This window comes from Megalops cyprinoides, chromosome 7 (genome assembly GCF_013368585.1).
Source record: "Megalops cyprinoides isolate fMegCyp1 chromosome 7, fMegCyp1.pri, whole genome shotgun sequence".
Taxonomy (NCBI): Eukaryota; Metazoa; Chordata; class Actinopteri; order Elopiformes; family Megalopidae; genus Megalops; species Megalops cyprinoides.
In genome coordinates, this window is record NC_050589.1 from 8,932,509 (window position 1) to 9,004,597 (window position 72,089).

General features: G+C 46.5%; 1 protein-coding gene across 2 annotated transcripts; it reads right to left on the reverse strand.

The window, feature by feature from the left end:
* Positions 1–11,703: 11,703 nt before the first annotated feature.
* Positions 11,704–57,944, reverse strand: tbc1d22b (TBC1 domain family, member 22B). Of its 2 annotated transcripts, XM_036533490.1 has the most exons (13): positions 57,688–57,944; positions 50,960–51,016; positions 50,030–50,388; positions 47,353–47,520; positions 43,816–43,886; positions 38,032–38,160; positions 35,523–35,588; positions 31,165–31,279; positions 23,500–23,606; positions 21,516–21,591; positions 18,163–18,290; positions 13,073–13,168; positions 11,704–12,141 (listed from the first exon to the last, which is right to left on the reverse strand). In XM_036533490.1, the coding sequence occupies exons 1-13, from the start codon at positions 57,741–57,743 to the stop codon at positions 12,013–12,015; spliced, it is 1,557 nt and encodes a 518-aa protein (XP_036389383.1). In that variant the 5' UTR covers positions 57,744–57,944; the 3' UTR covers positions 11,704–12,012. The 2 variants fall into 2 exon arrangements, with proteins under 2 accessions (XP_036389383.1, XP_036389384.1); XM_036533491.1 differs by lacking the exon at positions 50,960–51,016.
* Between the last annotated feature and the right edge of the window lie 14,145 nt (positions 57,945–72,089).

The following is a 72,089-nucleotide window of genomic DNA, read 5'->3' on the forward strand; positions in this document are numbered from 1 at the left end:
GAACCCACACACGAACTCTCAGCATATGGCAGAAGTGAAAGTGGAAGGGTAAGCACACCAAAATATGGTAACAATGAAACTGCATCTTCTGAGAACATATCAGCCTGGGAGGGGTAAGGATTTAAACCCTCAATGGATCAAGTATGTGTGTGTGCATGTGTGTGTGTGTCTGTGTGTGTGTCTGTGTGTGTGTGTGGGGTGGGTAGACTGGGAGGTAGAACGCTTTCATCTTTTTCTGTACACTTAGCATTAAGTGACAACTAATTTGAGAGAACATTATAAAAAGGCAGAATAACTTTGAGTCTGAGCTTTGTACTAACTCAGCCTTGAAAAGTTCACATATCAGTTTTGTGTACGTCAGAGTTGCACTTAGACACACTGTAAAATGACACAGGCAGAAAACTATGCACACACAGAAAATACAATCTCACTTATTCTCTCTCTCTCAAACACTCTCACACACACACACAGCTCTCATCAGTGTCCGTGTTGCCACGGGAAACAGGCCACATCTGATCCTCCTCTCTGTCCAGCTCCACAGTGGACAGTGGAAAAGGTCAATGTACTTGTTTTGGTAACGGAAGCTGACCTTTCGGAAGACCAGCTGCTGCCCCCCAGAACACACGGACGGCCATTCCCAGTAAGCAGAGGGAAAGAGAGAGGGAGAGAGGAGAGAAGATGCAGGCAGGGGAAAGGAAGACAGGAAGGCGAGCCAGAGAAAAAGCTGGGAGAATTAGTGCAGAGACCTCACCTGCAGCCTCTCACCCCACACCACCAGCCAGCAGGATGTAGCTCCGCCCAGGCTGAATCTGATTGGCTAAGCTTCGTCTTTAAGCTTTAGCCAGGAGAACATTATTACCGGATAAAGAACCAAAAAAATAAAAGAAACACGCTGCCCGCAGATGGCATGGGTTGGGCACTTTTCTGAGCTGTTGGGTTTGAGTTTTATTATTCCAAACACTCCTACTACTCACCACTCCCACATCAGCCAGCAGAGACAGTTAGCGCAAATGCACCCTCCCCCTCCCCTCGCCCATCCCTCCTCCACTCTCCCACTCTCTCCTACGGCCTGCGCAGGGGGAAGATTAACTCCCATTTCATGCCTCCCCTGGCCTCAGCTGTGTCCAGATCACTGGCTTCCCACAAAGCCAGATTTCCATTCCCCCCCTGTTTCTCCGTACCTCTCAGCTGAAAGCTATAATTAATATTTCAGAGGAGCGATCCCGAAAAAAAATTTGCTAAAAAAAGCTGCGTTCCGTTTGCGCCGCTCTGGCTGGGGGGGGGGGGGGGGGGGAGGGGTTGGGGGTCTCTGCGTGGCTCGCGCTGTGATTCTGGGCTGGCGGCAACGCCGGCCTCCCCCTTGGAGGCAGACAATGGGAGAGGGGGGTTCGGAGCTGCGCCGAGCGGCGGGCCGCGTCTCGCCAGAGCAGATGGCGCCAGAACGGCACCAGCTCAAAAGAGCAGAGGAGCTGTGAAGGAACGCAGGAGTGAGGAATGAGGCGGGAGCGTCTTTCCGAGAGATCTTTCAGAGGCGACAGTGTGAGACACGTACAACATGTTCCTCTCCATGCACTTTTGGTCCGCGGAAAGGTCAATCTAATGTCTTCCCTTTCTTGACCCATTTTCAAAAAGAAATCCCCAACAGCTAAAAAATCCTCTAAAGCACTCTACATGCACTCTACCGGCCGGCATTAGAATGTCTTTCAGGAGGACTGAATGCAAGAGGCAAGCGGGCCTCTCCTCGGTTAATGTCAGAGGTACACTCCACGGCATGCGACCCCCCCCCCCCCCCCCCCCCCCACACTGACCCTGCTGTATGCCCTCTCATTAGCCCCCCGGGTCACATGACATCCCAGGGGCAGTGACATCATCCCCGCGTGTCCTCGTGTCAACCTCGCCGCGGCAAAGTATCGTATTAAGATTCTGTGAACCCAAACAAGTCGCCTCGGGAAAATGTATGAGCGCACTGAATAAGCACCAGCCCCACGCGTTCGAGCCCGCTTCTATTTTTAAGCCGATGTCGAGTTTGCTTTGGTCGGCACTGGGGTGTGCTGACAGAGCTCTGATGGGGAAACCGTGCTTTTTTTACAAACGAAAGGGAGGTCAAGAAAACATAACCTTTCCCTCTTAATGAGCGCCATTAAAATACCATATATTACAATTAATTATTGACTGAAGAAACGATAGACGGATGGAAAAAAAAGCAAAGCAAACGGATTGCCCACACGAATAAAAACATACTCTATGTGGAGCAAAGGTGACTGACTGCAGGCTTGCAGTACTGAAATTCAGCTGGCTGTCTAACTCATGCTAAATCACCAGCACTCTCTCTGGGTTTAATGGGTTGAATTGAGGCGATAATGAGTAGAATTAGTCAGTTATGCACTCAAATAGAAGACAAAAGCTGTTGGACAGCACCTCCAGGCCCAGGACTCAGTATCCATGACAAACAAACATACATACCTAAACACACCTGCACATATTAATACAGGTACACAACCTGTACAGCAAGTTCTGGTGTGCGGTGACACATATGGAGACAGGCACAAAGTTACAGACGCACACATTCACACACACACACACACACACACACACACACACACACACACACCCACACACACACACACACACACACAAATACAGTGGCAGGGGAACAGAGAGAGCTTGCAGCCTCTGCCAGAAGAGACTGGCTCTAGGCTCCATCACCAGCACAGGGTCGTTAACCTTGCCAATTGCTTAACGAGTCCTAATTAGTGCTGACATTTCCGGAGGGGGAGCAGATTGTCAGCTGACTCTCCTAAGCGCCTATTGACTCAGACCACACTTCCCAATCGCTGTTGCTCAGCACACAGACTCCGCGGCGCCCTCTCTCTGTCACCCTGCTCAAAGCAACAAACACACTACACAGCACCCCCTACAGTCTCCTCAGTCTACAGACTCTACAGCGCCCCCTGTCTGTCACTCCACCCAAACGCACACACGCTGCACGGCACACCCAACCAGTCACTTAACTCATACATTACATTATATGCATATATATTTTATACGCCCTTATCCAGAGCGACTTCCATGACAATAGAACATAAGTGTATCCATTCAGTTTAAATGAGCAGCAGTGTCAGACCAGGCTCACAACACTCCCAGACCAGTGAGTGTGAGCATACAGAATACAGAAACATATTCATAATATAGGCAGATATCTACTGAAAGAGAGAGCACTCAAGCTGTATAAGAAAGTCAAGGGTGATAAAAAAAAACAGGGACAAAAGTTGGGAACATGCTCACTCAAACGCACTTAACCACACGCCTCTCTCATTCACAGCACGAGACCAGTGGAAGACAAAGAACTGGGTGAAAACAGTGTCACTCATTTGTGACGGATGCCACAAAAGCAGATCAATTAGCAAATAGCAGTTTGAGGACTGGGTCTGTTCACTCTTGTGCATGAAACAGGATTAGTCAGTTATTTTACAGATATTAATTACACAGAATAAAAGCAGATGACTCACGACATGCATGCTCATGGTATAGCCGAGCTCTCCAGCCCATGCTTGTGAGTCTCTACTGTGAACAGAATAGTGTGCTTATGAGGGAAGGAGGGGTTCTGATGACATCACAAAAGGTGCCTCTCAGAAGGTTTGCTTCGATTCAGGAAGTCAGCCTGTCAGGGTGCAGGTGCAGACTCAGACGCGGACCAGGCGAGTGCGGGTTTCACAGACTTTAATAGGAATCGCTGGGCAGACTCGAGGTAGCAGTACATGCAGGGTCAAAACCGGGAAGACAGTCCAGAGCAAAGCACAAACCGGGAGCGGGGATCAGCGACGGGAACAGGCTGGGTCAGAACCGGGTGGGCAATCAGAACAGGCGACCAAGACAGGGGCGGCAGGCAGAGACGAGATCAGAAGTCGGGCAGGAGTAAAACACCGATACGGCAACACGAAAAATAAAGCGGGTCCGTAGCAGAAAAAACACTGGAAGGAACTAGCAACAAGACAGAGACAAGCAGGGTATAAATAGGACTGAGCTGATGAGGCGATGGGATGCAGGTGAGCAGGCAGGCAGGTGGAGGCGATCTGGAATTCAGGTGGGCGGGGCCAGGGCGGCGAGCGGGGCAGGGCTGGAACACAAGGGAAAACAAAAGCACGTGGACCACGTTGACAGATGGGGGGAACACAATGGCAGCAGCTGGGGGGCAGGAGTACTGACACAGCCACATGTTTGCCACAGTATATTACATTAATACACAAAAAAACCACAATGAAAGACAAAATAATATTGTCAAAGCAAAATATTTGTGAACTGATATGCATTTGTTTCTCAGCTGGTTAAAAAAAAAGACCAGTAAGTGCACTAAAAAGGAGCTAAGTGGAAAAAATGCTTCCTCATGAATAACACATTCCAAAGCTCAGAGACCAGACCAGGAATCGTGGTTAAAACTGTTGGCGTTTCAGCTTCTCAGCCTAGCTCAAGACACGCATACAAATAACGCAGATCAACTAGAATATTTGTATGCACATCTTGAGCAAGGCTGAGAACCCAAAACATTGACAATTTTAAATCTGATTCTTAGTTCTGGAAATTGGAATACAACACACTCACAACTCATCATTTTTTTTTGTTTCATGTTGTGCAAGTTTGTGAATCCTACTAATGCCAGAGCAACTACATGGCCATTGCGTATGGGTCAGCAATGGGTATAGTAAGCATTACTGCACACAGACACGCAAAGAAATGAGTCACAACCAGAACAAATTAAAGAGAACCAATAGTTTAATATAAACAAAAGAGTTAAATATACAGCAGATGACTGTAATCTTTCTTCCTTTAAGGCTCAAAAACAACATTGACCACAGAAGCACTGATCAAGCAGACAAACCCATAGACATGGCAGGAATATTTTGGCATTTTTTTTCCACATTAAAGAAAGAATACGAGAACAAAGTGATTAAAGAGATAAAACATAGTTAAAAACAGTACCGTGGTGTGAGCGGGACAATCACGGCTATGCTCGCGGTCCTCTGACACCATCACTCAGGTGGCCTGTACCGTCACATGGCCATCCGTCACTCGGCGGAGACCCGATAAAAACCAAAACAAAAGCAATCAAACAACACACCGCAGTGCAACTGAAGACAAGAGGAACCAAACGCACTATGTGGGAGAAAGCACCATGTCTACTTCTAGATCGAAGGCAAATATTTATTTAGTACATTAACATGTCATGTTACTCCTTGTAATGGTAAATGGTAAGCTCATAGAACACGTTTGATGGATTGGTGTTCGTTTTTCTCCCCCAATACCCTCCGTGGGGGAGCAGCTAAAAGAGGAAAGAGGAAACAGGAAACAGGAAACAGATCAACACAAGGGTGCATGTCTGGCCTACAGTCACTTCAGTGTTGTGTTGGAGGAGGCGCTGAAAGAGACACATGGAGACGCTTTGAACTTGTGGTTTCCAATCGAATGGGGGATTGATTTACGTCTGCGCTCGGGTCAGGGATGCATAAAAGGTGTTTGCACACTGCGGTCATCTGATCGACTCCGGTATCTGAACATATGGAATGTGAGGAGGGTCGTCAGTGACCTGCTATTACACAGCAACCTTTCCTGACAGTAGATGAACTACTTTATTCTCTTCGAAGAGCATATGGTGTTCTCCCCTGATAAATGCCATGCATGATTCTGCATTGGTATTTTTTTTTTTTTTTTTGCATTTTTCTCCTTTTTCACCCAAGTTTTAATAGTTGCCATTTGTGCAGTTAATGCTCAAAGCTCATCACTACCACAGAAACAACCGCTGAACCCCGGTAGGAGCACAGGGAGAGGCCTATGTAATGATCCAGCATACACGAATGTCTACTTTTCACACTACAAGTCCCACAATGCATCAGGAGGTGAATGCTGTCAGAGGATAGGTGCATCCTCTTGATGCTATCTGAAGCTCTTGTGAAGTGAAGCTAATCTGCCCTGCTGACGCGGGCTCCTGCTTCACTGTTGGAAAATGACATGGCCAGTTTCAAACCCAGGCCACAGGGATCAGCCTGTGCTTGAAACAAGAGCCTTTATCATCTGAACCACTCGGGAGCCGTTGATTTCACCTGACTACCAAATATTTAGAGCGGGGTTGTCGTCTAGTGTTTATGAGTGGCTATTTCTCTTTCCGCTGGAAAGAACACAGAGTCATAATTAGACACTTGGCTGAGCACGAATCACACTGCATCTCAAAAACCCATTCTAGGTTCAGTTGCTGTCCAAAAATTGGCTGAAAATTAATAAGAGCATATACAGAGTGCTTCCAAAACAACCAAACAACCAAACAACCGAAAAACAAAACAAAAAAAAAAAAGAGAGAAACACCCTCTAACATTCTCACGTCTGCATCACTTCTACAGCAGTTATATAGAAATGCAGCTTTTCCCAGCCAGAGAGGGTCCACTCTGCCTTCTGAAACCACCCATGTGAGACATGTCTTTTTGCTGCGCACTCCCTTTTCCTCAGAGCCTCACCCTCACATGCCGGCGCTGCAGAGACACACACAGATTGATCACCTCAGGGCACGCTCCCAGGTGCCTGCAGGGTTCTCACATTAAACGGGTCGTTTCACCCGTGAGCGGGTTCTGACCTCACTTAAAGTGCTACCACCGAATAGCAATTGTGGGCAAATACCAAGCCGTAATCTCCGTCCGTCGGAACACGTATTATCATAGTGCTTTCTATTTTTGGATAAACTGCTAGTGGAGCACAGCTATAAGCTGTGAATGGAAATAGGTATGTCTAAAAAGAGTGCCTTTTCAAGCTAGCAGTGCCATTAAAGTTTCTAATGACATTGTTTGAGGGGGGAAAAATGTAATGTTGAAAAATTAATGCAGCCCAATTTTACACACTTTCTGCATTAAAAGTAGCCAAGACGATACTGTCTGTTGAGCCACAACCCGGTCGTGACTTTCCTGCTCTGACAAGATATTCTGCCAGCAAGCTTTTTCATCCCGTGAAAAAGATACACGACTCAACACTCTTGGATTACACATTGGGAGGGAGCATCATTGAGCGGAGCCCAGAATAGCTCCTGAAGCTCTCGAAAGCATTCTGTTCTGAATGCTCCTCACTTTGAGTGGCACGAGTCACACGCAGGTCCGCCCTCAAATCAGACCACAAGGGCCCGGTGCGCTGAAGACCCCCGCTGATGGTCCACATAGAGCAGAATGATGGATTTGAGAACTTTGCATGAGCTCGTTTTTACTTTGAAATGACTGCACTCTGCCCTCCTCCTCAAGCAGTCATTTAGCAGAGCTCGTTTGCGTCAATACTTTTTTTCCCCCCCAACTCATTTGCGAACCATTACTAAAAAAAGTCACAGAAGAGCATCATGATGATGTGAAGGAGACAAGGACTCCTGCTCTATCCTGAGTGAAGAGGCAAAAAACTTTGTTTATGAAATTGAAATTGAAAACAAAGTCCCTGAATACTCAAGCACTGCCACTCTGGTCATCAAACGCTGACTATGAAGCTTATTCATGGAACACAAAAACAAACAAAAAAAAAAGACAACAATGATAGATCAGGTTTTTCAATATACATGGAAAAAAAATAATTCCTCAGGATAATATATTATAGGCATAATTTAGCTCCCCACTAAATGAAATGTCCCCAGCTCCACTACATTTATTAATCATACTGTATTAGTGGATCTCAGTTTCAAGTTATGTTGGTAAGAGGAATGCTGGTTTTGTCTGCAGCACCCACAACCTGTATTATCGTAAGTAATAATGACAGACCCATTATACATGGATGATCCCTTTGTCCCTTGGCTGGTTTTTAATACCAATAGTACCACTAACTTATTTCAGTAAAATATGTAAAATTAAAATCAGCTAATTGGAACAGCATGAATTTCAAGAAAATCAAAAGGCCTGTCGCTTTAGGAAGGAGGAAAGAAACTATGATAGAACACCACCAAACTTCCTGAACCATTCACAAATCATCAGAAACACTTAAAGAAACATAAAACAGCCATAAAAAAAGCCTGAACAGCAATCAAACCTAAGCTCTGTGCACAGACAGAGACAACACGGCTTGTATCCACTGCAGGTCTGAAAACATGTAAGACACTCACTGGGAAGGCATTCTGACAGAGAAGTAGCAAAGCTAGGGCGAGACTACATCACTGAACAATTGGAATGACTGAGTAATAGGAAGGGAAGTTGGATCCCTTCCACTCGCTCTGAACTCCTGTGATAAAGACATTTGTCAGATTGATTTCCCTTCAAATGCATGTCGTTTCAACAGAACGTTTGAGGGGTTTCATGTTTTTAACCTGTCACAAAATAAAGGTCTGGGCCCCCTTTCACGGGGCCATTATTGACCCCATTTTCACGAGGTTAGATGCAGACAGGAGGTCGAAGGTGTACAGATACTATGCTTCACTCTGGCTGAATGAATTACTTGGAGAACTAGAGTACCGACAAAACCAGAAATAAGCAGGTGCTGATGAAACATACACCAGCTAGTGTTTCCAATAACATTCACCTATCGTGGCAGACCACCAGGTCAAGGACAGAAACATTTGCTACTTTTCATTTTAAGTATTTCCTACCTGTGCCTACGTTTTTTTCTTTCCTGCCACAAAACTGTCAGACGACAAAAATCAGACCACATTTTTGACAGGAGAAAGGAAGATTTCAATGATTGAAGTGAGTTTAAAGCCATGAAATCCTGCCTGTTAGTTATCATGACACATAATCCTGCATGTTTGTATGACAGGGCATGATTAAAGGGCCTGACTTGTCATGAAAATGTTGTAAAAACTGATATATATATAAAAACAGAAAAAGTGTCAAAACATGGAAAAACTCTCTATTTTAACTTCCACTTTCCTGAAGCTATTTGGGTGCAGCTAAATTTACCAAAGCACTTCACAGCAAACTCTACCATCTTCTTATGCTTTATCACAGTTATTTCCAAAGTGGAGTCATCACCACTGACACAGCAACTAAGTATTTTTCTCTGCGAAAAGCATTTTCACTCTACCTGTAGCTAATTTTGAATCAGAGCAACTGGATTAGTGAAAATAGGCAAACGGATTTTCTCAACAGGAATGTGAGAACTGGAGCGTGTTGAATGTTTACGGCTGTTTTCAAGTATTTATATTTAATATATCACACGATCAGAGCAGCAGAGCCTCTACATCCACCATGAACACTGTCTTGTTGTGTTTTACTGTTACTAAATTCTAGAATACAAAACACAGTACCTATATTCATCATCGTGGTCGTCATTATTTTTGTATTCTGGTGTTATTAAATTGTTATAACTGCTGTTTTTGTTATTACTTGTTATAATTAAATTGTTATAACAAATTTCTGAAATTATGGCAAACTGTAGTCCTCAAGTGAGGTTTTAGTGCCCAAGAGGACAGCAGGTGTAGAATCACAAACAATGGCAGATGACAGATCAACACTGAGGGAAAAGGTGCAGAAGGAGGAAGAGTCTATGCACCTGTATTCATTTATTACTGTTTATGAATCGGACATGCTTCAGACAGACCTCACTCTGCATGTTCAGTGAGAATGTTTGCCACTGCCCATCTTTCACGAAGCATTTTAAGCCCATGATTTGGCTGTTGGTGCCGATAAGCATCAAAAAGAAAATAATCATGGAAACGCTGATTGTTTAAGATAAGCTTTGCCAGGAAACTCAAGCTTGTTCACCTAATTTCAAATGTAGCATTTAGTACAAGTCAGTTGATAATTACTAGAGAAGAAAAAAAATCTGGAGCAAGTCAGTTTTTAAAAGTAACATGCAATAGCATTGGTCCATGGCTATTCAGGTGTGTGTCAGTTATAACAGGGAGCAGTCGTCTCCAGACACTGCCCTGGACAACCTCTGTCCATCACGTTCTACCAAGCTCTCTATGAGCTCACTAAGCAATCTGTGATTAAATCAAAGGGTGTTAGGAATTAACAAGTCACATGGAGTGCATTAAAAGCATGAAGCCAAGTACCGACATGGGGCCCCGGATGCATACACAGAAACAGCAATCTAAACTCAGCCCCTTGAAGTTGAAGACCGGGTTAAAGCTCGCCGCCGTAGGGGATGGGGTCATGTGACTGAGGGAGTCATGTGACTGAGGAGGCCACTGAGGAAGGTTGTAAGGCAAGGGGGGGGGGGGTGAGCAGAGGGGCGGAGTCTGTGCGACAGGACGGGATCGGTTTCTAGTGTTTCACAAAAGCAGGTCCAGTTTTCCTAAATTTCTAGCAGGGGCAGGGTTCACGAGAAGGAGAGACACAGCTTACCCAGAGCCTCTCCCCCCTCCTCCACCATCCCCTAAAGAGGAACCGCTCCCGAATGCATCACAACATGCAAACATGTTGTTTTCTGTATACTGACCTATACGCCACACGGCACGTCGTTGCAAACGGCGACACAGTAAATGAAACATGACAGGTAGACTAATAGCCCATAGCCCTCTATGTGCACCCTCACCATTTGCTTCAGCTCTCACCAGCACTGAGACAGGAGGCCCGCTGCAATTAGTGCAAATTCAGTCTCATTGGCTGAGGGCTGTGACGTCATTTTTTTCACTGAATTGTATTGGCTCCACGTTCTGACCTCTCTACAGTCTTTTCGAACCTAATATGCATATCTACGTTAATGTATACACTGTTATTAAATATCATATAGGAATTTATATTCATAGCTCTTCTAATACAGACACCACAAGGAAACAAAAGGTACAAAAATAAATAATCATTAGAAGTCAGGCTTGAAAAAAAAAAAACAAAAACAAAAAAGAAAAAGAAAATAATTTTTCTTAAAACACCCGCTCCTGCAAGGCGAATGCCGGTCAGGGTCCTGACGTCTCTCTCGCATCGACCAATCAGCAGGCGCTTAGCGGCGTTCAGAGCAGATTGTTACATTCGCCGGCCGCTTTAAAGACTGGGGAACTGAGACCTGACACACGCACGGTCAGGTGGCCGCAGAGGAAGGCAGGTGTGTTCCCACTTGCTCCTGTGAGCGGCGAGATTTGGGGAGAGCTGGGTCGCACCTTAAACTGCCAACCACGGGGGGGGGGATCCCGCGGAGATTAGCAGCGGGTGCTACCGTCTGCACCTCTGTGGAGGTCTCGGTGTAGCAGCCATAGAAAAGAGGAGGTGAACGCCATTGAGTACGGAGTGTGATGACACTGATGCCACAGAAGGGGCGGGGCGAGTGAAATGGAGGCGGAGCCAGAGAGGGAGCGAGGAGGGCCTTGGAGATCAAGCCACCAACCACGAGAGCAGGTCTTTCGGGTATAGTCAGGAACACAGGACTTTCAGTCTCTGGCAAAAAAAAAATAAATAAAAAATAAGTCTGTCGGTTTGAGTGTCTTTCCCTGCCTGCTGGAGGGGTGTGTTTTCCGGCCCTCCTGTTTACTGATCTCTTGGTTTTTCATGGTCAATAAGCAAGCGGGGCTTCGAAAACCACTTTATGGAAGGAGCCTCCATGCGCTGTGAGGCATTGTCCTCCGGACCTCTTTGCTCGCCGCAGCAAAAACACTGATTGGTTGGAACGGCGGAGTCACTGACAGCGCGTGCCCTCTGCCTATTAAGGGGTTCGCGAAGCCTCACTGTCCCATCATGGCTGACCAGCTGACCGTGTCCGCACTCCATTAGATTTCTTCATTGCGAACTGTAACAGACAAGTTGGCAGATTCTTCAGACCTGCGGCTTTGTGAGGAATGAACTCCGGGTCCCGGGAAGTCAGCGAAACATATTTCTCTGCCAGAGTGAGAAGGGAGGCGGACGAGGAGCAGACGAAATGGGGGGGACAGGATCAACTGTTCACCCCATCGCCACCTCTGTGTGTGTCTGTCAGTGTGCATCTTTACACAGGTTCACGTCATGTGCGTGCACAGCAAGGTAGGTCAGTCAGAGGAAGGAGAGGTTTATAGTTGAGCTTGTTTGCAAAAAAGGAGTTTCCATTTGTGTGTTCTGCAAGTCTGTGTATGTACAGTCTGTCTGTCCAAGGGGACTTTTTTTATCTCCGGTAATGATTGGGCGCGTCGGCGAACATGTACTTCAGTCTATAAGCTTCCGCCAGCAGCAGTCCCACTTCCTCGTTGCCCCAGTGTATTGTGGGAAGGTTCTGCAACAGCATGAGCAGGCCCTAGAAGAGGCACAAGCACAGCACACGCTGACAGGCTTGTCACAGAAAAAACAGCAGTGGTTTTGGTTGGCTCTGTGTGAAGAGACTAATGTAGAGTTCAGATGTTTTTGCTTTTTTTTTTTTTTAAGTAGCTAGTAACAAAGCTGGAGAGTGGAACAGGCTGAGAGAGCACTTTGAGGTTAGGATATAGAGGTGGGTTTGGAGAAGGGGGGAGGGAGGGGGAGCGTTCGGGGGGGGGGGGGGGTGGGATGGATAGGGTATTGTTAGAGTGGGAGGGTGAGCCAGAGAGAGAGGGAGGGAGGAGAGGAGGGTTTGGGGGGGTCAGTTGAGGGGGGGTGCAGGACCAGGGAAGGAGGGAAAGGGGATTGATAGAGAGGGAGGGTGAGCCAGAGAGAGCGAGAGGGAGGGAGGGAGGGAAGGAGGGAGCAGAGCGCTCCGCTTCTCTCCTTCCCCTCAGTGCAGCCTGCAGATAAGCCTGGGGAGTGTCGGATAAGACTGATGGGGTGCATGAAAACTACAGCCATCAAAGAGGAGCGAGGAGCAAAGGCAAATAATAACAAGAGTTTCTCATTTTGCAGCCAGTGAGGTGTGAAGGCTCGCTGGAGTGTGAAATTTGGTTACTGAGTGCCTGTTAAACTGGAGGGCCAATTATTCCAATTGTGGCCAAAGGATCTGAGAAGCCATGGAGCATTTAACATACACACATAACTTGGGCCACGCAAGCGCTGTGCACAGACAGAAAATACACACATTCAGACACTGCAAGTACTCTACACAGACCAGCGTTACAGCACACATTCAGACCACATGAGTACTGCACATTGACACGTAATTTCTGCATCCATACACACTTAAGTTCACACACGACCAGAGAGCGGGTAGAAGGGGGGGGGTTAGGGTTAGGTGGGGGAGGGGGGCGGTTTGGAGATACCTGAAAGTCTACCATGGAGAGGATTTCCTTCCGCCACTCAATGAGGAAGGCAGCGCAGACGTACAGGTGGAAGTGGGAGAAGCCCTCAGCTTCAGCCTGAGGAGAAACACAGGCAGTTTACACAGAGACACACACATACACGCGCGCACACACACGTTCTCTGCCAGGGTTACGGGTCTAAGCACCCGACAAGGAAGCGCCGGCGACAGCCATTCCTGCGTCTGCTCTCTCCTTTCTTTCCGCCTCACATCTCGACAAAAGGAGGGCTGCCGACGACAGTAAGACGCGCCGCTTAAGAGAAGCATAAAGAGACGCTGACAGCCAGGCGCCCGCCAAACTGAAGGTATCACAATGCGGCTGTCATACCTGCCACACGCCCACCTCTCCCTGTCTCTCTCGCCCGACGTCCCCCTTCTCCCTCTCTCTCTCCCTCTCCAATGCCTTCCCTTTCTTCTCCTCCCCTGTCTTCTCCGCTCTCCGAATGCGCACGGAGCAAAGTGTTTAGACACTTGAGGGGGAAAGACGCTCTATAAATAGCACTGTTTACCTCAGCACGGAGTTTTGCTCATCCCTGTGTGAGGCTGTGTGAACCCCTTTGTTTTTTACCTGCTTCTGTGTGTGTATGTGTGTGTGTGTGTGTCTGTGTGTGTGTGTGTGTGTGTGTGTGTGCGCGAGTGTGGGGAAACAACCAGTAAATGTATGTGTGTGAGAGAGAAGGGGAGAGAGACAGAGAGAGAGAGAGAGAGAGTGGGGTCAAATAAGTATGTGTATAATCATTAAAAATTAATGAATTTATAACTCACTGTTACATGTAACCCATTGGTTAATGACTGTTTGTTACTTATCAATTTAATCTGAGTCTATGTATGTTTTCTTAGTTGTATTTAGATTGTCTACATTATTGCTCACATTATTGTCCTGGCAACATGGCATTTGTTTGTCTTGCCAACAAAATGAATTCAAATGAAGTTAAATGAACTGGGGGGGGCTTGAGAATGATTAGGGACAGAGTGGGAGTGAATGAGAGAAGTTAGTGAGGGAAAGAGTAAGAATGAGGGGAGTGAGGGAGAGACAGAAAGAGAGGGGTTAGGGAAGGAAAGCATGAGAATGAGACAGGCTAGGGAGAGAGAAAGACAGGAAGGACATAGTGAGACTGGAAGGGGTTTGGGAGAGACAGAATGAGAGGAGTTAGGAAGGGAGAGAGAGTATGAGAGACATTTGGGAGAGAGACTGACAATGACAGACGTTAGGGAGAGAGTGAGGCTGCAATGAGTTGGGGGGGAGAGAGTAGGGGTTAGGGAGAGAAAATGAAAAGGTTTAGGGAAAAAGAGAATGAGAAGAGTTAGGCAGGGAGAGAGAGAGTGAGACTGAGAGGAGTTACCTCGTCTGGCCAACCTTTTAAACCTACTCCTGCAGCGCTTCTAATATTTTGACTCCTTATGGTATTTTTGCTTGAGTTGTACTCTGCCTCACTTGTAAGTCTTTGGATAAAAGCGTCTGCCAAATGAATAAATGTAAATGTAAATGTAAATGAGTACGGGAGAGACCCAGCAAGGCAAAAAAGGAGCGTGTGTCCGCCGATGCGGCCTCGTGCGTGTGTGTGCGCAGTGTGTGCGTATGTGCATGTGCACGGCGGCGCTCCCCCCCCCCCCGGAGACACGCCTCGCTAATGGACTGGAAGTAAGTTGTAGATGGTTTATCACTTAACACAGACACTAACATCACTTTCGCCTTTGTCTCCCGCTCCTTTCTTCTCCCCTCTTTGTCTCGGCCTCTTTTGTGAGTGACTAATTGATCTTCCCGAGCAGACCCCTTTGTGTTCCTGGCCTGACACCACAATTAGCTGGGGAGAGCGATAAAGGCACAGGGAGGAGAAAGGCTGGAAGTTTCATAAATGTACTCCGCATTATGAATTCTACAGTGTCGAGCGACTCCTGTCAAATCCACCCCACGCTAAGCTAAGCTAAGCTAAGCTAAGCTAAACCGTGCTGTGTAAGAAGGCTGCAACGACTGCCGTTCTAATCCTTCAGGCAGCTAAATTCTCAGATGGTTATGCAACTGGACTGACAACAGGTGGGAGGGAGATTGAGTGTTTGATTACAGTAGATAGGACACGCACAGCCTCCAAGCTTTCAGTGCAGAGCCATCAGTGTCTCCGGACTAACACGCACACGGACAATGTCTCGTCCAGCGCAGACAGATCGAGAGAGGTCAGGGGTCATATAACCAATAGATTAACCTCTGAATGGGTGCCGCGCTCCGCCACAAACGCGCTCACTCTTCTTTATGGGCTAAAATTGGCTTCGCTCACATCGACCCCCCCCCCAATCCACCACCCTGCCACACGTGCACAAAACAAGGTGGGCTATTATAAGCTTGTCAGCTGCCCTGCTCCTGACCTCCTCTGTGATAGAGCTGGGGGCTGATAAGAAAAGAGGAGGCTCTTTCATATCCAAACCGGCAGCTGGGGGGAGATGGGGAGGGCGAGATAGAGAGAGGGAAGAGCGGAGAGACAGACACAAAAAAGGAGAAGCAGGAGCGCCCGGCTGAGAGATCGCCTGTGGCTTTGCCCTCACCTCTGGCGGTGTCACAGACAGCCGTATTCCTCACCGAGGCCCAGGGCGGCTGGGGGGACCAAGCCTCTCCCCCTGCACTCTGTCTTTTAGTGTTTGTTTACGCTGCCAGGGGATGCGATTTGGGGCTCGGTAAACGCTAAATCTCCATCGCCCGTTTTCTCCCCTGCCCACGCTCCGTAATTATCATTAGAATCAGTGCATAGAGAATATAATAATAATAGTTAATCCATCAATCTGGAGGATGCCTTTCAGCCGCATGCTGTGCGCACCCTGGCAATAATTACCATACATTAGTTAACAAGTTGAAATATTTATAGCCCCTTACAAGCTGGGCTCTTCACAAGGCAAGAGTGGGGCTTTGAACCAGTGACAGCAGAGAGCCTCAAACAGGCAGAGGATGTGAGCTCTGGGGAACGGAGTGGGGACTGGGGGGGAATACAAACGACGCTTCTCTGCCGAGCTCCCACAATCCCCTGCAACGGGACAGATCCGGGGAGCGCTGTAATTACCGGATCACAGGGTTCCCAGAGTTACCGGAGCAGGGAACCCACCGGTCACTAACAAATAAGCCGAGGAGTTAATTAGACCGTGACTTCCGGAGCGTCGCATGAAAGCCGGCTCCTAGTGGATCAAGGGAGGGATGCGGACGGGGCGAGAAGGACGAGGACTGGCAGATGAGAATACACACTACAGGGAGGATATCTGCTGCTGAGATCTGCTTGTCTATTAAGTGAACCAAAAACAAAAAAAAAATAAAAAATAAAAAATAAAACGAAGAGAAACTTCCATGCACATCCTGGGACCAGATCAACTATGTGAGAGTGCATGTGCCAGGGTGAGTGTATAGGGGTGTGTGTGTGTGTGTGTGTGTGTGTGTGTGTGTGTGTGTGTGTGTGTGGAGAGAGAGAGAGAGAGAGAGAGAGAGAGAGAGAGAGAGAGAGAGAGAGAGAGAGAGAGAGAGAGAGAGGAGATGTACTTCAGAGAATTCTGCTGTGGCCCTGAAGGGCTCCAATCCGCTGGTTGAATTGTGGATTCAGCACCTTGCTGATAAGGTTGTGCTAATGGTGTTGGGTGTCCTTTAATAGGCTGTGAAAGTCTGTAATGAAGAATGCCACCCTGCCCTTTGGTTTATAAATGGATTCCCATTCCCAGCTGTCACACTGGTCCCCCGATTTTGAACTGCTCAAGGTCCATCTGTATGTCTGTCGGTCTGTTTGTACTACAGAGGTCAGCGGTAATAGCCACTCAAAAATAAAGCTGACTGCAATCTGAATCTCAGCACAGGGGTTTTGCTTTCCTGGTGGAATGTGACTCTCACCTTAATGGTCGCAGTGGCCGCAATTTGACAGTGTCTGAATTATGCATTACATTACATTATTGTAGCAGAATCTCTTATCCAGAGTGACTTACACAGGTTACAGTTTTTACATGTTAACCATTTACACAGGTAAATGGATATTTACTGAGGTAGTTGTGATGAATGTTCCGTTTTCCACAATGCTGCCTGCTATTTGGTGTCTTTCCAAGCCATTTGTCAAAACCGCTGAACTGCGGACCACACAGCACACCTGCAAGTGTGACGGTGACATACCAGAACCGTCACTGTGGGGGGGTCCCACGCGTGTGACCCTCTGCGCTCTCGCCTGGAAGAGGGCACGGCATTCCCCCCCCACCATCGCAGCGAGGCGACGTAGCCTGGACCGCTCTGACCCCCTCCCGCGAATCCCATTATGGCAAGATTAATGTCTTCATCGCCGATCCCCCTTCCCGCTCGTTGGAAGGCCGTGTGTTTGCGCTGTATTTTCGCCCACTCTCTCTCGTTCCTCCGTGCCCTCTGTCGTGATCAGCTGTGGCCGTCCCCTCGTGTGTAATAAAAGACTGTCTGCTGATCCCACTTCCCTGATTGAACCTCATTTTATTGCCTCATCCTCCTCCTCCCTCGCTAATATCTCTCTCTTATGTCCAAAATGTTTACCGCCTGTATCGGTCTCATTCCTGTCTCATACCCCCCCCCACCCAACCCTTGCACCCCCCCACCGCTCTTCCTCACTGCCCCCTCCACTTTTTCTACATCTCTCCTTCCGTTCTTCTCCCTGTAACTCTCTCCCTCTTTTCTGAAATATGATTCAACAAAGCCTTACTAACATGGAACCAGCAATGTTTCACACATTTTTCAGACATACTAAGCCAGAAAAAGCCATACTGTATACATTAAACAGACTATTAAATGAACTTTAAATAAACGGCACTAAAGATAATAAGTGTGAAGTTCATGTGAGTACCTGCAGGAAAGCGTACATTCTGTGGCAGTAATAAGTGTCAGGTGCGTACAGGTGAGTCTGTACATAGGATTTCATTGTCTGTATGGTGACATGTCATAATATACAGGTGAATATGTCAGTTCTAACAACTGTGAGTGTACAGATAAGTATGTGTATTAACTGATATGCCAGAATATACAAGTGAGTGTGCATTGTGTCAGGTACATGCTGGTAAGTCAGTAGGTGACTGCACCTGGTAAGTGTCCCAGAGGCGGATGGTGCAGCGCAAGGGGAGCTCCCTCATCAGCAGGTTGTTCATCCAGCGGAAGGCGAACTGCAGGTACTCCACCTCGTACCTCTGGAAGTGGCTGTGCACATCCTCTGTGTGTGTGAGAGAGGCAGAGACAGAGAGAGACAGAGGAAGAGGGAGAGAGAGGGAGACATTACAGCTGACATTGAGTGTTATGGCAGCCCTTGCAAATCACACTGAGGAGATTGTGTGAGAAAGCCCATGCATATATGTCTGTGTGTGCATGTAAAAGAATGCTTTTATTTGCAAATGCACACTTCACTGAGGTCTACCTATGGGTAAGAGAACACCCAAGTAACAGCACTGAGTGTGGCTGGAATCCCAGGGAAAAGGCAGTGAGAGAGAGCTGAGCCCAAGAGCAGCATCTGCAGTCTGAGACAATAAATCATATTCCAGAGTGCCTTTACCTTGAACCCCAATTAACCTCTTTATCTCCCTCCTCAGACGGCCGGTCTGCAGCGGCCTGCACCCCGCATCCTAATCACAAACCCGGGGACACAACGCGGCCTGGCTTCCCGCTGCCAGCCAATCAATGCCATCCCTTCACACCTCACTGGACGCTTTAAACGCTGGGTGCCGCAGCCCGGGGGTCTCGTCCGGGATGGTTGAGATGGCAGAGACGAGACCTTCGGAACGGGCCTCGCGACCGGGCTCTTACTCAGACGCATTTTTTAAAATAAAAAAAAAAAAATCTGACAACTGGGTGGTTTTGGAGTCGGCTTAATGGGGAAACATGACATACTGAGCTCTTTCCAAAAGGCTGTAGGGTGTTTTTTTTTTATTAAGTGGCGGCATGCAGAGTCCAAACAACTGCGCAGAGGCCCGTCTCTGCTGAGCTGTCTCTGCGCTGAAAGTGTCTCAGTGAGCATCCGGAGTCGGTGACGATACACACACATCCCGTGTCTACCTCCTCCCCGCTGTTAAACTTGCAATTTGTGATGCTTCGTAAAAAAACCTTGTAATCTTATCCACCGCTGCTCCCCTGTGCTGCTGCGTGTCAACTCTCATGACAACACCGGCAGGAAAAATAAGGGGCCAGATGAGGGGAAAATAAATGACTTTTTTAAAATGATTTGACTCCAAACAGTCCGGGGGCCCCTTCCTCCGATAGTTTGCTTTTAGTGTAAATAGACACAAATGGTTTTCCCCTCGCCTTTGTGTTAATCTGCTCCTCCCGACAGAAAGAAAATGAATTTCAGAAAAAGAAAATCACACTGCCATCGCCGATACTGATCACTGTCACCCGCGTGGGGATGCTGGCTGGAACCCTGAACAGGGAAGAGCAAATAATGGAGAACTATGGAAATAGCGGTGGCCCTCTTGTATTGGGCCTGAGCTAGACAAATGCCACTCCTGAGAATTCATGGAGGCCTTCCAGAGAGAGAATAAAGGGAGAGGAGAATGGATTACAGGAACGATGTCTGCTACAGGGTATCATTATTACTGCTGTTGGGAGTCATATGCTTGTTTTGTTTAGAATCCTTCTACCGTGGCTGGCTATTCGGGCGGTTGCAAAGGCCTCCCCTGCGAGACAGAACAAGCTGCCACAGGGATGCTGACCCCCCCTGAGAAACGAATACCGCTCTTACCTCCTCTCACTCGCTCATCAGCTCTTTCCCTTCGACTCTTACTCCCTCCGTCTCTTCGATCCTTTCGGCCACCCTCTGTCTTCTTTCCTCCAGCCTGACTCCCTACCTCCCTCTCTCTCAGCCCCCCCCCCCCCCCCCCCCACCCCAGATCTCTGTGACTCGGAGAGAAATCAATTTCCCGCGCTCGCGGCGGGGAGGTCAGGGGATCCCCGCGTCTCGCGGCGGGGTCTGATTGATGACACACGGACGCGGGCCCCACGCCGCGCCACCTCTTTACGGCTCCACTGTCGATCGCAACTCGACTGATTATTACGGCAAACAATAACAACAGGGGCGATAATGGCCGGGTGGTAAATCAGAGCGGGGAGACAGCGCTGCGAGACCAGCGGGGAGAGATCTCTCTCACACGCGTGCGTGACATCGCTGACAGCTGAGTGCAGGGGGGGGAAAGAGAGGATACCTGGAGAAATATGAGAGGATCACATGATCACATGACAGTGGAGAGAAACATGTGAGCTAGATGGAGATACACACAAGAAGGGGGAGAAACAAGTGAGCAAGGGAGGAAATGCTTAACATTTGGAGGAACACCTATGTGTAGAGTAGCACGTCAAGAAGCGATTGTGTGGAGAAACATGACCGGATAGAGAGAGGAGTGTGAGGAAAGGTGGGAACAAGCGCAGAACCACGTGCTCATTACAAGTCTCATGACTGGGTGTGGAGAAACCCATGACAAAATGGAGCGTACATGGGCCTGCTCTAACCAGAAAAATAAAGAGGGGATTGAAGAAGTGAATCTGCCAAATCAGTAAAGCCCAACGTTATTTCTTGAAGAATACGGGGTGAACTTCCTGTTCCGTCTGAATAAATGGGCTGGCGAGTGGTGAAAAGCTTTAAAAGGTGTTAGAATTTCTTCCCTCTCTCTTGCATTCTTACATTCTTCCAGCACCTCTGGCTGTTTCACCTCAGCCGATCAGCATAAATCAGTCTGGTTATTAATTTAATCCAATAGCAACCGGGATACATGCAGTTCAGTGCAAGGCTAACTTAATTATTTTCCTCTTTCATGCCAGCAAGGAGAAATTCCAGCCTATCTAGACTCAGACCACCAGCGTCCCATGACAAGACATTACTCTGAGCATAAAAAAAGCTCAGCTAGCAAGACCACCAATGACCCTGCAAACAGGACGGGCAGGGACAGTTTTAGCGCAGATCCCCCAACGACTGGACACAGCAGAGCATAACACTCCTCCGGAAAGACTGAGCACTGCAACACATCGTGTTCAAATGTTCAGAGATTCTATGTCCATTTTTGCCAATAAATATTATTTGTGAGTTTGAACTGTGCAGTCTGACACCTCTAATGAGATGGGCTCTAATCATGTAAACACACGCTAGAATATTCAGGGCTTCTTCCAGTACTAATTCATTATTAAAGTCAGCTCATTAACTGGTGCTTTTTAATAAGCAGACACATTTGAATACTTACATGCCCAGTGCCACCCCATGGAAACGATTGTGTCCAGAAACATTAAGTATTCAACTGCCTCACAATGCAAAGAACAGCGTCAATTGTGAAGAGGTAAATACAGCCACACAGAGCTGTTGCGAAACTGAGGCACCAGTTACGATCACAAGCGCAGGGGTGGCACCAGCACACACAATGAGAAAACGGCTGTTATTGTGAGGGGACTGATGAAATCTCACCATCAATCCTGCTGACCAGCTCCTCCAGGGCCTTCACCTTAATCTGGATTCCTGGCTGAGCAAATGTGTAGTTATCCTACGGAACAAAGGGGCGAGGGGCGGGGGGCAGGGGGCGGGGGCGGGGAGATATGTGAGAACAAACACAAAGAGATACAGAGATTTCCAAACAGACAGATTGATTTAACTCCTTCTTTCTCTCCGTCTCTGTCCCTTTCACACACATTCTGCCATCCTCTTTCATTAAATTTTTATTTTATTTAAAAAAAAAAAAGGCAGGAAAACTCCCAGCAGCCCTCTTTCCTGCTCATGATGCAATCCTTTCATTTCCCTCCTTTTGCAGGATGCCGTGGAGCCCCTGGACTTGGCTGACCAATCAACTCAGGGCTGGAAGCTGACAGTGGGGAAGCTCGGCAGGTGTGTGTCTAACAGGGGCAGAACTTGTGTAAAATTAAGAGGGAGACGATTTTGCCAAGAGCTCTACAGCATCTACAGCGTCTCCCCCTTCACAAATCTGCATCCTTTAATTAAGGGGTTTTATTTTTATATGTTTTCGTAATCTTCTGAGCCTCCATCAGGGCTTTAGATGTAACTGAATATAAATGATTGATTTTGGATTTTTCTGTTCTTCACTCTAGCCTTGGTCACTAAGGAAACCAACCTGGAGCAGTAAAATTTCAAAATGAATATTAAACATTCTGCTCACTGACTTGAAATAACCTCCTCAACATTAGTTTAGTAACCAGCAACCATTAATCTCTTAGTAACCAGCTGGTCTAATTCTTCATGTAAATGCTACTCTTGTTACACATTCACTGGTACAGGCAAATGGAGAGCAGGTACTTCAGACAAATGGTGCATTGTATCTTTGTTTGAAAATCACAAAAAACATTCAATGAGATTAATGTTAAGTCACTGCGCAAATGCCATTTTCCAGACCAAATTATAACGCATAGCACAAAACAGTAATATAAAACAGACCCATTAATATGCACACAATTTAAAACTGTTCTAGGCAAAAACAATCTACTGAGCACAACGCGAAGGCTAAAATAGTGGGTTATTAGGGGAAAAATCATAAGTTATTAAAGAAAAAATGGGTTAAAGAGACACAAGCATCATGTTAACTGAAGGCATTGCATGAATGGCGAATTAGAGAGTGAGAGAAAGGTACTGTTTAAAGAGTAAAAATCTATTAATATGCACTGAAAACACAGAGCAGAAGGCTGGACAGCACATAAGGATGGAGGGCGAAATGGCATACAGCCAAACAGTTAACATAGCACATAGCATAACATAGATATAAGAGGCCCCCAAAAAAGCCAGGACTAATGAAACTAATGAAACTAATGAAAGGGGGGGGGGGGGGGGGGGGGGGGGTTGGAAAGAGAGAAGACAAACCAGAAAGAGACTACAGAATTGTGTGATAATTATAATTTAGGTATTGTATAAATATAACACATAAAATAAAACAAGTATAAGAAGGAAAAATAGAAAAAGGGAATTGCATTAAGAAAAGAAATAACCCAAGCTTGCTGTGCAAAATGCTCTTGTAGGGAGGGAAGGATTCTATGAATATCATGTAAAAATAAGTGGATATGAATAAAATTGAAAAATCTGTTGAGAGAAGGACAAAGTGTAGCCAGCAAAGGCATAAACAATTTTAGCAGAAGGGAAAGGGGACTCCAGAGGTATTAAGTGTTCCAACAGAGAGAGTTGCTGGTGCAGGGAGAAATAGAAACTGTAGACTGGAAGTAACACATCCAAGGAGAGCAGAAATCTGTGAGGTGCACTGTGAATCAGAACCAGGGTTGGAGAGGAGAGAGAAGCCACAGCAGACAATGGAAGGGTATGGAGAGGGAGGACAGAGGTCACCAAACGAGGTGTCGCCAAACAAGCGGTCCCCTTTTCCGCTATACCGCAGGCGACCGCGGGGACAGAGGTGAGGAAGGACAGAACCGAAGACCGTCGGGACGAGAGTACAGACCTGTATCCCGTCCAGCAGCTTGCTCATGCACCAGAAGCTGTCGGCTTCGATGTTCCTCTGCGTCTCCAGGGGCAGCGCCGACACCTCGAAGTTCTCCACATCCTCCTCTGCGCAAACACACACACACACACACAGAGCAAAGTGGGGATCTGCTCCCACGCCACACCACAGAGACACCCACAGGACCGGGAGCACGCTAGCCTAGCACTGCGCTACCCGGGGGGAGGGGGGGGCAGGGGCGGCCCTGTTTCCCTCCCCGGGAATGCGCTGAGGGGCGTCGGCAGACAGTGCGCCAGACTCTGCGTTTCTGACATTCATCATTCCTCCCCGGGGGGGATTCCCTCGCGGCCACGACCTTTAAAAGCTCTTTAAACCGCTAAACTCCACTGCATCGATACACGGTTACTGCACTCGCACGCTCTGGCTTAGCCTGATATTCCACTCAGAGCTGCAGCGCGCCTTCTGCATAGGCAAACACCATACAGAAACCCGGGGGGTGCACTTCTGCACGGAGCCCTATGATACTTACACACACACAGAGGAGCGCTACTCTCAGTTACTCTCAGTCAGCTGCAAAAGGCAGGCAACGGACCGGAAAAAAGGAACGACGAGGGAAGGAGGGAGAGAGAACCAGCAGAGAGAAGGAAAGAGGGAGCAGGGACAGATGAAACGGAAGGGGGAACTGGAGGAAAAGTTAAAGGGTAGAGATGAAGAGGAAAGGCGCGGGGCTTGTTCTCTTTGGAGAGAAAGGCTGTGTGTGTAGAGGCTGTTTAGTGTGCTACACCATGTTACATTCGTGGAGGACACGACGCTGAAACACTCAGAGCCTGACAATGAGGTGCAGTTTGAATTTAGATTCGCAGGGGAGGGAAGCAGGGCTCCGACCTTTTAAATCCCTACGACGCTGCGCTCGGCTTGAGACAGACTGATGGATGGAGGGATGGTAGACTGAAGCATTCTGACCTGCCCTCGATGGGAGAGTGTGTGTGTGCGCGTACATGCGTGTGTGTGTGTGTGTGTGTGTGCGCGCACGGAAGAGTGATGCAGTGAGCTGACCCTGCACTGCAGCAATGCTAGCTGTTCCACATCACTGAGCTGACTCTGCGTATGTGTGAGTGTGCCTTCATGTGTATGTATGTTTGTATGTGCATGTTTGCGTGTGTGTGAGGGAGAGGAGGGGGACAAACACACACATATACACACACGCATAAATACATAGTTATATCCGAAGCGTCACTTCCCTTTGCCCTGACACGTTAACTTGTGTCCCTGCTTTCACCGTCCCTGTGAGACCGCCTCAGCCGCCAACAGCTGAGACCCCACTGCTTTACATACCCCTCCCAAGCACAACACAGGATTTCACCCATCCACTGAGCAGCAGCAACACCATCCAGCTCTACCGCTGTGAAAAAGCAGCTGACTTCACAACCAGCCAGTCAGCCTGGCTGCACTCTCTACCTCCACCAGCAGGGGGAGGTAGAGGCCTGGCCTCACGCTCACGCCAAGCCCCATTTACCTGCTCTCACCCTTTCAGCTTACTGAAAGGGACCCTCCCGCTGTGATCAGGTAATCATCTCTGCAGATGTGCAGAAAGACACTGTGATCCCCGTCCCCTGCAGCTGTGACCAGGGGTGCAGGTCTGGGGTTAAGCAGCTTTCCATCAGCACGCTAGATTAGCACTGTGATTGCGCTCATCATGGCTACTGATTTAATACGAACCTGATGATTCGTTTTTTTTTTTTTTCCTTCAGTCCATTTGAAACAGTGCTAACACTGCTGAGAGGAGAGGAGAGGGAGGCAGCTGCACACCGGCCTCAGAGCCCTGGGTGACTGCTGTTTTTCTGTCTGCCCCAGCGGGCCTGCAGGAGGGACTTTCTCCATAATGCTCCTAAAGTCCCGCTAACCAGCGGTCAGGCACATCAATACCATCTGAACATGGCAGCGAGGTGCCTGCCCTGCCTCTAGGCCCACCTTTACAGTGCTCTGCTACTTGGTATTGAACTGGCCGGGTGGTCAATACCTCTGCTCTCCGAGGACACCTCTATAGACAGGGAGCGGGGGGCCGAAAGACAAGCAGGACAACAGGACTGGCTGAGCGAGCAAGCCGAGGCCAAGCAGCTCATTGGATGGCTCTGCATGTCATTCAAACCTGATGCTGATCACTCCTTCAGGTGTGTGTGTTAGCACATTTCCACACGCACATTTCCATGTACTGAGGTTCTCTGATCTCGTGAAACTGCATCTAAACACAACCCAACCACTGAACAAGGGACACATGCTACTGCTATATGCATAGTCTGATCGGTCTCTTTCTCTGCTCTCTCAAGGGGACAGGGTCCGAGAAGCACCAAAGCAAGTCAGCTCCCCACGAAAACCACAGAAAGGAGCGAAAATACAGGAGCGAACACTTCAGGAAAATCAGCATGGCCAGCACCGTAATCCATCCATTATTGGACTGTTTAAAGGTTCAATGGTCCAAGCTTCTGTACAGAAAGCTATCAATCTATATCCCTGGTGAAATACGTGGCAGAATTCTGTGAGAATCGAGACAAAGGCCCCTGCATGTTTAACACTCCAGGCCGTCTACTCAAGCGAGGTAATTTATTATTTGTTTGAGGCAAACACCAAAGATTTATGATTTACTGTAAACGACCGCTTTGCCTCTCCATCCTTCAAACGGACACTTTTACACGAAACGTCCACGTTGAACACTTCCCCTCTGAATCACACTTCCTCTCTGAGTTTTTATGCGTGCTGGGCTGTATTTTCGGTAAACGTGAAATTGCCTCTTTCACAAACGAGAGCCCCACCCTTCACCAATTTTGGTGAAGGTCCACTATATGATATTTATCATGATATTTCAAAAACGAAGAAAAATGATGACTTGAAAAAAAAGTCCTTTATTAAATAATAAATCAGCATTTTTTATTTATATTAAATTAATAAAATAAAATAAAAATAGCCAGCCATGATCTAAGCATGTGCAAAAATTGCCATGAATTGTCTTTGGCAATGAATGATTGAATGAACTATGCATGTACAATTCAGTGGCGGCTCCTGCCAAATCTCAATTGTTTGCGATGATGGCTAAGTTGACCCGTTCAATGGATAAATTAACAGCTAGCTAACTAGACACTGTCACATTGCAAACAAAGCCTTACCTACTACCCATACAGATTGCACTGCAGTGCCTGCAGTTCGAAAAAAATTGCCTTAACATGAGAGTCTATCAGTGCGATCTGAGCGATTTTCAAAGGGGCGGTACTCCACGGAACATGACTTGCTGCTGATTGGACTATGATATTCAGAAGGAGGACAAACTGTCTAGAACAGTCACAGCTAGCGTAACACTGTGGTAGAATGTGATAGAAAAATTCCCTCCCTTTCCCCCTTTGGTGGTGCGCTGCTGACCACCCTAAGGAACAAACCACCCCTGGTACAATTGCAAAACAAAAACAATCCAATTTTTGACAAGGAGTGATAGTAGAACACAGCTATACTAGTGAAATAACCTTGTAATATCCTGGTAGATTTTGTTACAGTCCCACAATGGTATTGAGACATTTTTTATCGCGATATCGCAAAATTCGATATATCGTTACATCCCTAGTTGCTTCGCATTTATTGGAACATACGTCATTAAAAAAATTAATTCATTCATATAATTACCGGAAATTAGAGATAGCCAATTGCATTCATTCATACAGCAAAATCTTGCTTGCTTGAAATCCGGTCTGTCTTGCTGTCTCTAAAAATGAATTTTAATATTTTCATATCAATATTAGTTACTTAAATTTTATTCAATACATTAGCGAACATGTGTATTGACCCTAATTCCAGTGTTACGGCTGGTGATCTCCTGCAGGAGTTACATATCTAATTAAAATCACTCAAAATCAGGCAAGGAAAGACCATCATGCATCATCACTACGACGCTGTAATAACTATCATCAGAGCAATCACTAGCGGTAATGTTTATTGATTTTGGCCTTCTGCATGCTCCTGAGTAATGCTCAACATTGCTATAAAAAGACAAAAATAAATGAGACCAAATGTGACCATGTGCAGATTTGTTTGTGTAGTCACTAATTACTTTCAAGCACCTCAGAAACAAAAAAACAACAAAAGCAAAAAAACAACAACAACAATTACACTTAAGATTAGATTAGTAAGGCCATGTGGCTTAGTTTTTACGCATTTTAAACAAAACTTTCAAGCACCTCAAAAACAAAAAAACAAAAGCAAAAAACAAAAACAACAAATTACACTTAAGATTAGATTAGTAAAGCCATGTAGCTTAGTTTTTACGCATTGCATTATGGCACTGCTATGACTACATGAAGGGTTACACATAAGCACTCACGAATCACTACATATAATACACCACACACCACATCCTCTCTCTCTTAAATGACGATGCCTATTTTTTCACATTTTATCTCCAATAAGCAGGTTTCACCCCAGGTTAACATGGTGTGTGCTGACGAGTCACGTGTGCAGGCCAGGTGCTCTCAGAGGTACAAAGCAGGAAAAGCCAAGAAAAACACCAGTAAAAAGGGCACCCTCAAAACTCCATCTTATATTACGTAAAACAGATAAGCATCTTTTACAAAAGACCATTAAGGGGGAGGTAACCCCTAAGGAGTGAAGCAGAGGAAGTTTTGAGGAGGTTGAAGGGGAGGTAAGGAAACTAATTGGGTGCAGGCGGGGTCAGGTACAGAAGAGCTGGAGTTGGTGAAGATTAGAGGGGGACAAGTTCAGAGCCTAGAGGAACAGGTACAGAGCAGTGGGGGACAGGTGCAGAGAAGGGGGAGCAGGTATGGAGCAGTATAAGGGGCTGTCGGGTGCCCAGGAGAGTAGGGCTGTTCAGTTACGGAGGTAGAGAGCTTGCAGCCGGGGGATAAAAAGAGCATAAGGAGTGATCACGCAGAGAGAGATTGACACCGGTGAGAGAGAGACAGGCGGGGGGGGGGGGGGGGGGGGGGCGGTGGGGGCGGATGATCAGTGCCAACAGAGGCCGCCGGAGCAGACCCAGAGCAGACTGCAGACCCAGAGCAGGCTGCACACCCAGAGCAGGCTGCACACCCAGAGAAGGCTGCAGACCCGGGACAGGCTGCAGACTGAGGGATCTCCCCGCAGAAAGGCCGGCAGCCCCGAACGCCTCGGCACGCCACCTCCCCCCCGGGTGGGCCCCGCTAATGGCCACGCATGTGTGCAGGAGAGTGCACGCTGCCGGGAGCCGCGGGGGAAGCTTCCGGGGACGAGCCCTTCACCTTTCAGCTTTTTCAGGGCGCCGTGTTCAGATTATGAGTATCATTCATAGCCATCGATCGGCTCCGGGGCCCCTCCGCACAGCCATCACCTGACTCTGTAAACAGCTAAATCCCCCCGATCAATGCAGCTCATTCCACTTGAGCTATTGACTAACAGCTCCCCCGACTGAGGAGGACCGCATTGGGGGTGGGGGGGACGAAAAAAATCAAAAAAACTGGCAAATTAGAAAGCAAAAAAAAGAACAAAATGGAAAAGGAGTGAAGGAGCATCAGTGTGAAAAATCTACTTTTCAATAATGAGCTCCGGGGAGAGCAGAGGCAGAGAGAGAAGGGAGAGTGAGTGGGAGAGAGAAAGAGAGGGAGAGAGAGAGAGAGGGAGGAGAGGAGGGAGCGGAGCCGCCATTGATCGGGCCAGCGGGGTAATCTGACGCCGTGTCCCGGTGTGTAAACTGGTGACATTGCCGGGGTGGCACAGATGGGAAGGGATCAATGGGCTGCCTTTGTTCTTCCTTAATCCTTAACTATCTATAAGTAATTAACCTTCGCGGGAGAGAGAGAAGAGAGGAAACACACGCACAAAAAATAAATAAATAAATAAAAAATAAGGACGGGGAAGAGCAGAGCGTGTCGGGGAATAGCAATGAGGAGGAGCCGTGCTGCAGTGCGCTGATCTGGCCGTGCTGGGCCTGGCGGATGGCCTGTCGGTTCTGCACGGTCGGCGTGCGTCTTTGACTCCGCCCCCGGGCCTCGTGGGTCCGGGACTATCTGCGCGGTCGGGTCCTGCCAGAGTTCCGACGCCCGGCCCGGCGTTGCAGTTATCTACCACCCGGGGGCCGACCGCTCTGCTCAAGGGGCCCAATCACGTTCCACATGCATCGTGACCAGGCCTGACCTACCCTCCAGAACCGCGGCGGTTCGAGTTTTTATCGGCTCTGAAAAAAAAACTGGCTGCTTCAGGCCTCGAGGAGATGGCGGCGTTTGATCACCTAGCCAAACAAGACCTCTCGCAGGAAGGCTCGTCTGACATTCGAGAGAGAGTGGAAATCTGAATTTGTTGCAGCCCTAAAGAGCTGCGGGTGTCTGCACTGTAGTGATGTGGCTTTAGAAAAACATTAAGCAGGTGCCGCTGTTTGGTACATCAGGTACAGCTCCATCACTGATGACCAGACACAAACATGATTATCCTGAAGGCTAGGCTGTGTGGCTTTAAGAGCAAACATACAGGTTGTGTGTGTGTGTGTGTGTGTGTTGTGTGTACACAATATATATACACACACAGTGAAAGGGCTGATGGCTTGGTTATGACAGGTCTATAAAAGGCATTTACTGCCTTCTCCACTGTGCTTTAATGCTCCTGTAATGATGATGGAAGCGTGGGAAGATGGCAGATAAAATTGACACTTGTCTGGAAAACAGGAGAACAACAACAACTGTAGTGTGTCTATTATGGAGGACAAACAACATCCCATCCTTCTATGTGGACAGGGGAAAACTCAATCTGGAGCTGTGCAGAAAGATGGGCCCTCGACGGGCAGGCCTCCCTGAGTAGAGTCCTGTTTTTCTGCTGCGCTTACGCCCCCAGACCCTGATGCTGTTGCCCTCTTGTCTGAAAACAGGAGGCTGCTGCTCCAGATGCTGTCCCAGGGCAACCAGGGCCTCTGCTCACACCCACCTAATCGCACACTCTTCATCATTTCCATTTGCACAACTGTTTCCATTGCGAGCATTTATAGGGGTCTTTAGGGCTGGTTTCACAGGCAGGGATTTGACCAAGTCCTAGACTAAGAAGTTCCTCTCCATGGAAATATCCATTAAAAGAAATGTCTTAGTCTACGACAAGGCTATGAAAGTGGCCCTTTGAATCTTTGCTATATAGAGCGGTAATGGCAATATACACATCCATAAAGGGTCTCTCTGCTTTTTTCTTTCATCAAAATGTCAGTATCATGAATTCATTTATGAGCGTTTGGGTCTTCCGGCCATGCGGTGCTGGCCGTGTCACCTTTTTGATCCTCACTTTGCCGACTAGTCTCCAGCCTTTGTCTTCTTCTCAGTTCGGCTGTGATCTGAAACGACTGGGACCACCATGCTGACTGACAGCAATCAGACACGATTAGCCATGAGAGCACTGATGGCCTGATTCTCCAGAGAGCTCCACCGGGGGTTTTAGGGAAATGGACAGGAGTCACTTCAAATCACAACTCATCCAAAAAATGAAACGGTGACAATGAAGGCAAGAGGATAATATCTGCAGGTGACCCAGCAGATCGTGGAATCTCAAGTGGGGGGGAAAAAAAAAAAAAAATCAGAAAGACCCTGCTTGGAGCAGTTCTAGACAGATGTTTTTATCTGTCCTGGATGCATGGTGACCACAGATCCTCGGCAGACTTACCAACAAATTCAGAGAGGAAGACCACAAAGAAGGGAGTGACCAGGTCGTTGATGCCCTGCACGTAGCCGCTTGCCGGGTGTCGGATGGCCCAGATGAAGAGGATCCTCTCAAACACCTGAACACACAAAAAACAAGCATGCTGCAATTTAACAACGCATTGGGAAGCGTTCAACAGAACTGCTCGTTAAAGTCTACCATTTTCGCCTTGAACGCATTAATCGCAGTGGACTTTCAGTAGTGGCTTTCTGCATTCCTGAAAAATACCTTGGACTAGAACAGCGGGATTGGAAAATGCCACAGATATCCCCTTTAGTTCGGCTGCTTCTCTCCCGGACCAAAATGAGGCCATTTTAAGTTCAGACCGAGACATTTCACAATGCCTCACATTTCTCAATGTCTTTTGATCTTGAAAAACAACTTGCTAAAATCTCATCGTGAGCTAAAAAAAGAGAGAGACACAATGTGGGTCTCCCAGAAATTTCATTTTATCTCGGCTGCTATTTTTCTAGCAGTTCTCCGAGCGAGATAACCGATTTCAGGAACTGCTATCTGAGACCATGAAAATCTCAATTAACTTTAATTTCATTCTCCCCGCATTTCCTTCCAAATAAGAAAATGATTTATTTTGACACAGTATGATCTGAAACAGTATGATGTTGTTACTATGCTACAAAGACATCCCACCACTTATTCATTTAACAGATATGAAAACAAGCTCGCTAAGGGTCATTCTGTATTAGCGAAATTACTTTAAGTGATTCATTATTTTCAATATGTACATTATTTTAGCAATAACAAAAAACATTTCTGGTAAATGTTACAAGATCTTACAGGAGAAAAGGGTTGTAGTACAAGTTTGTCTTGGGGTGCCTTAATAGACAGAGTACACACAATTTTACTGTTTTTCTGCATTTATTTGGGGAAACATTTGTGAAGAATTTAATATGTGTACATATATATACCATATTTAGCCTTCTTACATCTTTCTATGGGCTATAAAAAGCATCCACAGAAAGGGATAGCTTGATTAGGACACTAATATTCTGACTATAACTGACAATCAATCTGATTCATTTCAATGACAAAAGGGTGATAATGTGACCGTTCCTTGGACAGAAATGACTGATTAACAGACCTACACAAACCGCATAGCAATCTTCTCACGGTATCCACTCAAACAGCTGTGTGTTCGCAATCATTTCAGATGGGGAATGCTCTCAACCTGTCTGTGATAAGCTGGTGCCAAAGAGTCCTGGGAGAGGACCTTGGGGGAAAGCGGGGGTGGGGGTATGAGAGGGTACAGGGGGGCACGGGGTGGAGGGAAAACCTCATCTCTCCTCCAGGGGGGAACAATATGTGGTGTTCTTCCTGTGTATCACACTGAACTCCATGCTAAATGGCGCCAGCTGGAGCTTGCAGAGGGCCGAGGTATGAATCCTCGAACCAAAGGAACTTAATGAAGACGACTCCCTTGCGGAGCTTCAACGCACATCAGTAATATTGCCATGGTGCTGATTACAGAACACTCACACTGCTCGGAATGGTGTGCCCCCCCCCCCCCCCCCCCCCCCCCCCAACACCCCCGCCAACCCCCCCAACACCCCCGCCAACCCCCCCCTGCCCCAAACCCACTGTCTTCTTCATTCCTTATCTAAGTTTTCTCTCTCGCCGGTCTTTCCTATAATTTATATCCGCCAGCTTTTAGCCAGCCAGAAAAACACAAATGACATGAAACGCAAAAACACACAAACCAACAAAGAGGTCCGAGGTCCGAAGAGGGACCCAGACCTGGACCTGAAGAGAGCAAAAACTGAGTCCATTTGCGAGGGACACGCCTTAGCGATTTCCATGCCTCGGTCAGATCCACAGGGCACTTTAACGCTCTCCCCATTCATCTTACCCGAGACACGCTCCCTCCCCCCCACCACCTCCTGTTGAGCTTCCAGACTCTCATCACAGAAGCTATTCATCCTTATTTATCCTGGCTTTACTAAATTTGTACCGATTGAGTTTCCTGCACGCGGTTATGGACACAGGGCCAGCAGGAACCCTGTGCTGTCTGTCTGCAGCCTGACTCATACCCACCACGCCACCACGGACGTGCCAGGTGGATTTACACACCCACAGGTAAAATGAACACTGTCGCCGCTCGATAAAAATCCCCCTCTCCCACCCCCGCAACCACACCCTCCTGCCACCGGGGGCAGTGCACTGTCATACTTTGCAGTGCGCCGCGGCTCTTGTCTCTGCAAATTAGTCTGACTCTTTCTGCGCGTCTCTTCCCGCACAGTTCCTATCTGCGGAGATGGCCGTTCAGCCCAGCGGGGGTTGTAATGAGGTTCTGCGTTTTAATATTGAAAAATGGAACCCTAAGAAGCCACAGTTACTTCTGCTTCATTTACTGGAGAATGAACACTGGTTTTAAGATCCTTAAATTTATATATATAATTTATATACACACACACACACATATATATATATATATATACATAAATAACGTGTGTGTATTATACACATGTACAAACACACACACACACACACACACACACACAAATCATCAGCACAATTATTCTAGTAGTATTCTTGAAATTGATGTTAAATTGAATTATCTGATTTCTGCATATTCTCTGTCTTCATGAGCAGGAAAAAAATGAAATGAGAAGCATGGCCGTGAATAGTGATGCAGAGAATTTCCAGCACTCAGTCTGCTGGCCTCTGACCCTCTTGACTCCCTGCTCCCCTCTTACAGGGATGGGAAGCATTTCAAACAGCTACAGTGCCCCCTGCTGGAGAGTACACTGCATAACAGCTGCACAAAAAAAAAAAAAAAACTGCAGTCATCAAGCCTTTGCTGATGCCTTTCACTCTCAGATTACCCTGGTATAGAGGCCCTCTTTCAGAGACAAAGACTGTATAGATTATATTACATTACATTACTGCCATTTAGCAGATGCTCTTATCCAGAACTACTTATGTACAATGTTATCCATTTATTCAGCTGGACATTTACTGAGGCAAATGTGGGTTAAGTACCTTACCCAAGGGTACAACAGCAGTGCCCCATTGAGGAATGGAACCAACAACATTTTGGTTATGAGTCCTGCTCCTTACCACTACGCCATACTGCTGTCCCATACAATAAACACTAGACTACCATACGCACACAAGCACACACAACTGCACACACGCAAGCAACTGCACACACACAGAACTATACTCACTTACTCACTCGCTCACACACACATGCGCACACACACACACACACACACACACACACACACACAACTGCATACACATATACTCAGCCTCAACCTCTACAGAAGATCTGACAGAGTGAAAGCCCATAACGACTGTACCTCTTGCTAGTTGAACCCTCCCCTCTCCCTCACACCCCTGCTGCAGAACAGGCAGACCCCTCGTTACTCCTTCCATTAACGCTGTGTAATTACCCTTCCTCGTCACATCCAGCCCTTTAGCCCTGTCGCCAGGGCCGCGGCACAGCACTTCAGCACACTTTACCCGCCAATCATTTTTAAAAGGGGAAAAAAAGCCTGCAGTGACGCAGAGGGGCGCTGTAATGACATTCAGCGGGGAGAGCCGGATGAATGAGAGGCAGAGCAGTCATTTCGCGGGAATCGCGGCCGGCCGCACTCTCCGTGTGAAATCAATAGGATGGCTCTTTCTCGCCTCGCCTCCTTTGATCCTGTGGAATAATGGCAGCGCGGCGCCACAGAGTGAACCCTCCACTGAGTGCCTGACATGGTTTGGCGTGGCGTGGTGTGGTGTGGTCTGACTCACTGTGGCACAATGTGGTAGAGTGTGGCACAGTGTGGTAGAGTATGGTAGAGTGTGGTAGAGTGTGGCACAATGTGGTAGAGTGTGGTAGAGTGTGGCACAGTGTGGTAGAGTGTGGCACAGTGTGGCACAGTGTTGTAGAGTATGGTAGAGTGTGGTAGAGTGTGGCACAATGTGGTAGAGTGTGGCACAGTGTGGCACAGTGTGGTAGAGTGTGGTAGAGTGTGGTAGAGTGTGGTAGAGTGTGGCACAGTGTGGTAGAGTGTGGTAGAGTGTGGCACAGTGTGGTAGAGTGTGGTAGAGTGTGGCACAGTGTGGTAGAGTGTGGCAGAGTGTGGTAGAGTATGGTAGAGTGTGGTAGAGTGTGGTAGAGTGTGGCAGAGTGTGGCAGAGTGTGGCACAGTGTGGTAGAGTGTGGCAGAGTGTGGCACAGTGTGGCACTGTGGTACAGTGTGGTATAGTGTGGCACAGTGTGGTAGAGTGTGGTGTGGTCTGACACAGTGTGGTACAGTGTGGTGGGGCATGGCACGGCACAGACAACATAGAGATGGTCAGACACTCACCTCCTGCACCAGCGGCTGCTGGAAGAGGGGGATCAGGGGGTTGGTCCTGGGAATGTCGATGTGAATCTGGGAGCAGGAACAGAAGGATGCAAATACGTTACCATTCCATTGTCTCACCTCATTGCATGAAATTACCCAGATGCATAAATGAATAAAATCTAGGGCGACTCCGAGGGCCTACAGGCACAAAAGACAAGCGATGGGGGAAAAAAAAGGCTGAATATATGAAATCCAGCAGATAAAAGGCAGAACCGATTATGGACCCTTTAATGGAACACTGTGCAAACCGTTTTTCACTGCGGGTTTTAAAGCATGTGACCCCTAAGGATGCTGCATTGTAGTACAGGCGGTGGGAGGCATTGTGAAGACGCTGAACAAATTGTTCTTACCCTCATCCCCCTTTCGCTGGCACCACAGAACACAGCCATCTCTTCAATAAAGCCCAATTAAACCCTTCTATTCTGGATCCCCCCTATCTGAGGGCGCAGTCCCTATCTTGATGGGAGTGTGGAGCCACGCTCGCCTGACAGGGCGGGAGGGGTACCCCTGAGGGCGTCTGGGCCGGGTGGCCCCCTCCACACGCTTCCAGGAAGTGGGGGCTTAAAGGGGCATTAGAGTCCTGCTCCAGACAGAGGGGGGCCAGGCTGATGGGACCCAGTGGTCACATAAATACACATGATGGCTATGACCCGATTTACTCTACACATACAGAGAGAGAGATGGAGAGAGGGAGAGAGAGCACAGGGGAGGCAGGGGGAGAAACAGGGAAAAAGGTAAATGCAATAGATATTGAACATGAGTCCTGCACTATTAACTTGAGTTTTACAGCCTGTAAGGCTATCGATTTTGCCCTAGATCATTAATGAGATGCTGTTTCATATATATATGTGTGCGTGTGTGTGTGTGTGTGTGTGTGTATATGTTTTTTTTCCTTTTTTTCTTTTTGACTTATCTGGAACTGCTCAATGTTTCCACTAATGCAGTTTCTGTTTATTTATTTGCAATTACAGTCTCCTGCAGTTACCGGAGGTACAGTCTCTGCTCAGCCGTCCTGTGCTCGTCGTCTGGTCTGTGCGTCTTTGAAGAGCTGCACACGGAGGGAAAGGCAAAGCCTTCATGTTTAAAACAGAGCCGTGGCTCCTCTGCCCGGGCTCCAGAAGCACCTTCCGCTACTATCAGCCTCGAGTTCCTGCCTCCTCGCTCCCTGTTTCACCTTCAAAAGCACTCCTGGAATATTTATACACAAGTTCAAAACTCTTCTCGGCCTCTAAATATTTAAGACTTTTTGGGAAGGCTATTCCAGCAAAATAAGATGAATAATTAAATGGGGAGAATTTTTCGGACGTGAGGAACACGGCGTGAGACACCCAGTGACGCTCGCTTTCCCTCACAGCAGTACGCAAACCCCCTCTCTGCATGTCTTTCACACTCCATAAAGCACAACTTAACGCCTTAATGTAGGAAAAAAAACACAACTTTATGTCATAATCTCGACAAAATACAATTTCCCTGGGACAGCTGCAACAGAGACAACTCTCAGTTCCTTATAAATGCATATGTGGAAAAATTCATACTGTTTTGTTGCATACTATATGACGGTTCCCATGTTAAGCCTGCCGGCTTCCCTTAATCCTGTTATAAGCAACTCTGCATAAGTGCATTAGGTCACACTGGTCCTGGATGTTAGCATATGCTCTTTGACACCACTGTGAGCCTGAAGCACCTAGCACACTGGGCTGGAAGGAAGCACTGCGATTGGTGGATGTGCACCGATTGTGTCACAATGACAGGGTGAGGCTCGGGGGGGGCGGAGCCTATCACCGCAGTAAAATGACCCTCCTCTCTCAGCGGCACTGAGGATTTCTCTGGCGGCAGTGTGGTTATCCAATCAGCACAAACTACAGAGCGCTCTGCCCAGGGGGAACACGCTCCGGGTCACCTGCAGGGCGACGGCAGAACAGCGGGGGTCCGGCAGGCTGAACTCACCAACACAAAAACTTCAAATGAGCTGCCGGGCCAGTGACTCAGAGCCAGAGGAGAGAGAGAGAGAGGGGGAGAGAGAGAGCAAGAGAGAGAGAGAGAGAGAGAGGTAGGTAGGTAGGCAGCCAGGCTTGGGGGGGGGGGGGGGGTGAGACAACGCAGCTCAGAGGCAGGAAGTGAACAGAAGTGAGGTGAGAGGTGGATGGTGTGCATGTGTCTGCATTAGCAATGTGCTTCACAGGGGCCAGCTGAATTATTTGAATACAGACAAATATAACAGGCATGTTTCCATTCGCAACTGTGACCATTTAAAAGTACTCTTACATGTAACATCAGTCAGTGGGGAATCACACATATGTGTTTTATGAGAAGCGCAGCTGTCTTTGTAGGTGAGCAGGAGTTATCCCAGGAGGCAGGTACGGTCTCCACCTGTCTCTGAGCATGTGGCCCTGGTTACAGAACTAGCCCCCGCTGAGGCTGTGTAAGTCTCTGCAGAGCATGCTCAATGCATACATGGGGCTGGACTCACCTGTCTGTATGTGTCTCTGTGGTGCTCGTCTGTCCTGGAGTGGTAATACTGCTCGATGAAGCCAAAATACTCCTCCCTCTTCCTCTTCAGAACCAGCTCCCTCCTCTCCATGTTGGCAGGGAGGTAACCCTGTGAGAGAGAGAGAGGGATGGAGGGATGAACAGAGGGACAGAGTCAGAAATAGGAAGGGAGAAAGGGTTGGGCAGAGGGATAGGGAGCGAAAAAGAGGGAGGAACAGAGGGATGAACACAGGGATAGGAAGAGAAAGAGAGAAAGAGAGGGAGCGGTAAAGAACAAGAGAGAAAACAAATGAGAGGGACAGAAAGAACAAGAAGGGGACAGGGAAAGAGAGGTAGAAAAGAGATGGAGGGAGATACAGGGAAAGGGAAAGAGAAAAAAGAGAAAAAGCAGAGACACAGGGTCAAGGGACAGAGAAAGGGAAAACCAGTTATTATGACACCGACAAAATGACATCCCTTAACAGATACCTGAACGTGTGTGTATATGTGGACTGGCATCCCATCCTGCCTTGCATCTAGTGCCAGCTGGGTCTGTTTCTGGCTCACTGTGGCCCTCTACAGGACGAAGTGGGTACTGTCTGACTACAGTGCCTGCTACGCCCCTCACATCTCAGCAGACGCTCACTTCCCCTGCAGAGTCGATGCGCGGCCCACGCCTTCCTTATCACCGCGATTCATTATGGCATCAGAGTCAGAGGGTCACTGCCACTCACGAAACGAAGCTCTCACTGCAGAGTAATCCCTTTCAAAGGTACTGACAACAGCATTACAAAAGACTCCCGGGCCACACACACACACACACACACACGCGCGCCCACACACGCGCGCCCACACATGCAGCCACACACACTTTAATCTCCCTCTCTCTGCAGATGAGAGTTCAAGGGGTGCCCCTGCCTCCTTACAGATGGATATGTATGCATATATATGCTGAGGGGGACCACTTGGCTCTGCCTGCCAGTTCCACTGGAGTGCACAGATAAGGAAAAGCATCACTCGCATTTCCATTTTTTCAATCTATTTCTTTTTTGATCTGTTGTCTTGGCACATGATGAGAAATAGTAACGAATTAAAGAGTAAAAGGTTTGCGTGTGTAAGTGTAAATACAAACACACGCACAGCGTGGACGAGGCTCTGTCACCCCGTCCCTCTGTGACAGGACGATTCTGTCCTCTTTCAGTGTGCCGCTCTCTCCATCTTCCTCCCTTTTACCCTTCAGATGATCATTTTTCCTTTCATTTGGATCCCTCTCTCCTCTCTCCCTCAATCTATTCTTTTCTCCTCAGGTCTCTCAGCTCCCTTCATCTTCTCCTCCCTTTATCACCCCATCAAGTCCAAACTCAAATTCAAATGTCCTCAAATTCAACTCCAATGTACATGGTGTTGTCACAGGGCATGAAGGATATGTGGATCATTAACAGAAATTCCAAAAAGCTACACTGCCCATGCCGTTTTGATAATAGTCCCCTCTTGTTGTGCTCAATTACGTTAAAAGCATGAACCCCCCCCCCCAGGGGCCTTCTTGTACCCGTAACAAATGTTCCACTGAGAGGGGACTCTGGCTCTCATTTGTTCTGACCAATCATGGCCCAGGAAGAAAGAGAACACACACACACAAGACAAATAAAACATGCAAGAGATGTAAGAACAAATCAAGATGTATTTGATGGGTAACACTGCACATCAAATGTTAATGCTATTGGTGCTTTCGCTGGTCTGGATGTTCAGAGCAAAGCAATCAATCAGTGTCCCTGTGCTTGAGGAAATGTAATAGTCTTTATCAAGGGCATATGGTGCACTGGATCAGCTCATGAACACACGAAGATGCTATGGGTCTGACTGAAGGACAGCTGAAAATGAGGTGAGTGAAGACTGCTGAATAAAAGATACACGCTGCAGGAAAGCCTACCTGTCCTACCTGCGATGAAAAGGAATTCAAATACCAAGGAGAAATGAGTACGACATAGGATTTAAGCATCCACACATTCTGAAATTTATTACCGACCTGAAAAGCTCTTTTGTATTAAAAAACAAATTAGGGGGACACTGAATACATTTTTCTGTAAGCATATGCAGTGTTATTTTTGAAAATTTTAGCTGTTCTTTGCATTAGGTAAATTGACAGTATTATACTGCATGTTGAATTATTTTGGGATAATTTCTATGTAATGACATTGGTGTTACGGACTCTTCAAATAAAACTCTATTATCAATAATTCAATGCAATAAATAATTCAAGTAATGGCAGCAAATGTATACACAGAAAATTACTAAACATTTCCAAAAAACTACTACTCTGTGAGATGCTATGTTGCCTACTGAATACCTAAATCATTCACCTATACAGTTTGTCAGGGCCTGCAAGCTCTAAATCAAATCAGTTGCCATGAAATAGAATCTGTCTTCAGCTTTCTGTAGATTAGGCTAAATGCACATGTGAGTATGCTGCATGTGCACGCACACACACACACACACACACACACACACACACACACACACACACAAACACACACACAAACACGCGCGTGCGTGCACACACACAGACATACATACATACACACACATACATAAACAAGCACACATACATACACACACATACACAAACACACACACATACACACACACACACACACACACACACACACAGACACACAGACACACAGACACACAGACACACACACACAGAACACGCTTGGGTTGGTACCAGCTCTCCTGAAACAGAGCACCACACCTGCAGTGCTGAGAGACCCTGACCTGCTTCAGCAGGTGGTAGTGAGGTCCATAAGCAGTCCTACTCCAGGTGCTTGTTTGTATCCTATCTGTAACAAGCTGATGAAACATAGATGAGTGTAAAACACACTGCCCCCCCCCCACCCCTCCTTGCCGCCTTGTTTATAAGTGACACCGCAGAGTGTGGGGGCATGGTGCAGCCGAATTTGCAGTGACGTTCCTCGATTTGCCGGGACACTATAGCAAAAGGGGAGCAATGATGAAAATGACTGCAGTGTTGAATAAAATATACCCGTAGCGTTCTGCTAACAGTCGCCCCCGTCTTCTGAATGAGCAGTTCCCACATATCAGGTTGTGTGGGGACGTGTGGAGTCATGTGGGGTCGTGTGGGGCAAAAACTGAATCCCTGATTTCTTCCTCACTACCGCTCCCTGTAAGTCTGACAGCCTGCTATGACCCACAGATCCGCATCTCCGTTCTGTAAGACAGATGGGCTGTGCCTCGGTGCACCGCTAATGCACTGCGGCCAGCTCACGCGGGCCGGATAATATACTTGTCTGCTGACCAGCACAAGGCCAGAAAGTTGCTGTGAGCCGGCCTGAAGGCAGACTCGCCACAATTATGGAAGGGAGAGAGGCGAGAGGTGCACCATCGCTTTAATCAAAAGCAGGGGAGAGCCCGGCTGCCCGAGTGAACACATGAATAAAAGACATGAATAAGCTGAGGAGGGAGTCGGTGCGGAGGAGACCGGCTCCCCACCCTCCTCCGAGACGAACAGAAGGCCGGAGTCACACCGATAAATATTCAGATCCGCATTGAAGACAGACTTGGCTCCGGGCCTGGGTACTCAATTAGCGGGAAAAGAAAAGAGCGAACGTGAGCAAATAAATAAATAAACAGGGCTGCCGTGCGGCTCGGAAGTTGCGCGTGCTGGGGGGGCGACGCCTACGGTGTGTGCACGCGTGTGAGCGTGGAGCACGCGTGTGTGTGCCCGTGTGTGTGTGTCTCCATCCATGTGCAAGCCACAAACTGCCCGCCCCCACCCGGACACCCTGCCCACGTGCATTTCCCAATCTGTCCACACATTCACGTGTTTACTGAAACTGCATCACTTCAGGTTCTTAATTAACACTTAATTCCGCCATTTAAGGAAACATTAATTACTCAAACACCGCCACAGAGCCAGGATGGCCCCTCTATATGGATGTGTAAATATATCACACTCCCCTGTGCCAACTTCACAGCCCTGGGGGGATATTAATAGTCACCAGCTTTATTGGGAGGAATATGAACATATTACAGTTAGGGGAGGGGGGGTGAGGCATTTTTGCAGGGGGGCTGGGATCACCAATATTCGGTAGGGAAAAACAGGCAGCTGTAGAGCTTCCACAGGGCTCCATCCACCTCTGATGCAGGAGACACACATTGCCAGAGTGGAACGGGAAAGAGAGAGGTGGCCAAAACGGCATGAGATCAATGTGGCGGCTGCTCCTGGCAGGTTAGCGCTGTGCTGCTCAGGGCTACTGTGTGCATGCGCTGGGTCAGACCGGCACCGGGGGGTTGCTGCTGTGATACACTCCACACAACCCGCACACACACGCACACACACACACACACACACACACACACACACACACACACACACACACAGACACAGACACAGACACAGACACAGACACAGACACAGACACACACACACAGACACACGCACACAGACACACGCACACAGACACAGACACAGACACAGACACAGACACAGACACAGACACAGACACAGACACAGACACACACAGACACAGACACAGACACAGACACACACAGACACAGACACAGACACACACACAGACACAGACACAGACACAGACACACAGACACAGACACACACACACACACACACACACACAGACACAGACACACACAGACACACACACAGACACACACACACACACACAGACACAGACACACACAGACACACACACACACACACACACACACACACACACACACACACACACACACAGGGGGGAAAGAAAGAAGAAGGAAAATGTGTGTGTGAGAGAGGGAGAGACAGAGAAGGAGAGTGGGCACAAGGGTGGAGGGGGGGGTAAATATGTGAGAGAGACACAGAGAGGGAGAGGGAGAGAAAGAGAGAGGGGGTGCAGGAGAGATATAAGGAGAAAGGGGAAAAAGCAAATGTGTGTGTGTGGGGGGGGCGAGAGGGAGGGTGAGGGAGAGAAAGAGTACAGAAGAGATGGGGAAGAAAGACAGAAAAAGGTAAATGTGTGTCTGTGTGAGAGAGAGACACTAAGAGAGAAGGAGAGAAAGAGAGAAAGAGATGGCTACTAGACAGACAGCCTGTCAAGAGCAGCGTTTTCTGCGTCTCAGGCCGTAATTGGGAGAAATAAATCTGAGCCGCAGCAGAGTAAATGTCGCTGGCTCCTTTGCAAGGAGAGGGTAATTACCCCGGCGCAAAAATTTGGGAGGGGGGGATGCAGAATGTAAATCTTAATTAAGAGCGCAAAGCTACCTTCAGGATGTTTGTTGGCTCTGTGTGAATATCCAGAGAGACAGACTTTTTAAACAGAGCCATATCTTGCCAAGGCCCATTTAATATTCTCCATTGAAGGCAAAAGTAAAACAAACAATCTCGGGCACAAGTTTATAGGGAGGGATGGAGAGAGCGGCCAGCAGGGTGTCCAAGGAGCTGATGAACGTACACAGCAAAGAGCAAGAATTTGCTGACAATTAGATAGCCGCCGGCTGCGCCGTCAATTCCTTGGGTAATTTAGGCATTGCAAACACCATGACTCACTTGGCGACGTCTTTGGAGTTTTTTTTTTTTGAAAAACTGTGCTGCTTCGCTTGCCATTTCGCTGGGCAGAGATGAGAGCTGCCCTTTTTTGCAAGGCACTGAGCAATCACTTCCTCTCAAAAGCTCCATTTGCACTACCGGGGTGAGGGGTGAGGGGTGAGGGGTGAGGGGTCAGGGGTCAGGGGTCAGGGGGTCAGGAGGTCAGGGGGTCAGGGGGCTCACCGATAGGAGTCTCCAGGTGATGGGGCGAACCTCCCGGGGAATCCCGGACCAGCTGTGCTTTCTCAGCTCCTCTGCAGAGCACAGGGAACACAGTCAATCAGAACAGGCTGCAGACACAGAGCCCGTAATGCACAGAGAACAACACACAGCACGCACAGGGGAGTGGAAGCACAAGACAATGAGCTATACAAAATACACGCAGGACACAGGACAGAACACAGTCAATCAGCACAGGCTGCAGACACAGACAATGCGCTATACAAAATACACGCAGGACACAAGAAAGAACACAGTCAATCAGCACAGGCTGCAGACACAGACAATGCGCTAGACAAAATACACACAGGACACGGGAGATTACAGCACGCAGTTAATAAAGACAGAACACAGACATTACACAATGCAAACAGGGATAAAAACGGAAAAACACACAGGAAGCAGAGTGAAAATCACAGGCACACACAGATCATAACTGATAAACGGTAACTGATAAACGGTGATAAACTGCACACTGTATTAGATCCAGGGGGAAGGATACCTGAAGAGCAAATGGAGGTACTGTGTTTGATACCTTTCCTCTGGAATACAGTCAAGGCCACTACGTTATGAGGATCTTTAATGTCAAGTCACGGGGTCACTAGTAGGTACTGATGAGGAAATCGGGGTACACTTTGCAACGCACAGCTGCCTAGACTGCCGTCTTTCAAGGGGAACTTGTGTCATTCTCACTATTCTTCCAGGTATTCATCAAACCGTAACAGACATTTATTTCACTGCCATGCAATATAACCTTCCCATTTCCAAAACTGACCTCCTCCATAACTGGACAAGTTTCAAAAACAGTTTATCTGTGCCAATCAACGAACATGTGACACATACAATACTCTTCTCACTAAGCATTCCTTTGGTGCATCTTTGAGCCAATGAGAAAGATCCATAAATCAACAACGTAGAGCTTAATTGGCTGAAATTTAAACTGGGAATAAAAAATTGGTGGATCTTCCCTGAATAAATCATGGCTTCTGCCTTGCAGCACACCATTAATATTAATGAGCCATTTGGTTCACAGAGCACACTATTTTGTTGCTAACTTACCAAAATCCCCATGTCAATTGAGCTGGTTATAGCTAGCAAGGTACGCATAAACCTTGTCCAATTACTAAAGCATGACTGCAGTGAAAAAATGTCAGTTTTCGTTCTGACTTTAATCACAAAGCTGGATAAAAGATCAAAACAGCCGTGTGAATTTTAAAGCTCATTATGGATGGAAAGTAGCAGAAAGAGCCCAGTTTCTGATGATTCCCCTGCTGAAACGCTAAGAGGGGAGAGAGTGGAGTGGCATGGTAACTGACTCTCTGGGTGAAAACCTCAGCTTCAAAGCTGTTTCAAAGCCATTCTTCATCCCTTTCAAAGAGAAACGGGAGATAAGCCCCACCCAGCCAACCCCTTCATTTACACTGTGGATAAAACCAAGCATCCTCACACAAACAAAATAGCAGCGCTTGATCTTTAACTCCTTTCCAGCTTCGAATGTCCTGGTGTTTAGAAGTGATAGGGTACCCTCCGTGGTCATATTTCCGGTATTAATCCATGCCAATAACTCCCCCCGGTTCATTTCTGAGGCCGTAACCCATTTTATGTAAACTGAAGTCATAATGATCTGCGTGACAAAATCAGGATTCCAGCACCATGTGCATGTGGGCAGTCAGGTGCATGAGACTGAGCTCCCTCAGGTTCGGCTGCTTCATGAAGACCACAGAGAGGTGTCTCGACCTGGCCACTATGACGCATGCTAGTGCATGCCAGCCTGTTGACCACCAGTCACATGCAGGAATATGTTAAAACAAGTGGTTGCAACTGGTTATAATTTATGCAGCCTGCCTATAAGACAACCACCATCACACCTTTAGCTTACCGTATCTTACGATATCTGACAGCCATGGCTTCTGAGCTTAAAGTGTGTTTTACTTATTTATTTTCATAATTCATTTAGTTTTATTTAGTTTCTATTCCACTGCTTCTGTTCTCTTCCCCTGGTTTTGGGGGGTGCTTCACCTCAGGCTTTTCCCGGAGTCGTGGGAGTCATCCTCCAGGTTCCACCCCACTGGTTTTCTGCTAGTTTCATGAACTCTGTCTACTGCTTAGCAAGGCTCTGCATCAATCACTGCATTATAGCAAGTACATTTCAATTGATTTTTGACATTTTATCTGCAATAATCTATTTTTTTATGTGAGCTTTCTACACCTAGAGTTGTGATCAATGTATCGATTAAATAACAGAACTAGCAGAGCTGCTTATGCAATTCAAACTTTTTATTTTTATTTTTTAGACGCATCAAAGAATATGCATTTTCCCCAAGAGTATCCTTACATATCCTCAGGTGTAACAACAAAATATTTACAACCTCTATAAACACTGTCAAGCCTGAACAGTATTTTTAGAATAATAAAACAGGTAGCTTTAGCACTAACGATTGGAAAGAATCCTGGAGATTAAGCTGCCTTATTGCTGAAAGGTGGATTTAATAATACTCTTTTCTGCCCGCCCTCCCCGACCTCAGGTGTCCCTGTCAGAGGGTAACGACAGCTTTGAGGCGCTTATAGAATTTCACACCGTTTCCTTTACGCTTTTTTTTAGTTTTGGTCCGTGGCCTATGACTGCCATATGGCGGCACACCGAGAATGCTGAAAACAACACGAAGGCGGTGTGCGTACCTGTGGTGTTAAAAAACTGAGCAGCGCTTTGCAATGGCATGCGGCCCAGATGACTCAGAAGTAGGCCTGAAATTGTGTCATGGAATACTAGCGCCATCTACTGCTCATTTAAACAAGCTACATGCAACTGCCCAAGAGAGGGAGAGGCTGAGAGATTATGACAGGTTGACGAAAAAACAAAGTGTCGCTGTTTGTCTGCGCACGTCAGCAAGTACATGTCTGTCCTTGTCAGCGGAGCTTTAAACATAAAATGAAAATGGCTGAAAGACATGAAAGAGATGAGCAATGGGAAATGTTTACATGACATTGAATTTGCATAAAATCCCCAGGGTTTTTAAAACATGCTCTCCTTAGGTGGTCTTATTTTGACTCACAGCAGTACATAAACCCAAAGCCAGTGTGGAAAAACCACAGGGAGTGTACTTAAGGCCTAAGATTAGCTCCATACTCTTGAGAAAACCCTTCAGCTAAAACTGAGGGAATCTGCAAATTACCCCTCCAGGGTAGAGAGCTGGTATAACAGCAAATAGTGGCCTTCACATCATATTAAACACCACAGGTGTGGCAGTGAAGCATGCAAATGATGCTTTTACTATGTTGAGATCATGACAAACAGACCCTGCAAACAAACAGACCCTGTTAACAAACAGACAAAGTCACAGACGATTATTAGTGCTGCCTGATACCTGCAATACAGAGAGAAACTGCAACTTGAATCAATTGCAGTAATAAGAGCTTCAGCTGAAATACAGAGGGACACATGCTTGAGTTGAACACTGAAACTTGGAAGGAAACCGGAGGCGACAGAGGGCGGTATCTCACCCAGGTCTGTGTTGGGGCTGGCCAGCAACTGGCGGAACTTGTCCAGTCGGCTCTTCTCCCGCACGGTCATGGGTGGGGCCCCCGAGGCGTTCTGGTCGGAGATGCGGGCGACCAGAGGGATGATGGGACGCACTGGGAGGGACTGCTGCTTCTGCAAGGGCGAACGCACTGGAATGGACAGCAACACAGGCGAGTCAGCCTTCTGACACACACACAGGTACTCCACCTGAACCTCGGTCACTCGGGCGCGGTGTTTTATGTGATCGTTCCCACACTCAACCGCGAGCTCACTCGGATTTGAATTCAAATACTTGTCAGTCAAAAAGATCTATTTCCTTTGCATTTGTATCCTAGGAACTCTGCAAAAACAACATGATTCATTGATATAATTAATTTTCTTGCCTGTGCTGATCTCTTTGCAATTAGCAATCATTTGCCCAAGACAATACATTTGGAAGGATACATGTGCAAAAACAGTTGGCTTATCTTCATTTTTATGCACACATTTTTCCATCTAAAAAGCCACAGTTAAATAGCTCTCCGATTAGTTTACAATTTGCAGAGCTGGCTGACAGGGCATCTATTCAGTAGTCTTTGTGAACAACTGCACTACCAATTTATCTTGGCAAGCATCTGTGAGGAAGTTAGTATAATGCACATACAGGTATGCAAATTCAGTATCTATTCATTTGCTTGAGCAGGGTTTTGATTTTCAAAGATAGGCTGAGCACGGGAGGCTGCAGAGAATAAATCTCCAAGACGGCACTTTAAGAGGGATTTCCGGGCTGACTTCCAGGCCTCACACACTACAGCAACACAATTGGATTATTTTCCCCTCAACCAAGTTTGGTCGCGTTAGATAAAACCCTGTAATGCGCAGAGGTGGTTCCTGAGAAAGGATAGGCCAATCCCAAGCCAGCGAGCCGTGATTGATCAGCCTTTCCGAACGCTCGCCCACACACTGCCAATTCAAGTGTGAGGGAGCTGATTAGCAGGATAGCCGCGTGTGTGTATGTGGATTGCAGGTGGGAATGCTAACGAGCATCTGTGAAAGACCGCAGCGAGGCTACAGTCACGCTGGTGAAGGCAATCCTCCCAGCTCCACAAAGCCACTTCCCTTCTCATAAATACCTTATGTCAGAGCAACGGGATTACTCAATGAGGTTACACAAGACGAAAATGAGTAACTGACTGGATGTCAACATTACTGGATGCTCTGAGCTCTAATGCATTTCATCCCAGAATGCTGGCAAGCACAAACTAACTTTGGATACAGCATACAGCTGAGGCTGACTCATCGGACTTAAGTCTGAGATTTTAATTCCCCCATGTAGTAACATTTCTGACACTTTTCTGTGATATCATGTTAAAAGACAAAAGACAAAAAACTCCTATCCTTAACTGCATTTCCTTTCAATTTGTGCTCCTAGATCCATCAATGATTACATTACATTACAATATTATTTAGCGGATGCTCTTATCCACAGCAACTTATATAAGTTACATTTTTACATGTTATCCATTTATACAGCTGGATATTTACTGAGTCAATTGCGAATTAAGTACCTTGCCCAAGGGTACAGCAGTAATCGAAACAGCAACCTTTTGGTTACACACCTTGCCCTTCACCACTATGCTACACTGCTGCCTTAATCTCAGGCATTTTTCAGCATTCTCATCTCGAGAGCGCTGTTGTTTCTAAAAAAGCAAAGTGCTGGCGCGTGGCGCGCCCTGCAAAGTGCCACATTTCTGCGCTCATCCTCCTCTCCTCCGGCCAACGTACCCCCCTCCTCCTGTGTAGCAGGCCGGCATGGGTGTGCCAAGTGGACAACCGGGGCACAGGAAACAGGTTTGGAAGCAAATGGAGAGAGATACGAGAGACCTGGCTGCAGTGGTGTGTGGAATCCAGCTGGGACCAGGGGCGTCCCTGGAGCACTCTGGGAAAAGCACCATCTGGCTGCTGTGCAGCAGCCTGAGAACCAGCACTGCAGAGGCAGGCCTTACTGTGGTGTACCCCTGCTGCTCACATTTGGAGAGGAGGCTTCTGGGCTGTGGCTACTAAACTACCCAGCAGTGACTCTGGGTATGTGGTGGTGTCTTTTGTCGCTGTCCTTTCTTCTCAGCGAAGGCAGTAGCGTGTTGCCACGGTGCGTGGAGTGAGTTTGTAACCTGAGGTGTGCCAGGAAGAGGTGCTCCTCTTGTACCCCTGAGCACAGTGCTTGCTCCAGCAAACACCCAGCCGTGCAATTGGATTCGTAAAAATTTAATCTAAGTCGGTTTCCTCTGGAAATGGGGCGTCCGCAAAAGCAAATAAATAATGTCATGCAAACATCTACTGACACCACAGAAATCTTCTTTTCCACAATGCTGATTCCTCACAGCTGCTGGCAGAGAGGGAGGTGCTGGCACTGCCTGCCGGGGGAAACGTCCACACAACAGGCAGGCAGAAGAAAAGGACTCGCCTCAGTCTCCCTGATGTGATAATGTTGGCTACACAAGAAAAGAGCGTGTCTGCAGGCCCTTATCTGATACTCCCCGTGGGGTCAATTCAAACTTTGGAAGCAGTTAAGCTTTCTAAGCCGGGTTACAATGGGAACTGTGTACTGTATTTCACATTAACGGACTTAGTGTTGAACAGTTGAACCTCTCTCTCACCCCTCTCTCTCACCCCTCTCACCTGCAGCGGTGCTGAGCTGGGCCTCGCTGCAGGACTTAACCACCCTCCCATTGGTTGGCCTGCTGTCCGTCTTCGCCTGGTCCCGCCCGCACTCAGGTTTCTGTGGTGCCCGGCTGTCTGTCTGCGGGGCCTCTGTAACATTGAGGTTATTCGAGGATGACTGAGGAGGAACCGGAGGCTGGGGCGTCGAAGGCAGCGGTGGGGGGAGGGACGAGAGGCGGGCGGCGCCCAAAAAGTCATCGTCCTCGTCATCGCCGATGTCCCAGGCGTCGTTGGTGCTGCGGGCGAACTCGTGGAAACTGGATGCCTTTTTGGACTTTATCGCCAGGGTGTTCGGTTTCGGGGCGTCTTTAAGAAACCTGTGGAAAGAAGAGACAGAGTGAGGGAGGGAAAGGCAGAAAGATAAAATATCACCCATTACAGCTACAAAGTCTACTGTCATGCTCTCAGCTGAAGACCATACAATCACGACAACAAGACTGTTTGGGGGGAAAAAAATGGCAACGTGACAACAGGCAGGAGCTCTGGGGAGGAACTGAAAAGTATTCCGAATTGTGAGCAGATAATAACAGTAATCATTCGGAGGGAAAAAAAGGCACAAAATGAAACCTTTGTTGGCATCCTTTAGGAGTGAGAAAAAGATACAAAAAGGCACAAAAAAGAATAACAACTTCAAAAGCACTGATAGAAATGAAAGCGAATTTATAAAAAAAAAAAAAAAGAAGAAAATGGCTGAATCATGTGCACACACATGCGGGGGGGGGGGGGGACAAGTGAACAACATCAGTGGCTTTTTCAGGCAATCAGTGACACAGTCCATGAAGAAATGATAATTAAAGAAAAGCCACACAGACACAGAAGTGGAGGGGGGGGGATTGTGGGGGGGAGGGAGCCATGGCTCCGTGCGCACCCCTGGCAGGCAGCACTTACGTGCGGTGGATTCGGGGGTCGAGTGGGGGGTGCTGGGCTCCGTACACTGGCTGCAGACTGCAGAGGAGAGAGAGCAGGCTGTACTCTACAGTGGGGGTGGGGGGTACGTGGGGGGGTGTCTAACCTGAGGGCTGGGGCCCACTGCTGGGGCGCGAGGGGGATCGAAGCGTGGGAAAGATGCCTTCAAAAAAAATAACAGTGAACACTGCACTCCGACTGCACCCATCAAATTCATCAAAATGCATACCACACTTTACCGTAACGCAAAGCTGTTGATGAGTAAAGATAATTTCAACAGAATACACTACTTTCACATAATTTCGCATTCCTTAAATCCAGGCTCTGGATTTTTTTTAATGTTCTCATTAGTTCCTTCAGAACATCCAGTTCTTCATAAAAATAGCACCAGTCTAAAATCAGTAATGAATAGGGTTTTGAAAATCACATTAAAATTCACATGTTACAAAAATAGTGAGGTAATAAAATATTAACTTTTTCAGTTAACCGGATAATAACAACCTCTGTACTGAGTTCTTTTTTTTCCCATTTAAATTAACAACTGATAACAATTCATGAACACGCAGGCACTGTGTGCAAGGTACCACATGTGCTCCACAGTTCTGATAGTGAAATACTACTGGGCGGGTCACAGACTTTAGCTGTCCGGGATTCACTGCCTGAGGCATTGCTTCACCTCTGACCACAGCCGCACTTCCACAGTGCAACACTCTGCAGGGGCGATTTGGCATTAAAGGCATAAGTACAGATTTATGTATCAATAAAGTCCGTTCTGTGGCACACCATTTATGTATTAGGTGTTTCCCAAGTCAAGTCAATTCCCAAGCTCTAAACGTTAGGTACAAAAACTGAAAAGGTAAGGCCTCAAGAGTGACTTCCAAAACTTTATTTCTCTGCTGTGTTGTGTCACTGCTACAATTTGGTCTCGACGTCATCTGCCAGGGTCCGCACTGAGGAACAGGCCGAACTCTAAATGTTTCCAAGGGTGGCACAATGCCAGGACTACCAAATGCACAGACAATAACAGCTATTATTTCCACGCTAAGCAGTCACCTTTATCCAGAGAGATTAACGAGGCCATCACAAGGCACGCTAAAGCAGCAAAAACACAGAGCAGCCGGCGACACCGTAAATGAGCATCAAGCTGGAAAAAGTGCTAGTGCAGGAATACAAGAGTCATTTTTTTCACCGCCACTGAGTGAGTCACAGTTACTCTTAACAGCAATAATAGCAACATAACACCACTGTGTTCACCTGCTGCAGAACGATGAGCCATAACTGCATCATTGCCTTGTATCACACTCTTAGTGCTAATAGTGCCTTATTATGATCTGCAATAAGTACAGATTCCACTCTGCAGTTGATGTGATGTGATAACTAGGTATTGGACATAGGAAACGTCCAAATATCAACCATAACAATAATAATAGTTAAAGTTCAGAGTAGTAATGTAGTGGTTTGTGTGATAAACCGCTTTTCCGTTTTAATCCATTTTGATAATCTGGGAATAAAATGAAGAAAAATCTACTCATCCTAACAACATGCTTTCATCACAGAACCCGACACTAATACAGACTTAACTTCATTACTCAACACAAACACTTGTTTGTATTTCAAAATTGCGTATCCAAGGGAAATTAAACCATGTCTGAACGCAGCCTGCGGTGACTCTCCCTGCCGGTTTCAGACACGGCGCACGGCCATGTCGGTACCACTTTAAGTGTCTGTGCGATCTGTGAGGAGCCTGGCATTGCAACCTTTCAGCTTCCAGCACCCGCTGAGCATCCTGTCTGACAGATGCCGGCCGGGTACACTCGCTCGACACCGCAATATCTACACTCGCTGCTCGGACACTCCCGATCAAACGTGAAGCTGCAGTCACAATGATGAGCAAGACTGAAGTGAGAGGGATTTGATCTATCACGAAGTAAAGAAAATTAATTACAGTATGAATGACGAACATTATAATATCAATATGTACGTATGTTTTGGGCAGCTCAAGGACAGCTTTGCAGGGTCATTCTGTCACCTAAATATCTATTTTGGCTTTGAATTTGTCCACATACATATAAATATTTGCCCAAATGCATAGTTTCAACAAGAAGCTGAATCCAAACAGGCATAAACCTGTTTTATTTCTTTTCTTTCTAGGAATATTCCAGCACGAACCTGGTCTGCTAAGCAACTGTTATGCAATGAATGTAAAGTAAACCAATGAAGCTTATGGCTGTGTACTAGCAAATGCCCAACAATCTCATCAAGTGCTCATTGTGGTGAAGCTTTATGCCCATCGTTTTGTCTCCCGTATCTTCTTAATCCGGATGACTCAGAGAGACGGGAAACCGCAGACGCTCCCTGGAGACCACACCCTCTCCTGCAAGGCCACACCCCTCCCCATTTGACCATAAAGGGACAGGGAGAAATCTCACTGGTTACGCTGCTACGTGACTCTGCCACGTCCTCAAAGAGGGTGAAATCCACCCAGCTCTCTCTCACCGGCCTACCCTCTCGCTCGGTGACATGGAGAGACCCTGGAGGGCAGGGAGGGACGAGACAGTACACCTGACACCCATGCCTTGAACACCTGCTGGGGGGATCCACACACAGGGCCTCTCACCAAGTAAACAGTGTCCTGTCTTCACTGCTCCTGCCACATGCTTCATCTGAATTTTGACTGTATTGAAGAAAATGTCATCACACATAGTTAATCTAATTCATGTTCACACTCACCAGTCTGGGAGTGTTGTTAGCCTGGTCTAACACTTTTGCTCGTTTAACTCTGATGGTTTCGCTTATGTTCTATTGTGCTGGAAGTCGCTCTGGATAACAGTGTCTGCTAAGAGAATGGAATGGAATGGAATGTAATCTGCAAGTGGTGTCATTTCGTATAGTAGTGGAAAATGTGTGATCCTCTGTCATCATGATAATAGTTTTTTGCAACAACGTGGATCCAGTGAGGAATACTGATGTAAAAGGTGCATGAATTAAATGCCAAGTATACTGCTGCATACGGGACATCACAGCTGGGACTGTGTACCAGCTTACATATTAACATCTCATATACCTTACATAATTTATATATTTGCTCGGTGTACTACGTAATGTTAACATTAATCGGAAGTTTTTCTTCTTCTTTGCTTTTAATTTTAGCATGTACTCGTCAATGCTTCTGTAAGTGGCGTTTTGGCATGCTTTGGAGCTTTCTAAGTGTCTTCTGCATTATCCAGAGTAAGGCTCCACGGTGTCTCTTAGACGCCGCATCAAGTCACAACAAACATGAAGATAATGAAGGATAATTGGATTCTGTCCTTCATACAGAAACAATGTAAGAAAACACACAAAGCGTACCTAAAACATGACATTGCTCTGCACATGCATTCCTCAATATCCACGAATATGTCAGATGATGTATGGAGTTAACCACACGAGGTCATCCTCATATCACAAGGACATCACACAGGCGCACTGAAGACAATGCAAGGGTTTATACGAGGAAGGAGCCAGGGTGTCATACTGTTTGCAGTCTCTATATAGATGTTCTCTTCCTAATCGGTTATTTAAAAAATTGGTCAGTATCCACCATTTCTACTCGTTTGCCTCTCCCATAAAAATAATTTTGTTCAGTCCATAAACTTTTAATATAGTTCATCCACAGTTCCGTTGTGAATGAGATTCCTGCTATGATGACAAATAATGTTGTTCCTGCCCTCACAAACCTCACAAACAGCTTCACTGTTATTCAGCGAACCGGTCCAAATCTGAGGTTCTGGCTCTGAGTGATTTCAGACAGGCTGCCAGAAGCCAAGTAACTCCATTCAAAAGGTCCAAATCTGGTTTACAAAATGTAGGATCGGATATTTGCCAATACAAACTACCTTTATAATCCTTCTCTAAGATAAGCTTCTCTGCCTTATTAAAACTATATCTGCCAAAAAAGAAGGAATAAACCTTCATAATAGGACAAACAGACACAATTAAAATGGATATACTGCAAAAAATATACTTTTCTGCTGATGATTTCCCAGCATTAACTGGTGTACAATCATGGACAAAGTAATAAACTCAGAATGGGGGGTAACCCCACAGAATTAGACTAAGAGCCCTCCAGGCAACCAAATAATCTGCTCCAATTTCACAAATTAGCATATTTCCTTGCAACACAACACTGCATATGTGAAGGAATTGATACCTAACACTCTTCCTCATGTAACAACATGGAACTGTTTAAAAGCACAGGTATCTACTACACTGACCTACCCTACTTAGGTATTACCACAAACAAACTTCACTGCTTGAACTACTCAGCCATATCAGCAATTCTTGAAGCCTGGTTTGCACACTCCATGTGGAAACTCAAACCGCAAGCATGTAGCCTCCCCCCTTTCAGCCCTGACTTCACAATTGACAATAATCCACTTCAATTCTCCTTGTGAAAAGAGAACAGAACACACATTGCCAAACAAACTTTTTGCATTTTTTTAGATTTTTCATGTTCATATTGTTCATATTTATTTTATGTGTATGTATTCATATTTCTATTATGTGGAAAGCACTATGAATGCATATGAGAAGTGCTGTATAAAAGTTTTCTTCTTTTTCTTCTTAATAGTAGTAGTAGTAGTAGTAGTAGTAGTATCACTGCATACACCTTTTTTCCTGATGTTATTTTCATGCTGCCAGAGAATGTCTCCCCTTTCAGAACTTTTGGAAAAATATCATAAATAAAGTAACCCATATCCTGGACTCATCTCCCCTACTCCCTCACACTGCCTGCTATGAGACTTATCAATTATTGATACCATCCTCCTTTCCTCCTCCAGATTTGGACTGTTTTCTTTGACTCTTTTCTATGAAAGGCAGACATGGGGTTGCTCTTGAGCAAGGAGCACTCAGGTTACCTCCCAAGTCTCCACAAAAAGATCAAACCAGGAGCCCTGCAGTGTATCTTTGGGAAAATAGCTATTTCATCACCTCTGCCTTATGCTGAGAACCATACAGAATGTGCCACATATAAATGAACATATGTATGGATAGTACAATCCTGTGAAAGTTGTAAATATAATAATTAAACATCTGAAATGAACTTTTTTCTACTGTGGCCCTTTGACAATGAGACTTATAAATTCTGGCTCCTGTTCTGGATAATCTTAATTATAAACTGTTGCAAACTACTTATAAACTACTTTGTAACAACAACATCAAGAAAACACTCTTTCTCACTAATATCAAATTAATACAAATCATATATATATATATATATATATACACATATATTTACATTTAACTCATACCACTCATACAACCATTCATAATGGTATATAACCAATCAAAGTCCAGGTTAGTTATGTGGTCTATTTCATCAAACATAAGCAGACATTGCACCGATCTGTTTGAAAGCTGTACTAGCTGACTGACACAATATGATACAGTTTGATAACATTGCGTGCCACTGTTCAATAACATCTCTTGCACTTTCTATCAGTTACTCATACCCATGGGCATTTGTGATGAGGATAAAAATAAATAAATGGATAAATTCATTATTAACTAAATACACAAAGCTAATATTTCACACACCGAAGACTGAAAGCGACGTCAGTGCTAAAAGTTGTCAAGATCCCATTAAATAAAACGAGTCTGAACGGTCAACAGTTTTGTTAAGTTAAAACTAAACATTTGGTAGGTGACAACGGTGGCTTGCAGAGCTACACATAGTGATATTTTACATTAAATGCAACAGTTTCTTAGAGCTGTCTTAAAAATAACACTGTAAAGTTAGTAAGAGCAAAAGTACAGGTGCAGCAATAAAACAATAACAATTAAATAAAAAATTCTATCCCTGCTGTGTTACCGTTGGACTGAAATATCTTTCTATGAGAAAGACTTGTTATTCCATTCCATCTAATGTCGTTAAGTTTGGTTGAACATCAGCGGGATATAGAGCAGGGCTGGCCTATTGTCCGACTGAACTATTATTCTATGCACACAGAGGACAGGACTTCAGCCTGGAAACTGTACTTGTGCCAAAACATCAACCGCAATGAAAAAACCTGCAAATGCACAGCAGTTTCAGGAACACTGTCACAATATCCATTACTGTTCCTCTTTATAAAATCCCAGCCACTGCCCCTTCCGTTTCTCCTCTCCAAACTGTAACCCAAGCCCCGATTTTATGCGCTTCCACAGGGAACAACTTTTGAACAAAGTAGCATACTAATATATCAATAGCACTGTCAATGTGGTAGATACATTCCGTCTAGTATACATGGAGGTATTGCGTGCACCCGTTTAAATGACCAATACATTTATTAGAGTGAAGAAATGTTTGGAGATACGATGTGATACAATGACATATGGTAACCACTTAGCCATGCACAGCTGGAGTAGGAGACAAAGTACAGCCCAAGGCTATCTTATATATTTTAAAGTCTAGTATGCCAAATATATGTGCTATATTTTATAGTCCCTACTGAAGCAAAGCTGTTGCGGATATCCCTAAAAATAAAAATAAGAGAAAAGTTAAAAGCGCGCTTCATTGATCTGTTACAAAATAGCCACCCAGCTGACGGTATTGTACCATTAGCTAACAGTGCCATCCGCTTTTAATGACAACAGGCATCTGTTCTGCAAAGGCCTGCAAACCCCGTGTGCATCGCAGATAGCGCCACTCGCACATCAAAGAGCAAGGGCAGCGGGCACGAAAGACATACCTTCCAGGAACCTTGGCGTTTCTCCTCCAAAACTGAATTTTATTATCGGTGGCCATGCTCGGAGAAGTGCCCGGATTCCCTCTCACTCCGACACCGCGTCCGATCTCCCACAGGAGCTCACCATCGGGAAACACCGAAAAACAATCGAGAACAAACGGCCGATCGCGTTTGCGGCGCCAAGCCGCGCGTGCATTTGTAACTGATGTCAATATTTTTTATTTTGTTGCGATTAATGGACCGCGCAAAACACAGCACTGGAAGCCGCCATCTTGGAGTATCGCGACGTCGCCCTGTAATTGGAGGACGCGCTTGACAGGTGCAGAGGGGACGGCCAATAGGAACGGCGGTTACCGCATACGGGGAGGAGCTTTTCGTTTGATTGACGTCACACGGCATCCACAGGTGTCGCATCCGTTTTGGCAGGTGTAACGTGACGTGTTACAGAGGAGTATCCCCTGTCTTTAAAAAGAAAGAATATCCCAGTCACGAGCAGTAATAAGCTGTTACAAGCGCACACACAAGCGGGACACAGGGATATACCATGATGATCGATTTCCCAATTGATTAGCTGATTGGTTATTCTATTTGACGGAGACATAAAAACAGCCCAGAAAACAGCTAGGCAAATGAGTAGAAAATGTTCTCTCACAGCGGCCGATGGGTGTGGCGCAAGGGCAAGGTGAATATAACAATGCCGCGCAGCAGTGCCCCGGGACGACATTGTGTCACTGTGCGTCATTGTACCTGCATTTAGGGTGGAGGAAGTTGTTTTCAAACATGCACCAATAAAAATATTGACTTGAGAAAAAAAAAAAAAAACCAAACAAACAAAAGAACAGAAAAAGAGAAGTTTTGACTTTAAATGTATAACAGCGTTTTGACAAATGAGCAATGTGCATATGTAACTATGTAAGTCATATTACCTTACAAGAGTGCAGAGTAACATAAGTGCATGTAATGTCCTTGCAGTCAGTTTTTTTTTTTTTTTTTTTAGTTAAAATAATTTAATGGGACCGGAGTGGGTTCTGCACAAATACTGCAGGTTGATGCGCAAGTGCACAAGTCAAATTCAGTATCACTAATATTCTGCTGCTCCTCAAACAGTTGTTATATTTTAATGATTTGAAAATATATTTTTTGAATTGATTTGACATTTGAAGGTGCACACGATGCATACGTTTATGTTGTGAATAGAGGCCTAGTTTCCTCTAATCCAATCTAATCAGTACAGCTAATAATTACGGTACCACATGTTGCTATTGTTATTCATAGTTGAATTTTTTTAATATTGGGAAACAAGTATGGCACTATTAAGGTTTTGTATTAGGCGTACAGGTCTTAATGGAGTGCAGTTCCAAACTTTAAACACCAGAGGGAAGCAGATGATAACTAAATGTCTGACACCAAGACGAGGCGTGCCTGCTTGAAACAGTCGAAGGGTTGTGTGCAGGTTGTATTCTAATGAAACAACTGGTATTATTTACACTGATCGAGTCGATAATTTTCCAAATAAATCTGCCGTTCATCTTGAGTTACAGAATAAAAATGCAATCGTGAAACAAGGCTCACTCTTCAAATAAGGTGCAATCTGTGTAAAGAAATAAACAAAATAAAATCCTTAAATGAAGATGGTATGTGGCCATGGTGGAAACGCAAGCAGCTAAAAATGTGTTAGAATTACAGTATTTTTAATGAAATATCAATTTTCACTGAGTAATATTGCAAATGAAGTTTTGTTGTGCTCAATTAGGAAAAATAGCATTTTAAACCTGAAATATTATTTTTAACAATACATTTGGTTGCTGGTTGCAGGGATGTTCTTCATGTGTGCCTTTAGCTGGATACTTTATGAATGGTCATCTCATTACTATTTTACTAGAGCAGTGATTTTTTTTTTTTTTTTTTGCAAAAATGGAGATTGAGAAATTGTCAGTTCAGAATGTAAATCCGCGCACTGGCAGCAGAAGAATCATAGATTGTTAACTTTCAGTTCAGCTTCCTCTTCTGTCATGTGTCAAACCCAAACATCACAGCTACACCGCAGCAAACCCCGCCCCCCCCTCACCGCCATTCTCACATCAGCTCTGTATTTTTCCATCTCTTGAGTATGTGGACTGTAGAGGCCTGTGATGACTCAACAGTCCTAGCCAGTAGTACAGATCTGAAACAAGATTAGCATTGACTACAATATCTTAAAAAAAATCGCATTAATCTCGTGATCACATGACGAGGAGAGGTTTTGCTTTTATTTGAACACATGTCCTTTGGGGCTGGTTGGCTAGAACATTGCTATATTTACACTGTCCCTTCTCCAGATGATATCAACAGTGCTATATCAGGTTAAGCTGCCAGGTCACAAAATGCAATGGCTGCCACCAGCCAATAATGCTGTAATTACTTTTCTGAATTTTAACAGTTTAGAGTCTTTGTTCTTAATCACTATAGTGTTTTATTACTGTATTTAACTTAATTATTATTGTTGATGATAATGATGAAGATGATGATGACGATGATGACGATGATGACGACGATGATGATGATGATAGTAATAAACAGAGCACCCAATAATTAATTCCATCTGAATCATATCTCGGCCAGGACGATTGCAAAAGTCACAGAGGAAGCTTGCGGGGTCGTGGGTGAGGCCCACTTCTGGTTTCTGCAGAACTGTGCGGGCAGATGGAGAGCGGGAAGTATTGTTTCCTGAGAACTGACAGTGGGAAATGTACAGCCACTCGCAATTCTCAGAAAAGCAGGCCGCCCCACCCCGCCACCCCCCCACCCCGGAACCTGTTTGCGCTCAGCTGTCGTTGCGGTGTAGGTCACTGCTGAAAGGAGGACTCAGCTATTTCATAAACACTCTCTCCATTATTTCACATGTGGCCTTTACGCTGAGGGAAACCATGCGAACTGCTGACGGCCCCGTTCAGAATGACATACAGGGCTGCACCGGGTGACCGCTTAGTCCCTTCCTGTGTCTTTCTGAGCAGCTGTTCCCAGGTCAGTTGACCGTTAACCCAGTTATGCCTGACTCTCAAGTGAGGCGTCCTGTGCAGTTCTCCTGCGAGACCTTTAATTTTCTATTTGTCGGTTGTCATGGGGCAGGAAATAGTTGGAAATAGAGGCCAGAAATGGTTGTCATGGATTGAAATGCTTAGTGGGGCCTATTGAAATCTCATGTAAACCCATCCAACCCACTCCCATTACATTACATTACTGTCATTTAGCAGATGATCCTATCCAGAGCAACTTACATAGGCTACAATTTTTTGATCCATTTATTCAGCTGGACATTTACCGAGGCAAATGTGGGTTAAGTACCTTGCCTAAGGGTACAACAGCAGTGGCCCAGCAGGGAATCGAACCAATGACCTTTCAGTTACGAGCCGTGCTCCTCACTGCTACTCCACACTGCTGCCCACAGTGCCACACTCCCACCTACATGGATGGTGTTCACTCATGCCCCTAAGGCGCTTTCTGTGTAGAGTAGAGAATTTTTTTTTAAAAGTTTTCAGCGTTTACTGGAATTGTATACTATTGTATGTAAATTTGCTTTTTAAACGAAGTGCTCCCTCAAATATGTTTTTCAGAATTAAATGCATACCTTTGTATTTTAAATCTGTGAGGGTCTGTCTTTTTTGTATAGTGCTTTAGGGGGTATTTTTGCACTGATTAGACCTTATTTATGTTATTCATGTCTTGATGATTTGTAGCACTTCTCCTTTAGTTTGTGTCTGTGTTATCATGGCGCTGCTTATCATAGCAATGTGTGAGACGTGTTTTGTTGAAATATAGTTCGATTTTTTTTTTCTGCCTTGTTTATGTGACCTTATGATGTGCACTTACAGTATGTTCCTTACTTTGCGAGTCGTTCTGGGTAAAGGCCAAATGAGCAAATCTAAATGCGGAGGGGCCAGGAGAGCACTTAGCACAGAGGGTAGCGGCACCGGGCTGTTCGGTCAGCAGGCTCCAGCATCCCTGCCCCCGCGGTGTGTTTTTGCCAGGTTATCAGCCTTTTACTGGCAGCGTCTGTTCTGTGCGCTTCCTGTATGTGCCCCCCTGATGAATGTGTGCTGTTATTGATCCCCTTGGTGTGACACATTCCTGGAGGCGGGTTATCACCAGGCCGGGCCGATGACCAGCGCCCCAGACGGGAAATGTTGCGCTGCGGCGGCGGCCCTTTCCTGGACTACACGCTTATCCTGGATGCACAGCGTGTTTTCTTTGGAAAAACGCCTCCTCTGCTTGTAGAGAGTGTTTGTGTGTGTGTGTGTGTAAGTGTGTGTATGTGTGCGCGTGTGTGTGACTGTGTGTGCGTGTGTGTGTGTGTTGTGTGTGTGAGACTGTGTGAATGTGTATGTGCAAGTGTGTGTATATGAGTGTGTATGTGTGTGCATGCCTGTGTGTGCATGTTCTACATGTGTATGTGTGACTATATGTGTGTGTGACTGTGTGAGTGCCTGAGTGTGTGTGTGCGGGTGTGTGTGTGTGTGTGTGTGTGTGTGTGTATATGTAGTGTGCAAACGTGTGTGTCTGAGTGTGTGAGTGTGTGTGTTATCATGCCTGTGTGTTTGTGTGTCAAACTGTTTTTCCAGAGTGACATCACTGTCCTGTGTTGTTATGTGGGATTTTAAACAGAAAGAGGCCATTTCTCCTCTCTTTAAACCTGGACTGTGATGCTCATTCACTTTGTCTCATCCTGACTATCCTGTTTATCACCGAGTGCTGATGTCATCATGAGTGTGGAGTGATTTTACACCTCCACACCGGGGCTCATCGGCGCAGCGGGTTAGTCACGGGACCAGAGGGGGCATGTTTCGTGGCTGTGGCTGTGTTGCGGGCAGCCTCTCAGAGCCGGCGGGCTGGTTATGTAAGCGACCCCGTTCGCGAGGGATGCAGCCACGGACGAGAGCGCCAGGCCGGGCGAGGAAGCCGAGGAAGTGGGTCACACCGCTCAGGAAGTGGGTCATGCCGCTCCGCGAGTGTGCGCGGGGACGGCAGGAAGTTCCAGCTCTCCCTCGCACGACCCCCACCCCCCCCCCCACCCCCACCCCCGTTTCCAGTATTGCGATGTCACGGGATTAAAATTAGACTTATTTACCGATCAATTCTTCTCCCAGAGAAGCTTATCTCAGCACAAGAGCTGGGTCATTGCTGCCACTTTGTTCTCTTATGAGCCGTTGGAGTGAGTTGGAATGTTTTCTATGACCACAGACGTAATTTTGTGTTTTTCTGCTCTGTGATGTTGATAATGGGTAGCTGTGGAGTTTAGGGTCAAGGGGGCAGCGCATATATCAGAGCTAGACTGGTATTATTTGTACAAATGATCTATTTTTGCGCGTAGATAGACATGAAATGTTGTGTCACTCTGAGTTCCAGTTAAGGCAAGAGCAGTGTTTTCATGTTCTGTCAATAATAAAGCTTGGGTTCAGAGTGAGGGTCTTTGACTGAGGTTTCAGGCGAGGGCTGTCTTCCTGTAGGTAGATAATCAATAAGCGGCACTTTGATGCAGAGAATAATGAGTGGGAGGAATCTCTCCTTATCGGGATCAAAGCTGGAGGCTGTAACAAGCAGTTCCGGAATGTCTGTGTCAAGTGCACCACAGTGTGTGTACAAGAGTCAGCCAGTTCTGATAAGATCACTCCGGCTCATTCCCCAATGGGGTACACATGCGCCCACGCACACTCAAACATGCATAAGCATGCTTGCACGCACACACACACACACACACACACACACACACACACACATACACACGAATACACACACACACACACACGCACAGGCACACACACGCACACGAACACGAGCGTGTGCTCACACGCACACACATGCGCACACACACATAAACCCATGAGACACTGACTCTGGAATGTCCAACCACAACAAACAGCCCAACCCCTCACAATTTCCCACCCCCACTGGGTTTCAACTGGAACCTCATTCTCTTCCATGCACAACGAGTTAAAACAAGCCACTTGTGCTTTGCTTTATTTCATCACTGTTGTCTCAGCAATACCTGTCGTTCCGCCAGCGTGGTCATGTGTCCCCACTGCCCATCCCTGTGTTTACGGTCCCCTCTGCAATACCTGTCCAAAGGTGAAGGCCACATCTATGAGAGGCATAAACCAGCAGTCTCATGAGCAAGACTCCGCAGAACAGAGCTGCCCAAGGTTCGAGTCCCTGTGTAAAGATTAAGGAGACTTTGACTCCACTCCACAATCCAGTGTTCTTTTTTTTTTTTTTTTATGAAGGGCATCATACTTTGTTCTCCACGTGTCAGGCCACAGTGACCCTCTTTACACTCATCCACCTTCAGAAGATCATTTGGGAAGAACGTGGTGGTATATTAGCATGAAAACATGGAGAAAAGAACAGATATCTTTTTCACCAGTGCCTTGGTAGGAGGCATTACCAGACAGCTGTCAGGAGAAATGATCATGCCTCTGGGCCTGGAGGCCTGGGTCCCGGGCCTGCTGTGTAGGGGCTATATTTCATCTTCTGTGCAGCAGCTGCATTATTTTAAACCCCTCTGGTGTGCATGTTTCGACTCACTGTGTCATTTTTGGCATTGCACTGGAGACAGTGTGCATGCTCTCTCTCCGTTGAACTGTCTGGCCCCTTCGATGTGTTGCATTAAATAGTGGAATATAGATATTCCCTAAAATTTGTTCTCAAGCTCAGAAAATATCCAAAAGTCAGAGAGGGTCATTGTGCCGAAACGATAGCTTTTTTTTTGGAGAGTAACACATTTCTTGTGTAACAAGATTTGGTGAACACATTAGTGACAATGCTGGTAGTTACCTGTTCTCGGGTGGATGGAGAACTCATTTCACAGACCTTGGCTTATAAATAATACTTACTTATACCTCCGACCCAACATTGTGGTGATCGGAAGTTCATTGAAAGCTTTAGGAACTATATAGTGGTATTTAAATGCTTCCTATTTCCTTGCAGTGCAAAGGGAAGTATCACACATAAGAGACTTACCAGCAGCATTCATCATCGTGCTTAAGGTCAAAGAGCTCTCTGACGACTGCAGGTAAAATGGTCATTGACCTCCACAAGTTGGAAGTTAGCTATAAAGGAATTCACAAAAGGCTGAGTCTACCACTTTATACAGGAGTGTCTTAATTTAAAGCCACCGGTACGGTGGAAACCCTGCCAGAAAGAGGGTTCATGTCTATGTCACCTTGGGCTGTGAAATGGTTTGTGAGGCAACCGTAAATCTAAAGGCAACAGTTGGAGAGCTCCCAAAAAAAAAAAACATCTGACATGTTCAGGTTACAAAATAAAAAAAAAAACACATTGAAAGTTGCAGACATGAATGTTGCATTCATGGCTGGGACACAAAGAAGAAGCCACTTCTGAAGACAAGCCACAAAGTACATCCCAAAGGCAACTGGCAGCATCTCATGTTCAGATGTTACATCGTTGTCGTTTAGCATATGCTGTTATCCAGAGTGACTTACATAGATTACAGTTTATACAGCTGGATATTTACAGAGGCAATTCTAGGTTAAGTACCTTTCCCAAAGGTACAAAAGCAGTGCCCCAGTGGGGGAATCAAACCAGCAACCTTTTGGTTACTAGGCCTGCTCCTTACCACAACACCACACTGCTGCCCAGATATGAGAACTGAACTTTTTGGACATGCTCATCAACTGCATGTTTGGCATAAAAAGGTGAAGCTCATATTTAGAAGGAATCCATTTCCACTGTGACACAGGGTGGATGGTGTGGGGTGGGGTTGTTAGTATGTTTCGGGACTATTGCTCATCTACAGGTCCTGGAGCTCTTGTTGAGACAGAGGGACCAATGAACTCCAGCATGTACTAGGACATTTAGTCCAAAAAAATCGTAGCTCCCTCTGCCAGGAAATCTCAAACTTGGACATTCCAACATTGCGAAGTTCAAAAGTATTCATAGTTTTTGAGTAATGGGCGGAATGTTTTGCCCATTACTCAAAAAATAAATCCATCCTGATATTACATTGGCCAGTCAATTTGAAGTTTTGGATTGTAGCATAATCAAAATGTGGTTGGTGTCTACGGAGGAGATTTAGAGAGATGAGGGAACCGTGTGCCTCTTGGTCACTGACGGCAAAGGTGTGTCACCATTCCTTTCACCCTCTGCATCAGCGCAGTGAGCTAAAGCACCGTGCAAATGAGTGGAGCTGGGGCTCTTAAGGACAATTCTGGAATGTGTGTGTGTGTGTGTGTGTGTGTGTGTGAGGATGGAGACAGGAAGTCACAGCACCAGTGACACACGCCATCCACCTGAGCGGGAATCCATCTCAGAGGCCCTCAGAGGAAGCTCAGAGACAAGGCCAAGAGCCAAGCCAGCCGACGGGCACCACGTCGGCCAGGGGTCAGTTCCTGTTTTTCACCTTCTGATCTCGTTCCAGTCCTAACTCCAGTCCGAACAGGTTCTCGTGCTGTAAGCTTTGATTCGAAGCCATCAAAAGTTCTGACTCTGCTTGTTGTTTGGAGGGATCCGAACAGGGGTCTGCTGGGTTCAGAGTAACACAGAAACTGTCTCTGCCTGCCAGAGAGCCTCTCACTTCCCACACTATTGCAGAGATTTGCTTTGTGGCATTGTTCACAGAGGATACACACATACACACACACACACACACAGGGATGTGCACAAAAATATACACAAACATGCACCTACACACACATACACATGCACACACACACGCATGCACACACACACGCACGCACACACGCGCACACACGCACGCACACACACACACGCACACACACACACACGCACACACACGCACGCACACACACGCACACACACGCACGCACGCACGCACGCACGCACACACGCACACACACACACGCACACACGCACACGCACACATGCACACATACAGACACATGTGCCTGCAGTCTTTGTGCCCTCTATATGGCGCCGCGGGTTAGCTGGTCTCCAGAATGATGACCCTCAATGTGCAAAGTGGGTGATTAACTGTAAATCATCAGTTTAACAGCATGTAGAAGTGAACAATGAACCATTAACAGTAACGTCACAGGCCATGAGGCTCCCCAACTACACCTCCTGTGATGTGCGCCATAAAGTATTTATGTATGCAGTTCATTTTATGTGGGTTGAGTGGACAAATACAGAGCAGACAAACAAGGAAATTTTGTTTTGTTGGAATTTCACAGATCTTTACCAACTGCATTTTTAAGTTGTCTTTTAACTGTAATTATGCCATATGTCCATCTCAATACGACAACAGATTGTTAAGGTAACCCCAGTCAGCATTACAATGCAAAATGCTAATGCACCGGTCCTCATTGCCAAGTCTTACTGCAAATACTTAGCGTTCTTCTCCTGCAAACGACTCCTCATACCTGTTCACCAGCCTCAGGTGCAGGCCTCTTCCCACTAAAACTCACGCTTCACTTCCCTTTCACCTGAACTCACAGATGAGCTTCTTTCGCACATTCCACTAACACGCACGCCTCACTTCCCTTTCACGTGCATCTCTCACAAATTCCACATGGGCATGATACCTCCAGCCAATGCCCTCTGACATTTAATCATTTGGTTTCAACAAATCGCATATGGGGACCTATATGGTATTACATTACATTATTGTCATTTAGCCCTTATCCAAAGCAACTTACACTGGTTACAATTATTTTTAACAATGCCATCCATTTATACAGCTGGATATTTACGGAGGCAATTGTGGGTTAAGCACCTTGCCCAAGCAGCAGTGCCCCCGTGGGGAATGGAACCAGCAACATTTCGATTACGAGTCCTGCTCCTTAACCGCTATGCTACTCTGCCGCCCTGTTTGTATTAAAAAAAAGTGTTTTTTGTCTCACCTGGTGCACTGCACTCTTTTATTTTTACACATGCAGCACAGGGCTGTTGGACTGAAGCAGCCTGAACGCCGCGATTTCAGTTATGCGAGGTATGCGTTTTACATCAGCACAGGGGCTTGCAGGTCAGAGAGAAGCGAGTTTCACATTGCACGATGTTTGAGGAAACAGGAAGCAGAACCGAGTCATGTGACCCCCGCCTCACCGCCTGGGGGGCACCCACAGAGGAATGAGGAAGTAAGCCACAGGTTTACGGGAAATCTAGTGGGAGGGGCTGGTGGGAAAGAGGGGGGTGAAGGGAGGGAGAGAGGGACTGCAAAAATTTGAAAAATAACAAAAAAAAAGCACGGAAAAATGAATGGCTCTTGAAGTGTATTTCACAATTACAAACACAAAGTGAAATAAATCTGAAGATGACTCCAGATATGCTCAGCAGAGTGAAATGCTTCAAAACACTTCACAGAACTGGAATGGGATGGGAAAACACTATATGTGGGTGAGAGACAGTGAGAAGCCTTTGTCTCGTTTGCACAAAGACAGCATTTCGAAAATGTGCTTGAATTTGAAAACATCTCCACCTCTGGGTGTCATGTAACCTGGATCCTTGCTTAATTCCCAGGCTCTGTACGTACATTGTGAAACACTCTTGAACACACCCTGAAGCTCGTGCTGTTGCAATGTAAGCAGAAACTCTTTAACTGCTACTGTGAACTCATCACCCACCAGAACCAGTCACGTGGCCATCTGGCTGCCCATTCATAAATGCTCTTTGTATTAATTTCCTGGGAAGACACTACTCTAGGGTGCCCCATGGCAACTTACAGTCACTCACTGTAAGCCTCTGTAGTACAATGCAATAAATAAGTAGTTTGCAAATGTTAACATCAGGGCAAAAACGCAACAGAGGCTACACCAAAAGCTTCAAGCTGCCAGCTACAGCTCTCAATTATCCACTGAAGTTCAAAGGCTGACTCTTTTACTGGCTGCAACGGTTGCTTCTTTGACAAAAGCGTGAGTCACACAGGCTTGGCGATGTACACATATTTACTGTTTTGAGTCAAAGCTATCAATCCAACGGCCCTCTGGGAGGAGCTGACAGTGCTCTGCCCGCCTCTGCCTCGGCCTGCCTCCACGGTTCCTTGCCTGCCTCAGAGAACTCTCTAAACACCCCCCCCCCCCCCCAACACCCAACCCAAGCCAGTTAGCATGTGAGTCAGGGGGGAGGTATGCTTCGGTAACCCTGGGATGCGCACACACAGGACAGCAGTGTGCGGGGGGGGGGGGGGGGGGGGGGCATGTAGAGAGTCGGCTGTGAGTCAGTGAGGATCGCACAAGGCATTCCTCTCCCGGGCCGCTGGGGCGTGGAGACTCAGCGGTCTCCTGGAAGGCAAACACTGATTCATCTCCCACGGCCCTGCTCCCTGCACAGGTCCCAGCCGCTAGGGGAGGCTTTTAGGAGTGGGGGGGCGGGTTGTGGGGGGTGGGTCTGTCCATACACTCTTTATCATGGCTGTTTGAGCCAGCCTGTGGCTGGTGAGGACACCTGAGAGGAATGCAGATCTGTGTTTCACAGGCCCCGGCCCTCTGATTCCCACACACACCGAAACAGCATGTGGGAAACATCTCTGATAGTATCTACAGGGATGGATGGCAGCCTGACAGTGTGAAGTGCAGCAGCTTGCGGTGTGTGTGTGAGTGTGTGGCTGTGTCTGTGTGTGTGTATGAGAGTGTGGTATGTAGTCTCTATTTGGTGAATGTGTTTTGGTGAATGCATATGTAAGTGTGTGTGTGTGTGTGTGTATGTGTGTGTGCTTGTATGAGAGTGTGGTATGTGGTGTCTATTTGAATGTGTTTTGGTGTGTGCATATGTAAGTGTGTGTTTGTGTGTGTGTGTAAGTGTGTGTGTGTGTGTGTGTGTGTGTGTGTGCAGCTTACTTCCATCCAATACGCTGGAATCTTAAGAAATCTCTCTCACAGTTTAATTTCTTGTTGCTCCCATTTGGCCGGAACTGCACTCACTACTAAACAACTTCATTGTGCTTAAAACTTCACTGCTTGGAATTAGTATTCTCTTGGCATCAGACTCAATCAGTCAATCCACTGCAGTGCTCTCCCTGTCCTGAGCTCTGTGCCAGTACACCGGGAGCCCTGGACCACACAGGCAGTATGCTTCACTGGAATCCCTCTCCTGGACAACATCACTGCAGGGGAGGAAGGGGCATGGAGACCCTGGCAGAATAACACTCCTCTGATGGGAAGTCTCTTTATTTACTTCTTTAGGATTGTATTTTAGTTTCGTTTAGTGTTTTAGAGTGTGCATTGTTTGTTTGTGTGTGTGTGTGTGTATGTGGGTGTTTCTGTGGGGGTGTGTGCCTGTACGTGTGTATATGTGAGAAAGGGAGGGTGGGAGTGTGAGAGAGGAAGGGAGGGAGTGGGGTGGGGGGGGGGGGAGTTGGAGTTTGTCCCCATTATGCTATCAATAAGTGATAAAGAAAACGTGCTTGGATCGACCGGCGCACATCCATCTCCCAATTAGGGCCTCATTACATTTTATTGAGTGAGTGCTGTGTACGGGTGTGTTCTGTGTGGGGAGACTTACCCCTTTCTCTCTGGTTCTGCCCTGTCCTACCCTGCCCTGAGCAGGGAGTGAGAAGTGAAAACATCTCCATGGAGCCGTGCAGCAGCCTTGGCTGGGCTTTCTCTTTCTGTTTCCCAGAAGCCAGCGACGAGCCGAGGAAAGGAAAAGGACGGACCTACTTTCACTCTTCAAAAGAGTCACAACAACAATTAAAATCACGTTCTGCAAGACTACTCGTTCCGTTCCCAGGGTAGGGAGGACTGCCACTGTGTATGCATTCCACATCTTTTTACATCTACAAAAAATGTATAAAGCAAGTTTATACATCTATATTACGATTATACGTCTTTTAATACATCAGGAAAATATATTCAGGAGATAACGTTAAAAGTTGGTATAGGCCCATGAGCTAATCAATATTTAGTGCTTTCACAGTTTGTACAATGCTTTAAAAAGCAAAGACTTTCTTACATATTGACTCTGAGAGCAGGGTCAAGGTGATATTGGACGTAGACATTTTATGTAATTAACGTTCCAGTCCTCTGTCTGAAAGCACAGTTCTTCACTCATCCATTCACTTATTGATTTATTTACAGTATGCCATGCACACAGATTACATCCTCGATTCTCCTGACTTTTTCTCAGTGGCCATCCATGTTCCGGGGAGGAGTGGCAGTCTATTCTGCTTGGAAGAAAGGGGGTTCAATGTAGGCCTGTGTCTATGGGCTATCAGAAAACAAATGCCCTGGATCAACAAGAAACAGTTAAGTTGATTACTAAGACTTGCAACATTGTATTTCCAAAGCATTAAGGTGATTCATTTAATTTCATCCATCAATCAATGTGATAATCATTGATAATTGGTGAGTAATTGTATGTATCATCATCATCGTACCACTGCATTAAATGAGGGTTGCTCATCTCTGCATTATGACAGTATGCTGTGTGAGGAGACTGTGATCACCCTCAGGATAGAGGAGCTTGCCTGTAAAACTGTAGAGAAGATAAGAGCGTCACAGGCCTGTCTTATTGCACCCAGACCCCAATGACACAGTCCCCCAACATACCCCCCAAAACACTAACGGGTCTCAGCTCAATCTAGTAAAATACCCCCACCAACAGAACAAATGAAATCAATGATTCCTTTTAAATATCATACTCTAAGCGTTCATTTGGACCCCCCTCCCCCAATAATGAAAGCCTATTACAAATAATTTGTTATCGCATCGCGTGCAAATGCCATTGCACTTCCTGTAATGGCGAGCATGCAATTCTAATTAGGCTCAATTGCTATAAAACTCAATTACATTTAAACATTTGTGTATGTAAGGACGTTTCCCCCAGACTAAATTAAAATTACAACACATTCCATAAGAAATGCATACCAGTCTGTAGGGGGGAAAAAATCAGCTATGTCAAACCGTCAAAACTGCACTTCATCTATTTTAATTTCAGAGCATACCATTGTAAAATTAAAACAAATTTTAAAACCTGCAGAGGATTTTTTTCTGTGCATTTTTTTCAGACAGCACTAGTAACATGCTTTTCCATCTTGCAGTGCTTATTCTGTGATGGTTTCTAACATCCAGGAATGCTTGATATCCCTCTTCTTTTCCTGCTCACTCCAAATTGCCCTGTTCCTGGAGCATGAGTCATGGGCGGACTGGCTATGCAAATTTTTCACCCTTATTTGACTCTCATTTTGAAAGAGGTTTGCATGGGTTAAGCTTGTCCTGAGCTTTGTGACTGTGTGGTTTAGTGTGTAGTGCAGATAACAGCTTTTTGTATATTTAAAATGAGACCTGAAATGGCCTTGGGAGGCCAGCATGGACATTGTCACTTGATCAACCAGTGCAGGGACCACAATGCCATTGTTCGGCATTGCAGACTTAGGCTCAGGCCTTCCCCTTTCCCAGAATGCAACTCTCCTACGATTCGTGCAGCTGCACTCAACTGGATTTGAAGCTCAACAGAGTCTG

Coding starts and splice junctions, on each gene's coding strand:
- tbc1d22b (XM_036533490.1), bottom strand. CDS start 57,743: ATGGCCACCGATAATAAAATTCAGTTTTGGAGGAGAAACGCCAAGGTT. Junction 47,521..50,029: donor CCAGCTCAGCACCGCTGCAG/GTGAGAGGGGTG, acceptor TGTCCATTCCAG/TGCGTTCGCCCTTGCAGAAG. Junction 31,280..35,522: donor AGCAGCCGCTGGTGCAGGAG/GTGAGTGTCTGA, acceptor TTGTGTGTTCAG/GTGTTTGAGAGGATCCTCTT.